This window comes from Lepidochelys kempii, chromosome 6 (assembly GCF_965140285.1).
Source record: "Lepidochelys kempii isolate rLepKem1 chromosome 6, rLepKem1.hap1, whole genome shotgun sequence".
NCBI lineage: Eukaryota > Metazoa > Chordata > Testudines > Cheloniidae > Lepidochelys > Lepidochelys kempii.
The window spans coordinates 121355060-121427148 of NC_136385.1; the positions used below are offsets into that span (position 1 = coordinate 121355060).

Genomic DNA, 72089 nt, shown 5'->3' on the forward strand with positions numbered 1-72089 from the left:
CAGTCACACATTGGAAAGTGGATTGCAATGCCACCTAAATACCTTTAAAATGTGAGTAAGTGACTGTATTTGTGCAAGATAAATGCCACACTACTGTAAACTAGAGACTGTGCAAAAGTAAAATATACTTTTAAAAAAAAAAAAAAAAAAAAAGAACAGGAGGACTTGGGGCACCTTAGAGACTAACAGATTTATTGGAGCAGAAGCTTTCGTGGGCTACAGCCCACTTCATCGGATGCATAGAATGGAACATATAGTAAGAAGATATTTATACATACAGAGAACATGAAAAGGTGGAAGTACTCATACCAACTGTAAGAGGCTAATTAATTAAGAGGAGCTATTATCAGCAGCTATTATCACATCAGCCACACCATCAGGGGCTCATTCACCTGCACATCTACCAATGTGATATATGCCATCCTGTGCCAGCAGTGCCCCTCTGCCATGTACATTGGCCAAACTGGACAGTCTATGCAAAAGAATAAACGGACACAAATCTGACATCAGGGATCATAATATTCAAAAACCAGAACACTTCAACCTCTCTAATCACTCAGTGACAGACTTAAAGGTGGCAATTTTGCAACAGAAAAGCTTCAAAAACAGACTCCAAGGAGAAGCTGCTGAACTGGAATATGCAAACTAGATATGAGCAGAGACTGGGAATGGCTCCATCATTACACTAATTGAATCTATTTCCCCATGTTAAGTATCCTCACACCTTCGTGTCAACTGTCCGAAATGGACCATCTTGATTATGACTTCAAAAGTTTTTTTCCCCCTGCTGATAATAGCTCCTCTTAATTAATTAGCCTCTGACAGTTGGTATGGGTACTTCCACCTTTTCATGTTCTCTGTATGTGTATCTTCTTACAATATGTTCCATTCTATGCAGCCTATGAAGTGGGCTATAGCCCACGAAAGCTTATGCCCAAATAAATGTGTTAATCTCCAAGGTGCCACAAGTACTCCTGTTCTTTTTGCTGATACAGACTAACACGGCTGCTACTCTGAAACCTGTTTGTTTTTTTTTAAGAGTCATTAGTGGCTGGTTATAGGGCAGTATTTCCAACTCAAAAGAGATTATTGTTCTTGCCAAGAACAATAGTTATGGCTGCTGGTGGTGAGCCAGTAATGAATCTTGAAATAAAGTGTTCCAGAATAAAGGGAACAGTTAAAAACCTGGAGGTCCTTATTTTGGGAACACCACCTCCAGTCACAGCTTTGGTGAGACAAGACTTCCTTACCATGAAGCCTAGAAAGGGTCCATAGCATAAAGGCAGAGAGAGACAAGTTTGAACACCTGAATCACCTCCACTGCTAAAGAAGAGAGGGGATACTTACAGCCACTTATTTTTTAGTTTAAAAACCCTCAACATTCATTGATTTATATATATATTCTAGCAAACTTCTAAAACTCTCAATTGGTCAGGTCCTGAAGTGTTGACTCAAAATAAAGCTTTACCTTATTTGCTACCCTTAAAACCTATAAAATTTGAAAGCATACCAGACAGCTGTTCTCAAAAATAAGGGTATAAACAAACAAAAGAGTGGCCCATTCTTCAGGAGGGAAAACCTGTCATTCTTGCAAAAACTCTGAGATTCATGAGTTAACAGTAGGCCAGTGGACATTTGTGGAGAATTTTGCCAAGTTCTAGCAAGTCTTCCTCCTGATTTCAGTAAAAATTTTGGCAAGTCTTCAAGAAAAATCAACATTTTTAATATAAATAAATTCACTCAAATGTGAATTCTAATAAAATGGTTTTTAGTAAGCTCCTGATCCTGCAGACAAATGTGAGCTGTCCCATTGAGTTCAACCAGCTCCTCACACACGTTTGCAGCATTGTAGCCTAAGTTATGTATATAAGTAGATTTTTTTAAAATGTCAGTCTTTAGAAAATTCCTGTCAGACCCCCAAATCTTCCAGCCTTACTATAGACTAATCTCACATACTCTAATTTTTTCATCCTGTGTCAAGCCAATTAAATATTTGGCAGTACATTTAACTATTTGCATCTTTTAAATTAGCCTACGTAAATGCCTTTTCAATCAAATCCAGCCATATTAGACAACCACATCAGCTGAATGTTTCCAATAAAATGATCAGCAATAAAAAGTGAACTTGCCATTCAGATCAATATTATGCTTCAAGAATTAATACACTCCTTTGAGGTGCTACCCAGATATTGTTTCCGTAGTTCTACAGCGTGAGGAAGAACACAGTGATTCAGAAAGATCTTCCCAACCAACAAGGCCATAAACAAAACAAAAAAAGAACTAACTAGCAAAAGGAAAAATGTGTTTTTCCTACCCTCCCTCCACTTTAATGCATAAAGGGAGCTTGACCACCACACCCTCACCCCATAAAATAATTTTTAAAAACTGCTTAGTAATAATACTTAATTGTTTTGCTAGACAACTCAGTGGTCTTAGCTGGGAACAGAGACCATTCTCAACCCTTAACCAGGCCGGGGGTGGGGAGGAGAAAGAGGGGTTTTTTGAATCTTTAAGGAAGACAGCTTTGATCCCAGGCCTTTAAGTTAATCAGAAGGTAACTAATCAAACACCCACCATTTAATGTGTTTTAATTTATATGGGACTTGATGTTAGAATCATACCAGTTCTCCACTTGTTCATAAGTACTTCCAGTGAAGACACCACCTGAACTGTTAACGTAAGAAACAAGGTTTTTTGGTTTTTGGTTTTTTTAAATCAAAGCATCAAAGTAGGTGAAACTCATTTTCCTCCTTTCAGGTCATCTCTAAATTCTTAAGGCATTGAATTAAGACTCAGAATATTTAGATTTAACTCCTAGGTAACCTCAGCCAAGTCGCAATCTCTCTGCGCCTCAGGTCCCCATTCTACTTCCTTTCTTTCACTCTATCTTGATGATTTAGACCTCAGTGCTTGCAAAGATTTACACACATGCCTAAAATTCAGCACATGCCTAAACATTTACAGAATCAGGGAATTTGACTGAAAGTTCTTTCAGGCAAGGACTCTCTCTCACTGAGTATGTACAGAGCCAAACAAAACAGGGCCCTAATCTCAGTTGGAACCTCTAAATCAAGGGTAGTTAATAAGTGGACTGCAGGACAAATTCAAGCCGCCAGATGCTTTTGAATGGACCCCAAAATCTTTTTATTTACTTATTTTTATTATTTCTCTGGAGTCTGGACCTTGACCAAGAAACTTGGATCTTGACAAAAAATAATTGATTGCCCCTGCTCTAAGTCCTATTGCAATAAAATAATGACACACTTAAATTCATGCTAAAATGCAGCAAATTTCCATGCCACATTTCCAGCGGTCCTAATTGTCAGGGTTGAGAGTTTCAGAAGAGCCTAAGGGAGTCAGGCATCCAAATCCAAAGGCTCTTTTGAAAATCCAGGTATTCTTATTTTGAGTCAACACTACAGTCACAGTCAAGTACAAACTGTTTTACCCAAAAACAACTTGTACACAGGGAGAGAAAACCCATAAACTGGGGGTCAGTATTTGTTTTGTTTTAGTATCAACAATGAGTAAGCAAAAAAAAAATGCACAGTATTCCATTTTAATAAAAGAGACTTGAATTGTAACATTTAATTGAGGTCTCATGTAGGCTTTTCTAATTTAGTAACAAAAAAATGTAGAAGTGAGGAGGTTTTATACCATACCAGTCAAATACACACACATTATGTAATTGCCTGTTTATTTAGTGGCACCATTTAGAAATATTTCTAATTTTCATCCCCCAACTACAATTCTCCACCATTACAAGCTTAATGCAATTTGTTCAACCGACTCAAAAAAATACAACGTTAGAAACTAAATTCACACATTTTCTTTGGGACCAGGAATCTGTACATAGTACAAAATATACATTTATTGAACTTTCTGTAAACAGTTTGAATTGCGTAAAACTGTAAATAGTGGGTGAATTACTGGATAATTTATTATATATTGTTATACATTTTACTTAAGGAAAATAGTTTTGCTCTTGTATATTACTCTTAAATTTATAAATTTCATGATGAGGCTGTGTATTCTGCAAACATGCTTTTCAAGCTTAAATCTCTCCATTCACAACACACATTTATACAGGTTATCAATGAAAAAGTTACACTTCCACAAAATATATATATATATGTATATAAAGAGTAGATTGAGCTTTCTAAAAAGACAGGCACAGCATGTCACTACAAATGAAATTTTGTTTTATGATACAATGTGGATTCACTTGTGTAAGGAGGATGGGGGAAAACTCTAATTCCGTATGTTTCTACATGGCCTTAGCACCAAGACAGATGCAAAAAACTCTGGTCTAAATGATTTATCAGCCAGCCAGTTCAAGAAACCAGACTAAAGACTTCCTCTTGAAAATAAATTGCTTTCAGTTTGCCCGAGATAAGGGAGCCCAAATTTTTGGAGAAGGCCATCTCTCGCATTAACCCTTTGGCACTGGTGGTTGGGATTTCCAGGCACTGAACTACTGGACATTTTGCACTATTGTCAATTTGCTAGATTTAGCACTTACAGTAAGCACTAGATTCCTGGCACCAAAAAATTAAAGTGGGTCATCAACAAATCAGGTTAATAAATCCAAATTGGTACCCAAGGTCCCAATGAACCCCCATACCAGCAATGAAACGTAACCTAGGAAATCCTGACTTCCAGAATCAAGTGGTTATGCTGTGGTGGTAAATACTTGCCAACAAGATGTGTGGTAACATTTCACTTACAGCAACACTGGATGTACTGCTGTCTCTATTGTAAAAGATGATTTTCCAGTTCAATATTCTGCAAGCTCCAAATTGCAGTGAATTGAATCTTGTCAGCAAGAATGCTTATTTTCTTGTAACAGTTTCCCTCAGTATCACCGCATGCAGTAGGTCCATTACTGGACATGGAAACCGTGCTAACTCCAACTCCCACCACATAAGAAACTGGTTCAGATATTGTAGGGCTGGAGTAACTAAATCACTCCCAGAAATTTATACCTGGTTTCACCCCTTCTCCAAGCTTTCGATGAAAAGCTGCATAATAAATAGAGAAGAAATTTCTTAAAACTGCTCATTCGATGCTTTGAAAAAAAACAGCTGAATTAGACATTTGAAAGTTATGTAATAAGAAATTGCTATCCTTAATTTTGTATGAAAAGATCTTATTTTAACACTATCATCTTTGTTCCCTTTAAAAGAACACTGAAGCTATTTAGACTTTAAAATGTTTTTCAAAACCAAAGATGAATAAAATTACTTTTGTTGTTAATTCCGGTGAAAATAGAACAGTTGAGGCTCCAATGCCACAAAGGTGCACACACACTTAACTTTACATGCTGCCATTATAGTTCAGCTTCAATGGGACTACTTGCAGGGCCTACAGGTCAATACTGTACATGCACAAATCTTTGCAGGATTGGCACCATAGCATTTAAACTTTCCTTTGCAGTTTCTGCAAGTGAAATATTGCAATATAGTGTTAGTGCTGGAGAACCAGAAAGTGAAAATTAAATGACTACTCTATTTTCATTGTACAAACTGAGTTGAAATGCAAAAAGTAAATTCAGCATTAATAGCAAAATTAAGATCTTCAGGTTTAAATTTAATCTAAAACTGTTGACACAGGTTACAAGATGTAACATGATTTTTAACCTGGCAGTGTTCCTTTAAATTCAATGGGAAGCCTTGTAATTTTCTTTAAATCATGCTTCTGCTCTGAAAAGTGACTGTGCACTCAGTTGACCCGCTCCCTGTGTATATTCAGAGTCCTGCCTATTTACTTTGCGACTACAGTTAAAAACAAAAACCACGCTACTCCTGTTAGCTCTTTAAAGCCCAATAGCTATGAAGAGCGAGCTGACTTGTAACCTGGCTTGTGCAGAGACCCAGTACTAAAAAGAAAAGCTTACTACCCAGCATAGGTCTTGCTAGTATGAATAGTACTGGTCAGCTGTAGGGGTAAGTACTATGGGCCATATTTTCAAAGATAGGTAGGCACCTAAAGATGCAGATAGGCATCTAAATCCCACTGATTTCAAGGGGAATTAGGCACTTAGGTGCTTTTGAAAATCCCACTAGGAAACTAAATAATTTTAAAAACTCTGACATCTAGTAGTGCTTGAAAGATTAGGCCCAAAGTTCTGAAGGCAGAATCTTTATTGTTGGAGAGGAATGACACAGAAAGAACCCAGCTTGACTTTCAGATTCAGGGACTTTAAGAATTTGCAGGAATAGAACTAAAAACATTTTTACTTGTAAACTGAATGGATATGATCCTTGGATGTGATAACAGAAGTAAATCAATATTAGTATCACAATTTTTTTTAAAGTAACTTTTCAGAGTAGAACCATATTTTAATGTGAATTACTGACCTCACGTCCCCATAAAAGAAAAATTATATAAATCAAATCTCAAACATTAAGGTTGCGAGAAACTAACAAACATGAGAAAAACAGGATGAGTCCTTTAGGTTGGAATACTAAGGGTCTTAAAACAATGACCACATATGAAGAATAAACACTTTATGGGGTATTAAGTGTACTGCAAAGCTAAAACAAAAATTAAGTTAAACCCAGAAATATGCTGGAGACCTCCCCCAATAAAATTGTAAACTACTTCAACAGATAATTACATTTAGTTTTAGTTTAATTTTCCCCACTCTCACTTTAATGCAAGTCATATCACAAATATTTGTCAAGCTCCAATATACTCAGTGCTATTCAGAGGAAAGAGAAAAAAAATGGACCATGCTCTCAAGTTTATAATCTAACTAGACAAAAAGAGGTGATCAGAAGATCACAGGGCAGTGCAATTTTTAGTTTATTTTTCAATAATCAGTTGACCAGGTTGATAGACTTCGCTGAAAAAGTGTGCTTTTGAAGTAGGACAGTATAAGTACAGCACCCTTGACACATCACAAAAAAGAGGGCATTCTGGCATGTCCAGGGAACCTGAATGACAGGGACAGGGAGGGGGATTTTTTTTAAAAATTATTACTATGGCTTCTTACAAGAGTTGCTATGACAGCAATTGCCATGGCACAGGACTCTGAAATCACCATTACAGCACACTGACAATATAGCAAAGCAATTTCATTTAAGCAGACCTAAGCAGCCCAGCAATGAACCACAGCAGGTATATTCCTGTGCCTGCACAGAGACCCACTGACTTCAGAAATGCTCCACATCAGTTCAGGGGACCAATCATGCAGTTTATTGCAAAGTCTGATTTCTGAGTTGAATTCTTCCGTAGTCTGGTCAGCACATACTTCTAAGCTTCACTCAATTTCCATGTTGACTTTGCAGTTCACATAAGAGATGGCATTCATTTTGCTCAGCACAGCTTTCAGAAAATTCACATGGTTTGAGCATTTCTCACAACACCAATTTATTTTTGAAGTGTTGAGAGTCCATCTAATCAAAAGTGACCTAATTTGAGCCAACACTGTGAAGACCAAACAACAATTTATGAACATGTATTTTTAGACACTAACAAGGAGCTACAATGGGAGCTAAAAAAATCATTTTCACATTTAAGTGAAGTGAAGCCTGGCAGCAAATTGGACCACTCCATTACACTAAATTTGTCAACTGCAGTTCTCTTTACCTACATATAGTACATTTTCTATTTCCCATGAAGCAATTCATCAGCAAAGAATATTTATAGTAAAAAGAGTAAAAGTTTCATAATACTCTGCTGCCTAATATTATACATCATGCTCTAAATTAAAGGTTTAAAAACTTTCACACCAATTCATAGTATTCAAACATATCAAACTATTTGAACGTAAAGTGTTACCTAATTTAAAAAACATGTTAATATAAAGGTTCGTAAAGTAAAAAGCATTTGTCAGCATGAATAAATGCCAATATATTTGGGAATAAAGTTCAATTACAACTGATACTTATTAGTCGCCAGATGGTGGCATCCATCTTGTCAGCCCTTCAGGAGAGGAATTATGCCTTCATGTTTGTACAGAGCTACCAGAAGCAAAATAACCCGATTTTTTTCAGTGACACTCCTGTGTAAAGCTAAAGAAACTTCTATTCAATAGTGGTTTAACAAAAAATGAATGTTTAATACTAAAGCAAAATGCTTATATTTTAAATCCATTCTATAAGGAGATATACAAGCAAAGACCTTTACACTCCCTTGCAAGGAGCTGCTAAAGGATTTAGTCTCAAAATATTTTTTTTAAATGATTAACAACAGTGTTCAGCCAAAAGGTTGCCTTGTTGTCCATCCTATTCATAATGTAACAGTCAAAAGTTTAGTTTAGTTAAGATGGCACTAGCAGGAGGAAAATAATTGCAATAAATGCTATATTCCTTATTTCAGTTTGTTGAATTACCTTATGAATTTTCAAATTCTTGGACTGAGCAAAATGACCAGTAACTTTTTTATTCATATTTTAACCTATACAACTGAGGATGCATTAACTTTGCAGTAGATAGTTCTGATGTTTAAAAGTCAGTCAATATCCATAAGTACAAGATGTTAAGTGCTGTAGGTTAGAAAAATAATCATCATCAAGAGAGAGAGTGTTGTAGCTACTGAACTACTGGTTAATATTCTTCAGACATCTTGCTGTAATGGTCGACCGTCCTGGGATTACCCCAATTCAGCACACTATAAAGACATGCAGATGAAATTCTTTTCTCTGATTCTGACTTCCGCCGAAGGATGAAATTGAACGATGGCAAAGTGACAAGCTCTCTATAGCGGTACTGAGGGACTAGCACCACAGCAAGCCAACTGTAAAGGACCCAGATTTGCAATTTACAATGCATGACAAGAGTCCTGCACCCAGACTTTTTAGGACTCTGTATGAATGCAGGGGTCTCCCACGCACTTTAAAGTGCAAATCTAGTGCCTCATTTATTAAAAATGAAATTGCATTTAATAAATTTGACACTGGTTTTAAAAAAAAGTTAATACATTTTAAAATTCTACCTTGAATAAAATATCTCCCCAAAGCTGAATTAGTGAGAGTAGTTTAAGATTATTTGAAACAGTGTTATCTATAAAGCAGTACAATATTTTCCCAAAATGATCAGTGAAACATTTAATCTGACTATAACAATATTCACAGAAACTGAAAACAGTGAAGCTGTCAAATATAAAGAAAAACACAGAAACTTGCATGGCATATGAAGCAAAATAGCTTTACAAAAGGTCATTTCTTTTTAAAAACAAGCAAATTGGGACCATCCTTTTTGAACATCTATTCAAAATACATTTTTGAACAGCACATCGTTTGCATTTTTGTCACACAGGAATCTTTTCCCGAGAGAAATAAATAGCACACAATACTTCAAAAATTCTGCTGCCTTGCCCCTGAGGTGCTAATGTTTTTAGCATTAAAAAAAGTTTAACTGGTGCAAAAAGGAAATGCACAAAGGTGCAAAAGTGCCTTTTTAAGATTTTTTTTTTTTTTTGCAGATTCATGAAAAGACCAGCTACTCCTTTGCAAGATGTTTTTATGTACTTAATACATGTATTTTGTAATCAAAATCTGTACCTAGAATGGCAGTGTTTATGCACATATAATAGATTCAGTGCTCTGACCACACAAAAGTGCTGAACATAAGGCAGAAAAAGAAAGGATTGCAATAGACATTCCTCCTTTACCTCCAAACCTAGTTACAGCACTGGTAGCAATAGCAGAAGAATTATGTTCTCTATATTTTTAGGAAGGGCCACTCATATGAAAATGCTTTTAGTACACAGTATGTCATTATGACACATTTTAAGTGATTATATTTGAAGTATGGCTTTCTACCACAATTTTGCTTGTGATTTTTAAAGATTTTAGGTCTCAAAGTTTCCACAGTCCAGTTCAAGGTTTTGCAGTTTCCAGAACTAAACTTTAGGCTATGTAGAAAAGTAAAGAACAGAACTTTATCTGCCTAATCCTAAAAATAAGTTTAGCTTTCTGTACTAGTATACTGTGTAGTATTAAATACATTTGTTAACTAGGTGCTTGCGAAGCTATAACTTATGACATTATTATAGTTTTGCACTCTACAACAAAATTAGACATTTTAAGCATTTATTTGTAGGTAGGTAAGGAATTGGTTCTTTAACCAAAAATTGCTATAAATTTATAAATACAAATAGTGCTTATGGTTTCTTCATTCATGCTTGAACAGATTACAAACTGAATACAATGAAGTTACGTTTGTTTAAGCACCCCACATAAACAAGAGGGATAAAAGAAAGATTTTGCTGGTATATACTATACTTAATTCTGAGACACTATAAGTTACTTTTTCACTGTTCAAAGTTCCCTAACTCTGCATTAGTTTTAAGGCTATATATACAAATATGTATATTTCAAAGTTAGGGAAAAGACAAATATAGCAAAACGCATTGTACTACATTTTCCTATCAAAAAGTAATTTTACACCAAGTTTTGATTTTTTGTTTAGTTGTGGTAAGTGTTACAAGCTACTTATATTTTACTGATTTTCCTTTTGGGGACTCTGCCTACTGAATGATTAAAGTAAACTAAATATTAACAACAAACACAATATCCTCAACCTAAGACGACAAGAATACAAGGTGCACAAAACAGTAGTTTTGCAAACACGACTGATTTGAAAACTTACTTTTTGTATGTTCAATGGGAGAAAGTTAAGCTTAAATCAATTTAGTTTATGTTTATTACCCTTATAAATTTTTAATTTAGAATTTAATTTTAATGACCAACAGTTACATATTGTCAACATGCTATATTTCAAATCACAAATACTGTTTAACCACTAGTTTCTCATTCTAAATAAGTGGGTCAATTAAAAACACACATGCCATAAAATGTTAAGATTGTCAGGCTTTGACAAATGTATTTTCATTAAACAGTAGGCAAATTCAAACTGATACTCATCTTAGTGAAAAACAAAAAGCCTGAAATAAATCCATGTAAAATAGAGTAACAGATTAAACCCACTACATGTTCCAGTGTCTGTCTATGCCTTGGGCAACAGTCAAAGTTTTCCCCATTTTAAAAATGGGCTACCAATTATTAAAAATATTTTTTCACATGTGAAATCTCATTTACAATGGCACAGAATTTCAAAAGGCAGGAAAAAAAAGAGGAATTACACATATAAGATTAAGTGTCTTGTTTGTTAAATCAAGCTTTATTGATAAAATGGAATTCAGAATATTTTACTTGGAACAGCAGCAGACTCAGCCAATCAGGATAGTAAAAATGCTGCAGACTCCTACTGTATGTAGAAAGTTGCTCCCTCTTGCTCAACTGATTAGTAATTTTGGGTAAGGGTTTGTAAAAAAGAGGTGCAAAGAATCAAGGCATTCTAACCTCAAAATTCATATACTTATGATTGATCTGTATTATACAGCACGATCCTGCTTCCACTGAAGTCACAGCCGAAACCCTCATTGATTTAAAGTGGGAGCAGGACTGGGACCATAGTAAATAGCAATAGAAAACACAAAAAGATAGGTTTGTTGGAGAACGAGCAGTATGTTAGTTATTTTTCCCCACTGCCAGGCAAATTCATATACTACAGTTGGGATAAATTGTCCGAATGTTCATCTTTATATATAAAATAAAAAGTAATCTTACAGTTTTGTGCACCTCTTGAGCATCTAGCTGGCTAGGCTGCTGCTCCTTGCAATCCAAAACCACAACATAAATTTAAAGGGCTATATATTTGTTGCATCACACAACAAGCCAAACATTTCTTCTAACCTTTATAGTGATTTAAAGCAATTCATAATTAAATATGAGCATTTTGTACAAGGACAATTGCACTTTACAAAAACAAAATCATACAACATAAATTGCTGGAGTCTGATTTACAACATGAATTATGGTTTGAAATCACGTTTACAGAAGTCTGTTTTACAAAAAAAACATCAGTTCCTGGGCTAGATGTCGTACTGCTGTAGTTTTCTGGTGTAGTCACTCTCACCAACACATCATAATCCCTTCTTTAAATAAGGTTGAGGATGGACATTAAGAAGGGTCACTGAGGTTGGGCTGCACTTTCAACTGGAGGATGAATGTAAACTCCACAGCTAGATGGGCAGTTTTACCACATATCATCAGTTGACGCAGAGTCCTTAATAGAGAAAAAAGAAGGAACCCTTTAAAGTCTGGAGTGCCCAAAATTACAGCAGTTTCTGGATAATCCAGACTGAAAAGGGTAAAAATATGGATAATTGTAGGAGTCTTTCCCTTTTAATGAAGGGTTTCATACTAGATACTTGTAAAACACTATTCCTAACAACATGCAAAAATCTACATTCATTAAACTATTTTAATTCAGTAAATATTAGCTAGCACTAAAGCAGTTTTTTAACCCCTGGTCTAAAGTGTAATATACTTTAATGTTTTCTAAATGTTTAAAGCTGCTCAAAATAATTGTTAACTTCAAAACCAGCACATTCAAAAACATTACCAGTATAACCTAAAATGTACAGTACACTAAATGTATCTATTTGGACAATTTCTTGTAGGTGTGCTAAGTTCACAGGGAGCATATTTCCTGTTATTCTTAATTATGTTCTACCTACTCTGACTGCCTTCTCAACTAGGGTAGCCAACTTTCTAATCACACAAAACTGAACACCCTTGCCCCGAGGCCCCACCCCTCACTCCATCCCCCCCACCCTCACTCACTTTCACTGGGCTGGGGCAGGGGTGTGGGAGGGGGTGAGGGCTTTGGCTGGGGCTACAGGCTTTAGGGTGGGGCCAGAAATGAGGGGTTCAGGTGCAGGAGTGGGCTCTAGGCTGGGGCAGGGGAGCAGGAGAAGTGCGAGCTCCAAGCTGGGGCCTGGGATGAAGGGTTTAGGGTGCAGAAGGGAGCTTCAGACTGGGGCAAAGGGGTTTGGAGTGTGGGAGCAGGCTCTGGGCTGGGATAGGAGGTTGGGGTGTTGGAGGGGGTGCAGGCTCTGGGGTGAGGCCAGGGATGAGGAGGGGTTTGGAGTGTAGGAGTGAGCTTTGGGCTAGGGCAGGGGGTTGGGATGTGGGAGGGGGGTTGGATGCAGGAGGGGGCTCAGGGCTGGGGTTGGGGTGTGGGTGGGGGTTCAGGCTCCAGCCGGGTGGCGCTTACCCCAGGCGGCTCCCAGTCGGAGATGCAGCAGGGCTAAGGCAGGCTCCCTGAAACTCCTGGAAGCAGCCAGCATGTCCAGCTCCCAGGCACAAGGGCAGGGACAGCGTGCAGAGATTCCCTGGTCACACCTGCACCTAGGGGCTGCAGGGACATTCTGGCTGTTTCCAGGAGCCGCACAGAGCCAGGGCAGGCAAGGAGCCTGCCTTAGCCCCACTGCAGTGCCAATCGGACTTTTAGCGATGCTGACCGGAGCCACCAGGGTCCCTTTTCGACCAGGCGTTCCAGTCGAAAACCAGATGCCTGGCAACCCTATTCTCAACCCTCTTGCTGTAAGGAAGGCTTAGAATCTAAGTCACATCATAAGTAATTTATTGAGAGTTAAGATTAAATTTAAAAGAAATTTAAACATGTTAAGATATGGAAAATATACAGGGCACCAAAAGCAACCTAAATTCTTCTCTTGTAATGATACAAGGGGGAAAATATTGCAAAAACTGTTAAAAATCAGTATAATCTGGAACCATGAACCCTAAAATGGCCATATGGTATCACTACAGGGAAGAGTTAAGGTTGTATGGGTATCTTAATTGTACATTTCTATACTTTAATATGTTTAGGTTTGTTTTAAGTGTAGCCTTCACTCTGAATGATCTGAATTTGCAATACTTGGTTCTTGGATAATTACAACATCCCTGTAACACTTTTACCTTCAAGTTATTAAACTATTAGCCTTAACTCCATTTTAACATAGTTTTGTGTGTCTTGGAATGTCCTTATATAAGTTATGCTCTATTCCTCTTTCCCTCCTCATACTTTTTTCATCCTCTTTCCCCTCTGCACAAAGAATTTAACAGAAAAAAGTTGAATGAGGAATACTGGACTGCCCATCAGTTTTACTGATCAGAAGTTGTTAGCAAGATTGCGTTTACACAGTTAGAGGCATCACTTTAAGAGGAAAGAGGCTGCTGTTTAGAGTATGTCTGAGCAATGCCATCTCTCGCTACTTTAGATTGGTGGAGCTGATGTAGAGCCCTGTACTCCTTATTCAGCTGTTAAGTAGAATTTAATAGGATTAATAGGATTTTCTCTCTTTGCAGGACCTGAGAGAGAAGATTAGTCATGAGAATTAAAATGAATTATTCACTTTTTAAAAATTATGATTTCTAAGAGTAATGTCTAAGCCTTCCTTTGGGACTACAAGTAGTAGAAAGCAGAAGTTAGAAAGGACTAGGATAGGCAGAGTGAGAATCTGATATGGCCATGTTTGTCAGAGAACATGGATAAAGAATTAAGTCAGCACCAAGTCAAAGTGCAGAAATTTACTTACTGACTACATACTCTGCAAATTTCTGTACTAGGACTACCAATGACACTTAGATTTGCATACTGTACATTTGCAGAAGAGTTATACAATGAATGACTGCATATCATCCCCATGCAGGGATAATTCCATTTCAGTTATAGATCTGGATCAATTTCTTAGATGTGGGAGGAGACAAGAATAGAAAAGGCTCACTGTAAACTTTAGCAAATAAAGTTTAAGACCAACTGTACAGCTTCTGTTATGCCAAAACATTTGCAAACTGCATTTCACTTATGTAATTTTTTGTTAATTAAAAAAATCATATTAATGGTATTAGTTGCCAGAGACATTAAAAAGTAACTGCTTTCTTTCTGAGACAAAGTACTCCCAAGAATTTAAAGCTAAATTCAGTTGTAAATGGAGTTACTGTTCCCTTTTTAAAATTGTTTTTATTGCATGTTCACTGTGAAAAATATATTAGGGAAGTTACAGCATAATATAATCCAATGATCAGAAAATTATGATAACTGAACTAGAATTGTAAATATGCTAATCATAGCAACTATTAAACTACTAAGCATCCAGCAGAAAGTTACAAAAAGAACACTTTTGCCTGTAATTCGGGGAATTAAAATTTCACAAATTGATACCTTAATAAAAAATATTTTAACACAGATTTCCCATTATCTCTGTGGTATTAGGGATGAACCAAATAAAATTAGATATCTCAAAACAAGACCATATCTGCTACTAGTGGTGGGATCTGGCACCAGATGTGTGGAAATGAAGAGACAGAATACAATCAGACTTTCAAGTCTTGAACTGATAGAGGATAACAACAAATGAGAGTTCTGAAGGTTCAGATGAGGGAAAGGGCAGAAGAGAACTCACAGGGCACAGTCTACAGAACGCACTTTTGGAAAAAATCCCTCCCCCTTCAAAGAGTTGTGGTAGGGTCTGCACAAACAAGCTGAAAGATTTCAAAGGGTAGGACGGAAATGATAGGAGAATGAAAGTACTTACAGCATCATCATTTCTATAGGGGTTCAGTCTGTTATAAACAGCTTCAATCACACTCCGTCTAAACCAAAGCAGAAAACAAAATGTTAAGGATTTTTTTAAATGAAGTCACATATTTCCTAAATGCAGTCATGACGTACTAAAACGCAAAACTTTAAAAATGGTAAAACGATTCAAAATGCATAGAACTTAAGTTTTTTGCAAGTAAAGCTATGTTTCCATGTAATGTATGCAGGGCTCTCTTTTGGATTCAGGAAGAGACAGTTTAAAAAGGTAAACACTCCTAAGGGTTTTGCCAACAAAATGGAAAATTACATATTTGCATATGAGACTTTTCAATTAGACTGTCTGCTCCTGATATACTGTCAGGGGCATGCCCACATTTTGTCTTCAAAGTAATAAGACAAGGAGGTTACAGAGCGATGAGCAGCATAAACAATATGCATTTGTGTGCTTGCGGGATATGGTGGCAGTAAATAATACACCACTGATGTACAAAGATAATATTTTTCACAAGAGAGCACTATATTTGTATTTTCTGAATACAATTTTTTGTGCGCCCCTTAATGAAAACTCTGCATTCTTAGTTTGGTTTAAGTTAGTTTCCATTATAAATCTTGTTAGGTTTTTTTTTTTTTTAAATAGAGCAGTAGCAGCAGCAGCTTCCCATTGCATGCCCAATTTTCAATTCCCTTTTACAATTATCCTTCAAAAGAAACCAATTTTAACTTAAAACAGAAATTTTGTATAGCATCTCTCACCCTGTAACAGATATATTCCTGGGGAATTTGGTAAAAATCAGCAAATGAGTTTATAGTGTGTTGAAATCTACCTTTTGCTCACATCTGAACTTTAAATTTTTGTAATGTCTCACAAAACAGCTTGGCTTTGGTACTCCTCCCCTCCCCATTTTTGTGCCTTGCTGATTGCACTTTGGGGGTGGATGCAGAGTAGAGGGTTAATGTACAAAGCTATATAATAAAACATAAAAATAGCTTGTGATCCCTGCTTACCTAACTGTAAGGAAAGAGATTAACAAGGGGTTCGTTAGAGCAACAATACTAAAAAACAGTGGAATGCTAAGCAAAAGAAGAAGTACTTGCCTTCCTCAGAAAGCATGATATAACTAGGAAAATGAAGGTCTAATACAAGTAAGAGATTTTAAAGACTTTTTTCCTGGATGACAGGAGTTTTTTTTTGCAGGGGAGGGGGAATGGGGGACAAAGCTGAAGAATGCCTCAGTTCTTACTCTGTACAATAGGGTCAGGTGGAGAAGTGCTCTGCTCACATCTTCATGCCTTAAAGTGGCAGAATATAGCCCTTCCCCTTGTCTTTCTGTTAGTCATGATTGCAGACTGGGCTACACTCAGAATGAGCTATTTTTATTTTTTTCAATACTTATAAATATAAACTGACCTATTACAGACTCCAGGCATATGTTCAGGGATAGCGTAAGAAATACAGGAAAACATAAAGGGGTCAGTATCCTGGAGGGGCCATGTTGGTAGCATGCTAGCAAGGTTGTGGGTTGGTGTATCTAGTTTTGGAATGAGGGACTTTGGGTGAGGAATAAGCAGGGAGGATCCATGATAGGCAGAGAACAGCAAAGGGGACAAGGGAACAAGGAAGATCCTAATCAGCACATCCACTTCCAAGAATCACCTAGTAACTTGAGGACAGCATAAACAAGGTAGGGATTGATTATAAGGCCATGGGTAACAATCTGGATCTATTACCTGCTCATTTCCAGACATCCCATTGTCTAGAATTCCAAAAGGTGTACAATTTTTGAAGAGAAAGTTATACTGTTTTAGGGTATTGTTGGACTCCACTGAAAAAATTTCAGCTTTAGCTTTTTAAACTAAACTTTTTGCTTCTAATTTTAATAAATTAACTTCAGCATGATAAAAACGTCCCAATAATAATGCTGTCTCTGTGAAAAGATTCTCAAAGACGAAGCAGCTAGCTATGCAATCATGTCAAACCTGAAATTTAATCAGTAAAATACTCTAAATTACTCAAAGAAAAAAAAAGTGTATTATAATTAAAATAATTGAGAAAATTATTTCCTTTAACAGAGCATGGCAGTACAACAAATCAAACACCACCCAGGACTTTTTCAGAACCCCATCATTTTGACATCTAGTCAATTTTTATAAAAGATTTATAAGTAGTTTCAGGTACTACCACTGTCCTCGATTTCCCTTGAAAAATGTGTGGGTTTACCATAACATTTCTCTCTCTCTTTTTTAAAAAAGTCTTTCCCTTCCCCGACCCCCTTACTGTTTGAAAAGTCCTAGATAAACAAGGGAAACAGAAAAACTGAGCATCAAAAAGTGATATTCCATGTACAAACTGAAAAACAGACCTCTCTCTAATCTTTTAGACATAATTATCTCAGGTGTTACAAGTAGACAATTTTTAGATAAATGTGATTTTCAAATCAACAGCATCCTTTTGAGTTCCATTAAGGCCCAGTTCAGTAACTTAATTAAGCACACATTTAAAAGTTAAAGGTTTCAGAGGGGTAGCTGTGTTAGTCTGTATCAGCAAAAACGACAAGGAGTCCTTGCGGCACCTGAGAAACTAGCAAATTTATTTGGGCATAATTTGGATCCAAATTTATTTGGATGTCTGATTTGTGTCCATTTATTCTTTTGTGTAGAGACAGTACGGTTTGGCCAATGCACATGGCAGAGGGGCATTGCTGGCACATATATCACATTGGTAGATGTGCAGGTGAACGAGCCCCTGGTGGTGTGGCTGATGTGGTTAGGTCCTATGATGGTGTCCCTTGAATAGATATGCAGACAGAGTTGGCAACGGGGTTTGTTGCCGGGTTGGTTCCTGGGTCAGACATCAAGAATTGTAACATTCAAAAACCAGTAGGAGAGCACTTCAATCTCCCTGCACTCAATAACAGACTTAAAGTGGCCACTCTTCAACAAAAAAACCTTCTAAGAGAAACTACAGAGCTGGAATTTATTTGCAAACTTGACACCATCAAATTAGGTCTGAATAAAGACTGGGAGCAGCTGGGTCACTACAAAAAGTAATTTTCCCGTCTGTTGATACTCACACCTTCTTGTCAGCTGTTGGGAATGGGTCACATCCACCCTAATTGAATTGGCCTTGTTAGCACTGAACCCAACTTGGTAAGACAACTCCCGTCTTTTCATGTGCTGTATACTCATACCTGTCTACTGTATTTTTCACTCCATGCATTTGATGAAGTGGGTTATAGCCCATAAAAGCTTATGCCCAAATAAATTTATTAGTCTCTAAGGTGCCACAAGGACTCCTCATTGTTTTTATTTAAAAGTTAAAAACATTCTTAAATCCCCATTGACTTCCCTGCGATTTGAGCAGATTCTTTAAGTGCTGTCCCTGAACAGGGAATGGTTTCTTGAATCTGGTCCTAAGCTGCTATTGCATTTGTTCACTAACTAGCTAAATGCCTGCATCTCAGACTAAAAAAATCAGTGTATGCTCAGTTACACAGTTGATTTCAGGTATCGCAGATATTTCTTTAAAACAAAACCAATAAGCCATAACAATTGGTTTGCAAAATTATCACACAAACACCCACAAGAGAATCCTGAAGTCAGAAACACCAACAGGGGATGGGAGTAAAAGTCAATTTTTAGTCTCAACACTGACAGTCTACCTTAAAATTAGCTGCAGTCTAGGTTATTTAAATCAACCAGGTAGTCCAATTGGGTAACATATACTGTGTCCTATAAACAGATTAATAACAAACAGAACAGATCTAACATCTCAGGGTTATGTAGCTCTGCTGCAACACAAATAACAGTCTCCCATGAAAAGGTGTTTGTTTTCACCACTTTCAGTAGCACCATAAAAATACTCTTAAGCCAGGTGCAGCAGAAGAGACTTGCTCACAAACCCAACAGAAGGGGAAAAAAACAAAAAAAACAGAGCTAGAAAGATGAGTCAAAAGAATGATATACATTCCAATTTAATGTTACAATATTTAGATTTGCCAAATGTATCAACAAGAACTCAGATTTATGATGCTTCAAAGAAAAATATATTCTAAAAATAGATACCATTTCGACATCTCGTAATGCCTGGTCAGTTTTCTCTCTCTTTTTTTTTTAAAAAATACTGAAACATTAGCATGAAAACAAGGTTTTTGCTTCTTTAGAAGTTCATTTGCTCTGGAGTCTAGCTGTTTATTGCTCACTGAAAGTCATAACTGACATCACTAACAGAGATAATTTATTACAAAGACAACTAAAAGAAAGCTATCATGCTTAAGCAAACACCACACTATGAAAATGATAACATTTGAAATAGATGATTTATAATGTATTCATATTACATACATTTTATATAGAAAAATATTGGTTTGTGAGCAATCTGTACTAAAATTGCTTGGTTTACTGGACAGAGGAGCTTGAGATTTGAATTCTTTGATGGTTTAATGCTAATGTATAAAATTAGTAAGTCTGTTTCAGACTATTTCTTCAAGACAACAATCAAAATGAATCGTATAAAGCTTTAAATTCTATCCCCCGCTTAGCCAGGGTGAAGCAGTAATTTCCTTTAAAGGGATAATTAGCTAAAGAGCTCATTTATAATTCTAGAAAAGAGATATAAATTTAACAAAAAAGCAAAAGCAAAGAAAGCTGCCAAGTGAAGCATTAAATGCACTGAGTAATCGCTGTTTGTTAACTAAGTACATAAACTACTTTTCAAAATGAGCCATTATATGCATTACATTTCCCTTACATCTTAAAAAGTAAAAGCAGTAAACATTTTAAAGCTACAGTTAACAGAGGAGGCCACCCTTAAAAGCAGTCCATTCTTTCTGCAACTATAGTTTGACATTCACATATTTTTAATTTTAGAAACTATCATCCACAATCAACCACAGTCTTGTGCATGGATTTCTTTCCGAACTTAAAACAGATCAAAATGTGAAAGATATTAGTTGAGAATGGATGATGCCCTTTTGTCCCCATAAACCTTATTTCAAATTTATTTATTTTTTTAAGAGTGGCCTTACAAAAAGTCTCTGTTAATTTAGACCAAAAGCACATTTACACTAACATAGACTCACTTGCTTGCCAATTCACCCCCTGGCGGGAGGTTTGGGATGCTCTCAGTTGCTAACGTACGCATCACGTGGACTAAGTCTGGTACTCCTTCACCCTGCTTCTTTATGATCTCTGGGAATCAGAAGTACTTTTTTTGTAAGTGCAGTCCAAATTTAACTTGAAAAGATTGAAACACTCAGTTTTATCAAAAAGCAGTTTAACATTTTAAAAGACAGCATTTACCATGTTGGACACTAATCTTTGGTGCCACAACAAAAAAGCCAGTGTACCTGTAAAAAGCTATTGTATATTTGACAAAAAAAAATACCAACTATGATCTGTTCTTCACATAGTTCTATACTTCCAAAATTTTAATCATTTTGATTAGTATATCACATAACAAAGGGTATCTTAACAGGTAAACAAACTAGGTAGTTCTAAATAGGCTTCACTAGAACATAATTATTGTATTTTGCCAAAGAAACATCCTGTGAAAAAGCCGGGTTTAATGTCCATTTTTTTTTTTTAATATATGAATGGATGTTAAAAGGTTATTGCCATGGTAGAAAATATAATATTTTGAAGAAACAAGAAGTTAAGTGTTTTGTTTAAAATATGCTTTATATAGTTATACCAGATTGCAGATTATTAACATAAAAACATTAAAAGTCATCACGCATAAACAGACAAGAGCCAAGAATGTCAGAGTTAAGATAGAACTCTGTCCTTAACTCAAAGGGATATTTCAACAGCAGGTGATTTTACATACAACAAACACAATCCACCTCTCATCAGGTAAGCAAGAGACTCTCTACAGTAGCCACAGCAAAGTGTGCTAAGAATAAAGTTACAGATAGCTACATTTCTTAAGCCTTATCTTCTGAAGTGTTGAACACCCACATCTGCAGCTGAATTTAAGTTAGTTATCACCTCTGGAGGGGGAGGGGAATCAGACTTCTTCCAGTTTTGTGAAATCAATTAAAAATTTTTTTACAAGGTAAATGAGAATTGTCTACTATCCCATGACATTTAAATGTATATACATTTCTCAATACACTAGAAACTCCTTCAAAGACATTATTTAAGAAGGATACTTTATCAATCAATCAGCTTGGAGTTGCTGATCTTCAAGTGGATGTCATGGCAAGTGTACAAAAATGCGCGTGCACAGTTAAATATTCTTTATATAGTAAAATCTTTCCAAAATTTATTTGAAAAAAGTAGTTTGAACACATGGAGAACCCACTTTCAATTTAAATATTTTTACAATTTATCTTTTTATCCCAATACTGAAAAAAAAAATCAAGATGTACGATATACCATTTTAAACTCATATTGGTGAGTTAATGTTACACTAAAGTATCTAAAACCAGTATACTTTCCTTTTAAATAAAAAAATAGTACAAATTCATGAACTGATTTGTGTGCACGGAACAGGTTTTCTGGGATGCAACCTTCCATGCAAAAAGTTTTAGTCCAATTTGCCGCCAGATTCTATGCAAGTAATTGACACTGGAAACACTGGCATACGCTTACTTGCAGTAAAATAACCAAATGTCAAAATTTGCAGTACAAAGTATTAGCTATTTAGTTCTACATTTTAAGTAGGAAAGAAATCCAACATGTGACACTACACATTAGGCAAACATCTCAAAACTCAAAATGTCCCACTTTCTGAAGAACTATGGCCAAAATTCATATTTTACCATCTAGCATTTAGTAAAGAGAATTCTAACACTCTTAAATCTGAATAAAAAGCAAAGATCTCAGATTTGGTTTGCCAAGTTCCTTTATTGTGTAATCTTCAACATCTAGTATATTCTACATCATTCTAAAGCTAAAGTTCTGCCGTACAAAAATAAAGGGATTTATAGTTTGCCTAAACTACACAGTTTCACAACCTAAAGCTGCAGTACATTTAACATACAGTCACCACTAAATGAATACATTTATACTCTGATAGAACTATAGATACAGTCTGAAATAACACTGATGACAACAAATGGAACCAATCCATTGCTTTTTTTTTTTTTAAATAATTATTAAATTATCTTTTGTTTCAATGCATCTTGCATCCCTTTCTCTGACCTAATTTAAACCTTCTAAATGTTTTCACCATTTAAGACAGTGGGGAAAAAAATGTACTTACACTAAAAATAAAGAATTCAAAATGTATTTATTTCCAGTTTTGAATGGAAATTTCATATAAAATTCTTAAAAATCTAACATTTCAGGTTTTGCTGAAAAATGGCCAGTTAATTTAAAACTATCAATTTCAATTAATTCCGTGGATTACATGCATCTAATAACCAGATCTGTTACTATATTAAGTATGTATATGATACAAAATGTGTTTTAAAGAATGAGTCAAAAACCTTAAGGAATGTTAATTTAAAAAAAAAAAAAGAAGCGAGTCAAACCAGCTCAGTAACTGGAGTAATAGTGCAACTAGAGTAACATCTGGGAATGACTGATTAATCTTTTCAGCCAGCAAGTCTTCAAAACCTTTTAGAAGCAACACTGATTTACTGGAAAGGGATTGCACAAAGATGTTTTGTCACTCTTACTTCACCTCCTGTTAGACATTTTCAGCTCTAAATGTGAGCCACAGAAGCGTCCAACATTGATGCAAGAATGTAGGTTAAAGGAGTGAAGGATAGTCAGGTGTAAGGGGGAGAGTAGAAACCTTCTTATATCAGCCAGGTTTTTTTATTCCCATTTGTAGTTCAAGATGGCCATCAATACAGGGCCTTCTTTACAGCAGTAAGTACAACAAACTTCAATATGAAAACATTAAAATAAGATTTTACTGCACATTATGGGATGAAAAATGCTTTTATGTAATTGATCAACAAGAAAATTTATATTAAAATATAATCTAACCTCATTACTTGGACTATGTTTGCTGGTCAAACACCTATTTTGTTATATAACTGCTATGTACTGCAATGCTCATTCACAAAATTTCCATTTTATTGTATTTTAATTTTCTAAATTAGACATTACAGACTGGTAAAAACTACTTTCAGAATTTCTTTACATTTACCAATTTCTTCAACTGAAATTGAAGCTTTTAAAATCTTAAAAACTGCATTATTACTAAGGCATTTCAAGATAACAGTAGTAAGATTATTCAGCACAGTGTTGAAAGTTTCAGCAATGGCCATATTAGTCCCACCTCAGTAGACAATACTGTATATTAAGTTTCCAGCATGAAACAATCTTATTTTAATTGCATAAATATGGTTAAGTTTAATGTAATAAAGTGACATTGTGGCTTGAGTTTACCTTTCTCACATTAAGTCCCAAAAATTTCACTCATGCGAGTGAGGACTGTAAGTTCTGAAACTATGTTATGTTATAAACTGCTATCTGGTTGCATTTTTTGCTTATAATAAAAAGTGTAAATACTATTTCTGTGTGCATTATCAAAGGGAAAAGATGTTTAAGTCCCAGGAAAATAACTTTAAAACAAAGTGTGGACTCTATAGCAGCAATATATTTTTCTAAATGTGTCCACCGAATTCGGATTAAAGTGCTTTATATCATGTAAATTTTCCCCATTCACACAGACAAAAACGAAGTTTCACTTGTCCCTGAAATATGTTATTTCTAAAAATGCAAGAAACTCAGCAACCAAACAAATGCATTGTTCCCTACAGCATAACCTTATGCAGTTCTAATACTTAGGATCTTCATTCAGCAATATCTGGACGTGATGTTCCCATTTCATCTACTGTAATACACACAGGCCAATGGGATCAGTTAATGGAGATGCAACCTTAACTTACTTTGGCCTTAGAGTTAAGTCAAATCTCCAATCTCCAAGATTTTTGTTAACAGTTAAAAGGGAAAAAAGTTCATGGGGCATTTATATAATTCATCAGTCACTGATCTGACAAACCCTAAGAGCTGTGTATATCACGCCAATGTATGCTATTAGGGACTCTTACCCTAGATATTAAAAACATGATACATTCATAATAACTGATTAATTAAAATCTATATCCTCAATATGTTTCCATTTGAAAAATGTTAATTTCACCTATATACTAAATTGCATGTGTACAGTAAGTGTTTCAGATATTTAGGAAATTTAATATTTAGGAGATCTGAGCACACCAGTGGCAGCTGCTTCTTAAACCCCAATCTCTGCTTCAGTTTTTAATACCCATAGGCACTACAGTCCAGATTACAAAATTGTTAAATTATGGTTTAAATCAACACATGTCTAGGCATATGGCACAAAGTGCCTGAAACAACAGTTCCTTCTCTTTCCCTTTTAAAATATAAAAAACACAAATGAAAATAAAATTTGCTTTTAAAAAGGTTACTGGCAGGATTGTACATTATATGCCCAGCTTCAGTTCAGTATGAATGTTTAAGGTTTAGCTATAACACAAATGTTGATAGGCTTTTACTCTTAAATATAATCATATTAGCAAGTGCTATTATGTTAACAGTAACATTGCTGTGGCCCTTAAATTATCATACAATATACTTATTAGGGCCATGTAATTGTACATAGCTTTACAGAAAAATGGCACTCAAATTACCATCTTCAAAAATATGCTGCCAGATTTCATTCAAATGCACATGCCAGGAATCGGAATTTACTGGCCTGAAGTTAGTGATGCCAATGGACTCATCAAGAACTTTGAGCACAAGTAGATTACTTTCCTCTGCCATCCTAAATAGAATCTCCAGGGCCATAAGCTTCTGCGGTTTCTGTTTCAGTAGCATTTTGTCATGACATACAGCATACATCCAACGGAATATAGGAGTGCCTTTTTCAGAGATGTATATGCAGGCTACATCTACACCTGGAGCTAGAGGTGCGATTCCCAACTCATCTAGAGAGACTCTTGTAAGCTCCAAAAATAGTAATGTTGCCACAATGGCAAGGGCAGCAGTGAGCAGCAGCAAAGGCTATCCGTCCTGCCTGTACATCTCAGGGTCCAGGAGCATTTGTAGTCGACGTACCTAGCCTGTGCCACTGTCCAAAGCAGCCCACGCTACCACGGCTACGCTACTATTTTTAGAGCGCTAGCTCAATGAGATCTAGTAGGAGTATGTCTATGCAAGCTAGAAATCACACCTCCTAGCTCCAAGTGCAGACAGCCTAAATGTCCAACGGCACTTAAAGGTTTAATAAAAAAAACCCTACAGGTGTTAGAGTTTAGTTGTTTGGGGGATTGTTTAGAAACAAAGCTACTTATTTTTTTTTAAATGATCCACCTTCTACTCTGCTTTCCAGGTACTTGTCCAACTCTGCCTCTCTCTTCACCGCCTCTGGCAATACCTTTGGTGCACTTGGAAAACAGATCAAAATCACACTCATGTTGTCTCGACTTCCCTGGTAGTGGAAAAAAACAAAAACAGATGAGACAATATCCTGTATCCAGTGAGTAATACACACTGATTTTATCCCAAGGCCATATCAAAGCAGTTTATAAAATTATTTAAAATTAAAATAAAAAATAAAATTTTAAGTAAGTAAAATATTTTGCTCATCACGTGAAATTAGAATACTTTTCTTCCATCATACCATTAAATAAAAAATGGTATCATTTACAAATAACTGTTCAAGAAGTCTGCATGTTGAGTATCATTCAGTACAAACAGGCTTTTAAATGTACTTTGTTAACTTTTTTCTTCATGATTGATGTTTACAATGTGCCTACAAGTTGATGACTCCCGTCTTGCTGAATGCTGAAATTATTTGCAAAACTAACATGGGAGATTTATTACTGAGATTTATAAAACTTGTTTCCATCCTGCTTAAATCTTAATATTGTTTGGAGGGAAAGATTACATTAGCTGTAGAAATATTAAATGCTTAAATAGGAATATTTAAGGTATCTGAAGCCAGTTATAAAGCAAACCAAAAAACCCAACTTAGACACCTAAAAATATTGCTAGCGTCAAATGTGCATTTTTCATAAACAGTTCCCCACAGTAGGCCTAAGGGCCAGTCATTAAGAGGAAGTAGTGTTTGTGACATACACATTTTCATTTGCGCATATAAATATTTCTCACTATGTAAACTTTTAGAACGCAAGTGAGCAAAATAAGCACAACTTTAATAAAATACTTGAATGCAGTACTGTACAACCATGCTTTGCAGAAAAAAGTACTAAATATTGATTCAAATGATTTTCCAACTGTTAAGGGCCCTATTCCGCAAACACTTACATAGATGCTGAACTTTAAACACAAGTAGTCCTATTGAAACCAATGAGACTACTCATGTGAATAATGGTAAGCACGGATGCAAGTATTTGCAAGATTGGTGCCTAAACCAATCAGTATTGTCCTGTGGTATTTACATTTCCCATACTAGCGCAGCTGAAATTATAAATGAAAAACTGGCAGTGAATGAAGTTTAACTTTTTAAAATGATAGAAAACTATTTATGCAATGTTGTTGTAGCTACGTTTATCCCAGGATATTAGAGAGACGAGGTGGGTGAGGTAATATCTTTTATTGGACCAACTTCTGTTGGTGACAGATACCAGAGTTCTGTGGAGCTTGTCTTCCGATATCTCTCATCAACAGAAGTTGGTCCAATAAAAGATATTACCTCACCCACCTTGTCTCTAGAAAACTATTACATAGTTAACGGGGTCATTGTTTCACACCTCTTTAGAGATATGGTGCCAATACTAACAATGCGATCCTGCCTTTATTTACAGCTTGCATAACAAAGCTCAGTATTATAAATAGGATTAAATGCTTGTCTAGGGAAAGTTAAAACAAACTATGAAATTTTAACAATGTTCAGTCTGTCCTATTAAGCAACAGAACAACCTTTCATTTTGTTTACAGAAACATACAAATTCGGACTCATTGCATAAAAAACCAATCACAAAATCTGTATTTATTAAGTAAAAATTGTGCCTGTCTTCTTGAGCAGATGTAATTAGTTGGACTCTTGGACAGCTAAAAGCTATATGTAATAATCTGTAAGTAACTGTACAAGAAAAGATTTTTTTATGCAAATGTAAAATTATATAAGGAACAATTTAAAAAAAATCAGATCAAAGATTTCAGTAGTTAATTGAAGTTCTTAATTTTAGAAACCAAAGTTCAGTCATTTTGTATGGTTTTGGCATGATTCAGGCAGAAATGCTACGTTTCCCCAGTGATAGAAGAGGAAAAAATAAATTGTTTGTTGCCTTTATTTACTTCTTTGGAAGGTATAAAAGCTGCTTATATATTTTTTCCATTTCCTTTCTTTAATCTTAGAAATAGATAATTTCTCCTCAGCTACTAAATTTTCCACTCATGCCAATACCACCAATTCTCAAGTAATTCAGTCTCTATATGAAACGTGATATAAGACCTGATATTTCTATCAAATGTTTTAAAATCCATTTTTATTGCATTGTGAAGCAGCAAAAAGGTCACTGTTATTTCCATTGGTCATTTTTAAAAGTGCTAACTAGCTTGCCATAGAGCGCAACATATCTTTACATGATTTAAAAACTTCTAAACAAATAAGGAGACCCATTATTGAAGTCCACGTGACCTTACTATTTGCTGCTCCTAGTTATATCCCCAATGGCATTCTAGTAAGTGGCTCAACAGTGGAATGATTGTATCATATAGTTATTGTTACAAAATTGTACAGAAACTAAACTTCAGCTACTCTATAGATCTGAATTGAAATTTATTTTCATCTTGTTGACAATAGAAAAACTCCTACTACTTTACTGAAAACATAATAGGTTTCTCCTCTTAAAATTCTGACTACCTTGTACAAGCAGGTGTCGACTATCTCATTGCAAACTTTCTCAAGGTCATCAGTGACTTCGAGTCTGGATCTTACAAAGTCACAGAGCTCTTCATTTCCCATAACATCCCAGATACCATCACAAGCCAGTATGATAAACTGATCATCTTCTTCTGATCTCTCAATTTCGTAAACTTCAGGCTCAGGTGAGACAAGCTGCTCTGTAGGGCCTTTCCCATGGACACATTTGTAATCAAAGTCCCCAAGAGCTCTAGACACAGCAAGAGAGCCATTCACACGTTGAATCATTACAGAACCACCTGCATTCTGTATACGCTCTTTCTCCAGTGGATTACTTGGTTTGTGATCTTGTGTGAAGAAGTGAACCTTCCTGTTTCTACAAAGTAAACCTCTTGAGTCTCCACAGTTGATGAAGTAAGTGTGTTGAGGAGAAATCATGACACCCACCGCTGTTGACCCGCTTCTATCTGCACCATGTTTCTTCTCAGAGATTACTCTCATATGTTCATCAATTTGCAGAAAACCTGTTCTGATTCCATTCTTTACACTTTCCACAGAGGGTGGTCCATCGGACCCTTTAAAATCCTGGTTGCTTGTGATGTGATCTAATAAATGCTCACAGCAGTATTTGGCAACCTGGGATCCAGCATGCCCATCATATACAGCAAAAAATGACCATCCATCAAGTCCATTTGGCAAACCAATAACAGCTGTATGTGCATCCTCCATCTCAACTCGCCAACCTTGCATACTACTTAGCCCATAACGTAGCCCATTACCCTGCCCTTGGGCATTATGCTTCTCCATCTTTGGCTTGTCTAAAAACGCTCCCATGATGACTTGTTCCTTCAGTTCTAAGGAAAAAAGAATATTATTGTTAAGCTATTTCTACAAAACAAAACCATTTGAACATGTTACTAGAAACTATTAAATACAGAAAATGTTACTTAAATAATATTAAGGTAAGACAAATGAAGATGGGAAGTTAAAATTTATGGCTGACTTTTGGTCCTTAACTCAATATTTTACATAATAATGAGTTAACTAAAATGTCAGCCTTAACTCTGAACTGCCTTGTTTTGCTTTTGTTGATTTAAGTAAGGACCTCACTACTAATTGAGTGTACTCTGTATGTTTTTGTAAATATTTAAGCTGTAACCATGCATGAAGAAGGTTTACACTAGTTTAGTGTCTGTGGTTTTCATCAAAACACTTGTAGTGAAAATAAGTATAACAAAAACCACCATTCAAACTATTTTAACTAGCATAGACATCTTAGACTTGGTTATTTTTTTTTTTTTACAGCAACTAACTTCTCAGATGTCTATTTTGTGGTCCAGATGTGTTTAAAACCTCAAACGTTCTGTGTGCTTATAATTCAAGGAGGAAAAACTACCTTTGACATGTTTGCAGAAATCTGTTTGGAAATAAAATTACAAGTATTAGAAATTCACATTTCATATACACAGTAAGCAAATATTTTAATATTTTCTTTATTCACTCTTCTGTGGGTGCAGAGAACAAAGCACATATTTGTACCCAAGAAACACTACTATGCTTTTAAATAGTGTAAATCGACTAGTCTATTTTGACTGCTCTGTACAGTAACTCCTCACTTAGTCGTCCCGCTGCTGATCAATTAGGGAACATGCTTGTTTAAAGTTGTGCAATGCTTCCTTATAACGTTGTTTGGCAGCTGCCTGCTTTGTCCACTGCTTGCAGGAAGAGCAGCCTGTTGCAGCTAGCTGGGGAGAGGATGGGGGAGCATGGAACCAGGGTGGGCCGGCAACCCCCCATCAGCTCCCTGCTCCCCGTGCAGCAGCCGCCCAGAAGACTATCAATTGCCGGCAGTTCAGCTGTCCCTCCCCCCACTGCCATGTGCTGCTCCTGCCCTCTACCTTGGAGCTGCTCCCTGGAGCCTCCTGCTTGGTGTGCAGGGAAGGGGACTAATGTCAGGGTGTCCTCCCTCCCCCGTGCTCCTGCTCACCCCATCTCCATAGAGCAGGGGGGACACAGGACAGGGCTTAGGAGGGAAGGAGCTTGCTGGCCACAGCTGCTCTCTCAACTTCCTGATATATTTAAAAAGGTAATGTACTCAGAGTGGGGTCAGCGTACTTAAAGGGACAATGTGCATCTCTCACACACACACACACTCTGTGTGTGTCTGTCTCTGCCATGCTGTCTCCCCTCCCTCCATTCCTGCTGCCTTGTAGAGTGTGAGGCTACATTAACAACGAGTTAACCCTTGAGGCTCAGCCGAGTGCTAGTTCATCATTTAGCAGTAAGACATTCCCTGAGAAATATCCCACCCTCTAACTTCACCACCTCAACCAAGCTTCACAATTGTCATTGCTGTGTACAGTATTAAATTGTTTGTTTAAAACTTATATTGTGCGTGTGCTAGTTTTTTGTCTGGTGAAAAAAATTTCCCTGGAACCTACCCCCCACCCCCCATTTACATTAATTCTTATGGGGAAATTGGATTCGCTTAACATTGTTTCACTTAAAGTCGCATTTTTCAGGAACATAACTACAATATTAATTGAGAGTTACTGTACTCTCACACCCTAGCCATTCATCTTGCCCTTTTAATCCCTACCAGTTTAATTACATAGTCATGAAATCACTCAAATCAGCTCAAATTTTGCATGCTCAGAAGTTTTGCATCATTTGGACTGTGCAACCTGTCGTGATGCAACACAAGATAAAGAAAAGCTGGCAAAGTCCTATTCCATCTGATGATTGATAGGCTACGCATAAAATTGACCAGGAAAGAGTCCTCAACTTCAGTGTGCCACAGGCCCAAATGAGGCTGTTATGGTGGCAGAACATTTCACTTATATGTGTTGTTTTCAAGGGGTAAACATGCATATAAAGAAAAGGAGGACTTATGGCACCTTAGAGACTAACAAATTTATTTGAGCATAAGCTTTTGTGAGCTACAGCTCACTTCATCGGCTGTGAAGTGAGCTGTAGCTCACGAAAGCTTATGCTCAAATAATTTGTTAGTCTCTAAGGTGCCACAAGTCCTTTTCTTTTTGCGGATACAGACTAACACCGCTGCTACTCTGAAACCTGTCATTATGCATATAAAGGAACTGATCCACACTGTCTTAAAGATGACAGCAACACTTTATTCCAGCAGAACATTAAATACCTATAAGGAACAAATTAATCCTGGTAGCTTTCCAGATATTTTCTTCCTCCCCCACCCCCATCTCTGTTGGAAGCGAAACGTGCATACTCTAGCGCACACAGCCTGAGAGGAAAAAGGAATAAAACAGTGAAGTGGCACATTTTGCAGACGATACAAAATTACTCAAGGTAAGTCCAAAGCAAACTGTGAAAAGTTACAAAGGGATTGCACAAAACTGGGTGTCTGGACAACAAAATAGGAGATGAAATTCAATGTTGATAAGTGCAAAGTAATGCACATAATCCAAACTATACATACAAAATAGAGATGGGATCTAAATTAGCTGTTATCACTCAAGAAAGATTTTGGAGTCATTGTGGGTAGTTCCCTGAAAACATCCACTCGATATGCAATAGCAGCCAAAAAAGCTAACAGTGTTAGGAACCACTAGGAAAGGGATAAATAACATGACAGAAAAATATAATGGCACTTTATAAATCCATGGTACACTCTGAACACTACGTGCAGTTCTGGTCACTCCATCTCAAAAAAGGTATTAAAATGAGAAAAGGTACAGAAGGGCAGAAAAAATGATTAAGGGTATGGAACAGCTTCAGCATCAGGAAACGTTAAAAAGACTGGGACTTTTCAGCTTGGAAGAGACACCTAAGGGGGAAAATATGATAAAAGTCTATAAAATCATGAATGGTGCGGAGAAAATGAATAAGGAAGTGTTATTTACGCCTTCACGTGAACACAAGAACCAGCGGTCACCCAATGAAATCAATAGGCAACAGGTTCAAAACAAACAGAAGAATGTACTTCTTCACATAATGCAATGTCGACCTGTGGAACTCATTTGCAGGGGATGTTGTGAGGGTCAAAAATATAATGAGGTTCAAAAAGAATTAGATAAGTTCATGGAGGATAGGTCCATCAGTGCCCTGGGTGTCCTTAGCCTCCAACTGTCAGAAGCTGGGAGTGGATGAATCACTCAATGATTGCCTGTTCAAGTTCATTCCCTCTGAAGCACCTGGCATTGGCCATTGTTGGAAGACAGGATGCTTGGCTAAATGGACCACTGGTCTGACCAAGTATGGCCATTCTTATGTTCTTAGAATATTTACATTTGATCGGAAAGTGACAGTATATTTAATTACCTGTATATGCTGCCTATGAACAAAATACTGTATATAGCCATATCTACATTACAGAATTAAGTTGACTTAAGTTACACTGACAAGCATAAACCACTGTAATTACATTGCTTGTGCATATTCATACAACGATCCTTGTGTCTGCACAGCGCATCCACGGTTGGTGCTCTAGCACCAACAGATAGAGCAGTGCACTGTGGGTAGCTACCCCACTGTGCAAAACCACCACCATCTCCTGCTAGGAGTTCTGGGAAGGGATCAAAGTACACCATGGGGGAAGGATCATTGCCCCATGATGCAGATTTCTCTGTCCCATAATTCCAAGGGCTTCCAACTAGGTTTCGTGCTTTTTTCAATTGCTCCCGTAAACTTTGTACCCACCATCTCTGCCTGAAAGCATGGATGCTGCACTGCTCACCAGTCGTGTGATGAACATTATGAATGCAACGTGACTGATCCTGCAGTATTTCATGAGGCGGCATGTTTTTGGCACCATACCAGAGCGATGGTTTGCCTCCCTTGCCTTCTGGTACAACTGCCTCAGCTCCTCGATCTTCACACAGCACTGATGCTTTCTGCCCTTTTCTGCCCCTTCTCAACCATGCCACAAGCAATCTGCTCATAGGTGTCAAAGTTCCTACAGCTGGACCAGAGCTGTGACTGCACAGCCTCCTCTCCCTACAGACCCAACAGATCCAGTGCACTCCAGGTGGGAGTGCGCTTGCTGCAGAAAGCAAGCATTGTTAGCTAGGAAGATGCAAGGTGAGCTGTCCACACCGAGCAAACAGGAAGTGGAAATTTCAAAAATTCCTGGGGCTTTAAAGGGTGAGGGGTGTATGTCTGTGTACCTGCAGCAGAGTAGAAACCGCTTACCGGTGGTCATGATGGGAACTGTGGTACACACCCTGGAGGCTACTTAGGGCAACATAAGCAAGCGCACAGCCTATACTGACAGGTTTCAGAGTAGCAGCCGTGTTAGTCTGTATTCACAAAAAGAAAAGGAGGACTTGTGGCACCTTAGAGACTAACAAATTTACTTGAGCATAAGCTTTCGTGAGCTACAGCTGACACGGTATTGCTCTAAGTTCGTTGCAAAAAGCTCTATGCCGCTTGTTGAGGTGGTTTTATTATGTCATCATTGGAGAATTAAATCAGCAGGAGGAGCACTATTGAGTGTACACCTCCCCAGTTTTGTTGACGAAACCTGACTTTTGTCGAGAAAACTGTAGTGTAGACAAGGCCTATCTATATGCACTTGTAAAAATATACTGTACATTTATTTGGAGATGCAATGGCGGAAGTGCACATTTGTTCTATCTACATTATTTAATAAGAAATATAGCTAAAATTATATTACCACAATATTCTGGATTTGAACACAATAATCAATTAAAAAATTATTCCCACAGCAACTGTAGCTAAGGCATGCATACTTCATATACTGTTACCTATGTCTTAAAAGCATATACAAAATATTACACATATGAAAAGGGTCATGCCACAATTGCTATAGAGTATACCATCTTGACAATGCATTTCTCTCTCCAGCTATAACATCAACTGAAATCATACTGACCTAACCCCCACTCTTTTATAGTGTTACAATAAATCAAAAATGGAATTATTTCCTAGAAAACTACAGCTCATTTATTCCACTATAACATTCCTTGAATGTTTTGGAATGAACTTCTATAAAAAGTAACAATGGAATTTAATCAATTCAATAATTTCAAGTTTTAATTCAGGACTTGAAAATGTGAGTATAAAATAAGAATTTGGCACAGCAAGTTCATGTTTTGTAAAGTATTTCTTACCCCTTGCTACTGTGTAAACCATTTGCACAAAAAAGGGAAAGTGATAAATATACAGAGAATACAGTAAAGCGGACTATACACAAAGCGCTTGTCAAATGCAAACTACACAAACTAGATTTTTTCCTCTAATCTTTAAATTACAAAGGTTTTAGGAGTTAACTTTTAAAAGAAATAGCAACAAAATATTCAGACAGAGCTGTGCTTTTTAAGTTGGTGTTTCCCTTTTCATTAAATTTTTTTGTATACATTTTTAAAAGGACAATATCTTTGACTATGAGACCTTTTATTAAGACAGATTGACCATATAAAACTTTAGCAAAAAGAAAAGGAGTACTTGTGGCACCTTAGAGACTAACCAATTTATTTGAGCATAAGCTTTCGTGAGCTACAGCTCACTTCATAGCTCACGAAAGCTTATGCTCAAATAAATTGGTTAGTCTCTAAGGTGCCACAAGTACTCCTTTTCTTTTTGCGAATACAGACTAACACGGCTGTTACTCTGAAACCGGTCATAAAACTTTAGCAATCCCCAATGGAACACTGTTCAGTTAATTTTTGGAGTAGTGTATCTACCCCCACTCCAGTCAAGTTAGTTTAGTCACCAATATGAGGGTAGGTCAAAGCTCTTGCTACTTTGTCTAAACTAGAATTTAAAGGTGAGATGTTTGCCTGTGTTAATTAATATATTTTTAAAATCTAATGTAGCAGTGAATATAATCAGACCGGAGAACAACCACAATGTGGTTGTGGAACTCATCCTAGGAAATTTAGTTATTCAAAGCCTACAGCATTAAAGCATAATGCTGTCTGAAGAAAGCATTAGACAAAGGTTTATCATATGTGGTTTATCACGCTTTTGTAAAAGTATGATTAATGACAATGTTACTCTATATAAAATTTTAGTCAACAGGGAAGTTCTTCACTTCTGCTCCAAGTTGGGCTTTAAAAAAGACAGACATACATTTGCACCTTGAAAACTTTCACCTAGGAGCAAGCTGCTAAGCCTTCAGTTTCTGCAGAATTCCAGCTTTCATTTAAAAAAATAAATTTCTAGGCCTCATGGTTGCAAAAATAGCTTTAGATTCAGCCAAAGCACTGTCTTTCTGAGTCTGCAAACAAAGCTACGGTGCCTCTGCTGTCATTCCTAGTTTCCCCACACAGTGCAGTAGGCTGAAATATACAGGACTCTGGTCAGTATGACTACTGCTACTCAGAACCTTGTGGGAAAACAGTAGAACAACAAATCACGTTAGTTTCATTTAACTGATTTAGGATGTTTTATGAATAGCAACAAAGGCAGACAAGCTATTTACAGAGAGCTAGCAGAGATCATAAAAAGATCAAATGGCCTGGGGGGGGGGGTGGGCAGGGGAAGAGGGGAGAGAAAAGGAGGTGCTAAGAAAGAAAACTGCAATTTTCTCACCAGAATATTGTGCACACTTTGCTGTTTCCACCACCCATATCATTTGCCAGCATATCCCACTAATCATTCAAATATCAGTCTCTAGCCAGTTAAGTCCCTGATACATCTTTCACTCAATCATAGAGTTCTAAGGGCTTACCTTAACATAGAAGTTGCACTGGTTTTACTAAATTGGTATAAAATTACACCTTTAATTAGACTGGTACAACTTTCTATGTAGATCCAATAGCCTAAGTGAGATCATGACTCCTTTATGCAACAACATAGCTGTGACAGAAGTTTGAGTCAGAAGAGAAGGTTACTCACTTTGTGCAGTAACAGAAGTTCTTCAAGATGCGTGTCCCTAGGGATGCTCCACTTTAGGTTTCGGTGCCTCATGGTGCCGATCAGAGATTTATGGCAGCCGTGTCTGCGCAAGTCAGGCATGCACAGTAGGATGTCGCAGTGCCATTTGTGCTGTATCTAGCACACGCACGACTCGAGCCCTCCAGTTCCTTCTCTAGAAGCAGTGAACTCTAAAGTGGTGGGTAGTGGAGCATCCACGGGGGACACATCTCGAAAAAACCTCAGTTACAGCACAAGGTGAATAACCTTCTCTTCTTTGAGTGCTGTCTCTGTAGGTGCTCCACATCAGGTGACTATGGAGCAGTGCCCCTCAGAGGGCAGGAGGGACTTCGGGTTCATTTTCATCGTAGAAGTACGTACGGTTAGGCCAACTATGGTGTCAGCCCTGGAGTCTTGAGTGATTGTGTACACGTTCACTGAGCACTATGCAGAGGCCCAAGTGGCCGCCCTACAAATCTCTAAATCAGAAAATTGTTGAGGAATGCTATCAAGATAGAAACAGATCACATGGAATGTGCTCCGATATGCGTAGGAGGGTCAGTATTCCGAATACGATAGCACTGTTGAACGCATGTGGAGATCCATTTAGACAATCTCCAAGTGGATATTGCACAGCCTTTTGAATGCTTGGTAACAAAAAGTCTAGGAGATTTCCTGAAGTTTGGTCCTTTCCAGGTAAAACAATAACACCCACCTAATGTCCAGTGTATGCAAAATGGCCTCTGTTGGAGTGCCGTAAGGCCTGGGATAGAACGTGGGAAGACGGATTGGTTGGTTTATTTTGTAGGCTGTTACCTTCGGTAGGAATTTTGGGTGCAGACGCAGCATGACCTTGTCTTTGAAGAATACTGCATAAGGAGGATTGGTCATGAGCGCCCCGATCTCACTCATCCATCTGGCAGAAGTTACGTCAACCAGAAAGGTCACTTTCATGGATAAATGCAGCAGGGGACAGGTGGCTAAGGGTTCAAATGGCGGTCTGGTGAGGCATTTCAGCACCAGATTAAGGTCTGAGGCCGGGGTAGGTTGGCAAACTTCTGGGTTAATGTTCTGGAGACCCGAGAGGAAGCATTTAGTATTTGGGTGCACAAAGATTGAGTTCATAGAATATCAGGTTTGGAAGGGACCTCAAGAGGTCATCTAGTCCAACCCCCTGCTCAAAGCAGGACCAATCCTCAACTAAATCATCCCAGCCAGGGCTTTGTCAAGCCTGACCTTAAAAACTTCTAAGGAAGGAGATTCCACCACCTCCCTAGGTAACGCATTCCCGTGTTCCACCACCCTCCTAGTGAAAAAGTTTTTCCTGATATCCAACCTAAACCTCCCCCACTGCAACTTGAGACCATTACTCCTCGTTCTGTCATCCGCTACCACTGAGAACAGTCTAGAGCCATCCTCTTTGGAACTCCCTTTCAGGTAGTTGAAAGCAGCTATCAAATCCCCCCTCATTCTTCTCTTCTGTAGACTAAACAATCCCAGTTCCCTCAGCCTCTCCTCGTAAGTCATGTGTTCCAGTTCCCTAATCATTTTTGGTCCCCACACTTCCCAATTTTTCCACATCCTTCTTGTAGTGTGGGACCAAAACTGGACACAGTACTCCAGATGAGGCCTCACCAATGTCGAATAGAGGGGAATGATCACGTCCCTTAATCTGCTGGCAATGCCCCTACTTATACATCCCAAAATGCCAATCTCATGATGGAATGCAGTAATGGCCACAAGATGGACTTTGATCGAGCTCATTGCTCAACCCAAGCTCCCATAGGTATTCCAACACTAATTGTAGTGGTGCTGTGGAGGCCATCAAGTGTTTTTCTTGATGCCAGGAGGAGAATATCTTACATTTTTGAAGTAAGTACTACGCATGGTCACCTTCTTGCTGTTTAGTTACACATGTTTAACTTGTTCTGAGCAGGCTAGTTCGCCATGATGGAACCATGCAGAAGCCACGCTTGTATGTGGAGTTTCTCCAGATTCAGGTGAAGAGTGCGACCGTTGTTGTCCAGACCTGCTGTCTCAGAACAAGGGAGAGCTCGAGAGGCACATATCGCCATGCGAATCAGGTAAGGGTACCATGCTTGTCTGGGCCATGTTGGAACTATGAGGATACTCTTGGCCTTGTCTGTTCGTATCTTGTATATCACACATGATATCATTGGAATCGGTGGGAAAGCATACACGAGTTGTGCATACCATGTGATGAGAAAGGCATCCCACAGTGACCGAGGTTCCATCCCTGCTCTCAAGCAGAACATTGCGTATTTGCAGTTCGTTGGGGATGTGAACAAGTCCATGAGGGGAGTACCCCACCTGTGGAAAATGGAGAGCAAGACTCTCCCATTCATTTCCTTTTCATGGTCTCGAGAAAAGTACCTACTTAGCATGTTTGCCATCTCGTTCTGACAGCTGGAAAGGTAGGAGGCCAAAAAGTTTATGTTGTGATGCCCAGTGCCCAAATTTCATGTGCACAATGAGAGATCGAGCCCCCCCTTGTTGACTGCCCACGTTTTAAATCAATGATGTCAGTCATGATGTGAATGGATTCGTTATTTATGTGAAGTAGGAAGTGTCTGTAGGCATTGCGGACCTGCGTGTAGCTCTGATAGATTGATATGTGGCTGAGTCTCCACAAGAGACTATTTGCCTTGAACCGTATGCTGATGCATGTGGGTGCCCCAGCCTATCAGCGAGGCAGCTGTCATGATTACTAATTCCTGTTGGGACGGGATGCCCATGCATAGATTTTTTGGTCTTGTCCACCAATGTAGGGAGTACAGGACACAGGGTGATACTGTAAGTCGTTTGTGAAGGCTGTGCTTGCTGGATATGTAAACTGAGCTCAACCAGCCCTGTAGGCAGCGCACACATAGTCTTGTGTGTCGTACTACAAATGTTGTGACTATCATGTGTCCTAGCAGTTGCAGGACAGTTTGAGCCAGTATTTGGGGGCTGACTCTTACCTCTGAGATAATGTTTGTCAGAGTTGTGAATCTGTTCAAGGGCAATGATGCCTTGGCTTCTATGGCACTGAGATGTGCCCCGATGAAGTCCAGTTGTTGGACAGGGATTAAAGCGCATTTTTGTTCGTTTCTCTGTAGTCCTAGATCCCTGAATAGTGTTATTGTCTGTACTAAGTCCAGTGCTTCTTGTTGAGTTGAGATTTTGAGAAGGCAATCATCCAGGTAAGGGAAAATCATTATTCCCTGTTTGCGTAGACGTGCTGCTACTACCGCTAGGGTTTTGGAGAAAACTCTTGGTGCAGTGGATAGGCCAAATGATAGTACTCTGTACTGGAAGTATTCATGTCCTACAGTGAAACAAGAATTTCCTGTGAGACCGTGTATGGTAATATGAAAGTAAGCATCTTGTGAGTCGAGGACCGCAAACCAGTCCCCCTTTTCCAGTGCTGGACATATCATGCCCAGTGTCACCATTTTGACCTTTTGAGTGCATACAAACTTGTTAAGTTTCATGAGATCCAAGATAGGTCTTTATCCCCCCATTCTTCTTCTGGGTCAAGTAGTGGGAGTAGAACCTCTTCACCCGGTATTGCAAAAGTACTCATTCCACAGCACCTAGTTGTAGAAGATGATCAACTTTTTGTCATAACAGGTGCTCATAAGAAGGAGGGGTGGGGTTAATGGTAGGTGGTCAGGAGGTAAAGAGGATGGTATATCCCGATCGTACGATCTCTAACATCCATTGGTCCATTGTTATTGGATGCTCAGCTGTGGTAGAATGGGTGAAGGCGCTGTCCAAAGCATGGGGACAGGCTGGGTGAAAGCACTGCCTGGTGACGGAGGTCGTCCGGACCCTCAACCGGAATTTCAGAAATGTGGCTTAGGCAGAGCTGACTGAGAAGTCGACAGTTGAGCTTGGTATGCTCTCTGTCGCTGTGACCATTGGTGATATTTTTGGTTCTCATATTCCACTGTTGTTGCTGTCGCTCGGAAGAGGAATCCCTATTCCTCTGATAAGGCTGGTATAATCTTCTCTTTGCAAGTGGCATGTAGATCCCCAAAGTGTGGCTCGTGAATCCTTCATTGAGTGGAGCACCTTGTGTGTCTTGTTCGAAAATAGCTTCTCTCGGTCAAAAGGTAGGTCTTCGACCGTGGTTTGGAGTTCTTTAGGTATACCATAATACCCAGTGCATGACTATGGCCGAGGCCATGATTCTGGCTGCTGTGTCTATGACATCCAAAGATGCTTGGAGGGCTGTTTTAGCTACAAGTTAACCCTCATTTACAATGACCTGCAATTGTGATGCTCTCTCGTCAGAGAACTCCACGGTCCACGAGCTGAGTTTCCCATAATTATCATAATCATATTTAGCCAGCAAGGATAAATAGTTGGAGACTCAGAATTGTAATGTCACTGAGAAGTGAATTTTTCATCCAAAGAGGTTGAGACTCTTGTGTGGTCTTGTGTGATCGATTGAAACTGTAGTTATTTGTCAAGTTGGTTAGCGGCATCCATCACCAAGGAGTTGAGAGGCAGGTGTGAGAAGAGAAAGTCCATCCCTTTGGCAGGGATATAATATTTTCTATCCGCCCTTTTGCATGTCAGTGGAATTGAGGCCGGTGTTTTGCCAGGGTGTCTCTGCTGGTTCCAAGATCACATCATTGATGGATGGGCAGGGCAATTTTGGAAGTAGATGCAGCGTATAAGATTTATACCCGCTTGTGTTGGTTTATCTGCACTTCCTCCAATGAATTGTCCTGGCTTTAGGCGACCTGCTTAAACAGTTCCTGGAACTGTTTGAAGTCATCCACCGAGGTAGGCGACAGTGGGGAGGAGGAAGTATTGTGAGCAGGAGATGTTGCTTCCTGATCAGTGGCTGTTTCTGCATCATCCCCAATGTCCTGAGGCTCCGTTGGCTGCAGGGTGGGAAACGTGGGATTAGACCTCAGATCACCAACATGAGTCACGGGTGGTCTGGTCTGGGTTCCCAATATACCCATTACATTGGGAAGGCCGTTGGTGGATACATCCAAGGTGGTCCGTCCCATGGTTGAGTTGGCCAGTTATAAGGTTATTTAGGACCCATCTGGCTCCAGGGTGGTCATCGGTCTTTCGGTGATGAGTGGTGCGGCAAGAAAGTGCAACATGGTTCCTGCACATCACCGTCATCACTGGATGAGTGTACTGCGCCATGAGAAATATGGGAATCTCCTCTAACTTATAGGAGAGCCCTCACTACCGAGTAGTGGGGACAGTGGTGCCGATGACACAGCCAAGTCTCTCTGTTGGAGTAGATTCTATGTCAGTTCTGATGTCGGTGCCGTTGGCACCAATGGGGACGCTCTCATCTGTGCCATCAAAGATGTGGTGTTGATTTAGTCAGCACAGTCAATGCCAACTTGGTTTTCTCAGCTGGTGCCAACTGCGATGCCAGTACCAGGGGCAGAGGCATGGTGCTTGAGAAGATGGCTCAGTACTGGGTCCTTTACGGGTGAATTCAGTGGCATGGAGGAGGCATGTTCCCATCTCCGCCACGACCCCATCTCCTTCACTCAAGACTCAGCGGTGCCGGAGGTGCCCTGAATATTGTAGGTGCTCACCCGAGCATGTGTTGGCATCAGGAGTAGTGACCTGCAGGAGACCGCCCATGTTTCTGTGGTGCTTTCTGTGTCCTCTTCCTCCATCTTTTAGGGGAAGGCAGGTCTCCTGTGGGGGGGTGCCCAGAGAGGCAGTCAGTAGGTTTGGCTCTGGTTCAAGAGATTTCCTCATCAGTATCATTCTCAAGTGGAGATCTCGGTCACACCGGGCTCTCACTTTCAGATTACTGCAATGGGTGCATTTATGCAGGATATGCATCTCCCCAAGACATCAGACACACAGAGTGTCTGTCAGAAATGAGCACTGCTTTGCGACAAGAGCTGCATCACTTAAAGCCTGGGGAACCCGCCATCTCTGACAGTTAACCAACCTCAGCACAGGGAGGATAAACTAGAAAAGTAAACTTCCCCCCCCAAACTATCAGTAACACTTACAAAAACTAATTATAACTTTTAAAAGACTATTTAAACTGCTATTTCTTTTTTAAAGGTTTGGCGAGAGAAACGAACACTGCCCCTGAGCTCCATCTGCAGTAGAGGACAGTTGAAAAAGAACTGGAGGGTTTGGGTTGTGCGTGTGCCAGACGCAGCACCAAAGGCTCCACGAGACACCTACTGCGCATGTGAGACCTGCCCAGATACCGCCACCATAAATCTCTGATCAACGGCACCAGGACACACACACACACACCTGAAGTGGAGCACCTACAGGGACAGCACTCAAAGAAGAATTTAAATATCTTTGCAATATGCTTAATTTTTCAGTACCTACACAGGATAGGTTGATTTGAAACAAATTAATTTATACAATTCATTTTAATCATGAAGTCAGTCAGTCAGCAGGAAATCTTAATTTATATAATCAGTTTTAATCATATTTTGCTTTTGTACTTTTTGGTTATTTTCCTAAAGAAAATTTGATTCTCATTAGTTGGTAACCACTAAAACATGCTGATTTGCAACTAAATATAGCTTTTACATTAAATTTGGTGGTCCATTATTGCTAACCAGGAGGATACACAATGTCTATACATTTAAAGAATTATATAGCTTAATGTACATTGATTCAGATTCTCGATTTTTACATTTATGGTTACAAAATGGTGAATGATTTATTACATAATGATTAATCTTTACTTATGACTTGTGCCAATCTATTCAGAAATTCAGATTAAATTAAAATTCAAACATAGTATTTAATTTTTTGTATTAAATAGACCTTAAAATGATGGATACACAAAAAAAGTTTATCAAAACATTATGCATGTAAAACTGTTTTATTAAACAAAGGAAGCATTATCTGCAGTCAGTGAACTGAACTGATTGTTTCTGGTCACCATGTGATTCAAGACTGCAGAACTAGTAGATTTCACTCTCACACCTTGTTTTTATTCATAGATTAGAAGAAAACAAGCTTTCCTGATTTTTCAACCCCAAATTGGTTTCTCAACTTTGAATAGACTAATCATTGAATACACTGGAATGAAAAAAATATTCTCTCTGCACCTGTGGAAGTGGCTACTGCTGTCTAAAGCTGATTTAGCATTTGCAGAAAACATTTATTGCTTAAATATTTTTTGTATTTAATTTACATGACAAATATATTATGAGTAGTTTAGGCCATAATATAAGGTGTCAATTTCAAATTTATTTTTTTAATAAACCTGTATTTAATATAATTTTTTTAAAAATCTAGGGGGCGAGGGCTTACATTAAAAAGAAGTCTATTTTTAATCCACCCTGATCTTTAAAAAGAAAAGAGAAAAATATAAGAAGGCTTCCATCTGCCAGCGTGCTAAGTAAAAGCATAATATGGCTTATTCAAAGTAAGGTCAAAACATGGCTCAATTCAGTCAAGTTCCAGAGACCCTCCTTTCTCTTCAGTCACCTTCCTAGATGTGATTCCTCCCTGACCCACTGCCACATAGCCCCTGACTCTCTACACCACAATGCTCTTATATAGTTGCTTGCAGGATTATTTCTCCACCCTGACCCAGCCTTGCTACCCTGCACTGACAGCCAGAAAAAGCAGTCCTCTCTGAGTCACTGAGTATTAACCTCTTCCCTGCCTACTTCAAGATGGTCAACACATCCGACCATAGTATCCAAAATTGCTAATGAAGACTGATGGATCCCTGCTACTTCTCCTACAATTAGGAAAGAAGTAGTGAACTCTGGTTATGAAGATCAGGACCCTTCTAATGTCCAATTTATTTTGGCAGGCTTTGAACTGAAGGAAGGTGCCACTGCCCCGAGACCAATGGAAGAGTGAAATATGCAACATGCACAATTTTTCCTTGGACGCTATCTAGTTCCAAAACATTTCTTTGCAATGTTCTTGCTACAGAAATGCTGTATTTATTGACAAAGAGGATAAATTGATAATATATTGCCATAAATAGATGACAAACTCAAAAATGTGTACTTTGCAAGTGTCTATAAAACTAAGTTCTAATTCTAACTCGGGTGGAGCTTCCCTTGTCACTATCTCAGCCTCTAATTTCCATTTACGTCCTTCTTCATGAGGAAGCTTCCTGCAGAAGTCATGTTAGTCATTCGAGGAAGGATTTGAGGTGCTTTATACAAAATGTAACAATTATGGGCAACATTTTGAGAGAGTCCTGAGCTACATGAATATGCTGGTCTTCTCCAAGGCAGAAGATGAAGCTATTGTGCTCATCCATGACTGAAGTACTTTGTTTCCTTCCTTCATTCCTAAAAGTCAACTGAGAGGACAATATCCTACAACTGAAAAAAAGTGTAGAAAATTCAAGTTGCAATGTGCAGGCAGTGCATGGAACTGCAGAGAATATTATAAAAGTCTAGAAAAGCCAGCAAAATATCTAACCAGCCATAGTGCCAACTGCGAGGTGATGACCTAAGGCAGGATGCAATGGCGCTGCACAAAATAAACTGGCACAGAAAAACAGGGTTGTTACTAATCTGGACTGTGGACAGCCATGGATACCTCAGAAGAATTCATAAGATTCCTTTGCCCAATCATGTGTTTCCCTAAATCTTACCAGTCAAGCAAATGGCAAAGCTCTATTGCCCCCTTGTCCATGAGACAAGAAATTGATTGTATTGCTCTTTGTACTATCAGTTGATAGAGGAGGTACATATGAAGCCATGAGGCATTCTTATAAATTCTACCGAGTATCCCTTACTGATTTATATCCATGTATTCCTGTCAGAGGAGGCCCATTTGTCTGAAGAAATTCAGTCACAGGCTAAGAGTAAGTCTTGTCCAAAGAAAACCTGAAACTCCTATCTGGTTGTCCAAACAGGAAATTATATTTAATTAGTCTTTTTAAACATTGAGTTCTGTTCCGCTCTCTAGGACAAGCTTCTTATCTGAGCTGCACTTAAGTTCCAGGTGCTGACTGACATGTGTGACTCAATGCTTAAACTAAAACTGTCCTCATGCCAATTTCCTTGAAAATTTCACCAAGTGGAATTATGCCCAGTGTTGGAGTGTGTATACATGATTAGTCCTATCATCTCTACCCTGAGCAGTAGTATGTGCCCCTCTAATAGGGAAAGGAATAAAATGCTGGAACCAGAAGGATCTGTGGCAGGAGGAATGGGAAGAGGTCGGAAGATGGACAGGAAAGCAGAGGAATGAAGAAAGTGCAGTGGCAGTAACAAAGTAGTCAGGGAACAAAGGCCATAGGAAGCAGGGTTAGGCATGGGAAAAGCACGATCAAGAACAGGAAAGTGAATAAAGGACAGGGCAAAACAAAAAGCCAATAAAAACAGGAATTGAGAAAGGATAGAACTAATTACCTGAAGAGGCAAGCTTATGATTACTGCACTGAAGGAAAAGGGTATAAAAAACACATGAACTACTTCCTGATCCATCTAAATCAGGGTGGATAAAAATCAATGATTTAAAAAAAAAAAAGATTTTGATAAAATGCTTTTTGAGGAAAAAAGCAATCTAAAGATAGCTTTAATTAAGATACATTATAGCTCAAAGATCTCACGGAATAGGGATTATAAATTCTAATTCTATAGTATGAAACAATATATTCATGTAATGTTTAAGAAAAGTTTAGTAAAGGAGTTCCAATAGTTCATGGATTAGGGACCCAATTTTATGGGGTTCCACAGGCTTCTGAACAGATTATTTAGGTTAATCTTTCTATCTACCCAAGGAGACTCAGTGCTCAGTCTAGAAGATACCATCATAGATGCTTAGTTTTGCAGTTATCAAACTGTGGATTTGTCTCTCCAGCGGTAACATGCTTGTTAACAGCAAAAATGTTTTTAAATAAATTATATAGAGAGGTGATAAATAACAGACCTCAACCCTACTGTCCCTCTGCAAATTTGTGTACACAGAGTCAATCCCTTACCTCTCTTTTCTAAAAGTGCAAAGTTTCAAAAAGTTCAATGAATATTGTTGGTGACAGAACAGATCTGGACAAGGAGAAGAAGTCTGGAGATAAATGTGAGAAGGGAGGGACATATGCTTTTTTGTTAAATTATTATAGGTTTGCTGTTGAAGAAAAAAAATCCAGAATACTTAACATTGTGGTTTTAGTTAAAAAAAAACAATTTAAATGTCTGGTGATGTTTTCCTAATACAACATGGCAAGAAAATCCTCCAAATATTAATGATTAACCTGTTGAATTGGAGATAGTTCACCTCCCAATGACTTCATAAATATCTGCTTCAATTACCTTTGGTAAATGAAATAACCAAACAATCATTCAGATGAGTTTTACAGCTATATCAGAAAATGAAAGCTTTTCAAAATAATCACTGTTCAAAAACATATAGCGTGTACCTTCTAAAAATGAAACCTACATCTATCTCGTAGTTGTGAAGAATATGTATTAAGGTTATAACAACCAACAAGAATGCACTTTTATCTAGAAATCCATGATTAAATCGAGTCTTCCTGACTAGTGATTTAAATCATGTTTTAAATCAAATCCACCCTGATCTAAATCATATATGAAAAACATTTTATTTTCTTCCCCTGCCCTCCAACTGAGCAAGTTATTTTGTTTCACACAGTAATTAACAAGTGAATGTGGCTATTTACCTAACAGTGGGAAGATTCAAATATCACAGTCAAATCTACCAGAGTAGTGAGCTCTAGTCTAGATCATCATTCCTTTGATAAAAATGCATCTTGGATTCTGAACTCAGATCAACAGTATGTCAAAGACAAAATTAAAATTCACTTTGCTGGGCTCGGTTTCTCATTTCTCTAGGCTGCTGGACCACAGGATATTTTCCTGTTTGGTCGAAGGATCCCCACCCACCCCCATTTCTGCCCCAAAGGTGACCTTTGAGGGAGATTTGACAGTCATGCTGGGCTCCTACTGGTATCAGGAGATGAACTGTGTTTTATCTTAATTGCTTTTCTGTGCGAGTAGCTCTTTTCCACTTGTTTTGGTTATAGGAGCCACAAAAGAATGGTCTGATCCTCTAAAATCTTAGGACTCTCTCCTGGGGGTTTAAAGAACAACAGACATTTCTTAGTAAAAATCGCAGAAAAAATTTTCAATTTCTTCCTCCAAAAAAAAAAAAAAAAAACTTTTTAAAATTAATTTAGTTGAATTTGTTGCAAGTGGTTATCTACTTTCCATATAGACAACAAATGCTGCTTCTACATTAATGCACAGATCAGCACTCAGTGAAAAAGTACAGCTGATCTGACTTTCTTAAAAGACGCCTAGACATGGAAATCTGTAATATGTCCTGTCAGAGTAGTGTTACCCTAGCAAAGCAAGTAGTTACTGCAGCAGTTTGAAGACACGATGATGTAATTTCAACATTACTTTGTGAAGTTCCTTTCATTTTACTAGCTGTTCAATAGCAGAAAGTAACTGTCTCCTGCTGAGATCACTATAACCTTGATCAGACAAGCAACTGCTCTGCTGACTTTAGGAGAGGATATTATTAGTTACTATTTGTATCACTGTAGTACCTAGGAGACCTATTCATGAACCAGGACCCCATTTTGTTAGGTGCTGTACAAACAGAACAAAATTACAAGAGAACAAATTGATAGACAGAAAGATAGGGGTAATATAAGGAAACAATGAGACAATATTGGTCAGCATGATAATCAGTGACACACCAGCAGCCTAACTCTTGACAACGTTCTTGAAGGCATCACAGAAAAGGAAATTTTTAAGGAGGGTTTTGAAGCATGATGAGGTTGCTTTGTGGACGTTTACAGGGGGCAGCATGGGAGAAAGCATGAAAGTGCTTGTTTGAAAATTGAACAAGTGTGCAACATTACCAAACTGACTTGTCTTACTTTATAATGCTGCATCACTTTGCTGGTTAGTTTCCTTCATTTATTTTTCTTACTCTTTCAAAAATATTAAAAGTTGAAATGAAATACACCCTTCTTAAATGTAGATATGGGAATTAGTAGAAGCATTATGGTAGCACCTTCTGGCTACAACCAAAATCAGGGCCCTATTATACTAGGCATTGTAGTAAAAGACAGAGCATGCCATAAAGAACTTACGATCTAAAGTAGACAAGACAGATAGCATTTGGGAGAAAGGAAGTATTCTCCCCATTTTACAGATAGGAAAAATGAGGTATAGCCAGATTAAGACCAACTCTACAAACTTTTTCAGCATAGCTATGTTGGTCAGAAGTGTGAAGAAGTATAATCCCTGATCGATAAAGCCATGCCAGCAAAAGCCCTCAGTGAAGGGGGGGGGAGGGATAGGAGTGGTGCAGAAAGAGCTATACCAGCACAAGTGCAGTTTTGCCACAATAAACTGCAGCCACACTATCAGCTCTTTGCTGGAATAGTGTACATGTATAGCTATGCAGGCAAAGTGCTCTTACCATAGACCTGGCCTAAGTGATTTGTCCAAAGCTCCACATGAAGTCTGTGACAAAGCCCAAGAATTGAACATAGATACTTCATCCTAACCCAGAAGATCGTTGTTCTTCTGTTTATATGCTTTCCGTCCCTGCAGTGCTAGCTTCTTGAATTTCAACAGTAAGTATTGAGTCAAAAGACTTAAGGAAACAACATCTTGGTTTTCCTGGTTGGAAATGGCAGATTTCAGTTCTTCAGCCACCTTCTTAAAGGCCACTCCACCCCGACTCTTCCATTTTCATTTTAAAATAGTGGAAATTGTTTGCTTTTTTATTCATTTTTTCTTTTAAAGTTGTTTTTCACCCAAACCTTATTCAGAAGAAGGAAGGATGCAGTCTCCCCTCTTCCCAGATGAAGCAATTATAAAAGTGATGAAGTTTCACACTCCACAAATCTGTTGCTTGTGCACATTCAAAGTCTATGTGCTTACTTTACTGACAACTACAGGTTTTGTCTACTTTTGACTATGGGAAAGTGAGCTGGATTCTTTTCTGGCTCATTCAGAGTTGTTAGCCAAGTTCTAATTCAAAGTAGTTTTATTATCGGTACACAAGCCAGAACTACACAGATTGATTTTCAGATCCATGGCTGGGTTTGCAGCATTGGCAGTTAGAAAAGACATTTTTATTTATTAGGAACTTATTTAATTTGATACAGAATTAACAGAGAAACATGGGATCCCACATGTATTTTTTCAAAATATAACTCTAGTTTAATTTCTTGGCTGATATACAAAATAATTTTCCTATGAACCTTTTTAGGGATCTAGCTCCTGCTGATCTGTGCACCTTAACATTTCAGTTAAATAGTCTTAAATTACACACTGGCATTTGGAGTGAGACTATTTGCGGGAGAAATAGCCTCAGAGTTGGGTATGGCTGGAAGTTAAGAATGCTAAGAGCAATAATACAGCCTCCCTTATAGAACTTTACCTTGAAGAAGGTAAAACAATACTTCCAGTCGCTCATTTATTGGTGGAGGTTCAGAAATTTGCCATGTTGTTGGTCCAAGTTACAATATGGTAGCCTTTGACATGGCTAAAATATGGTTTGGTTTTAGCATGGATGTGAACAAACAGTAACGTTAATGGGTTCTGTTACCTTGCAATACAAAAGCTTTCTGTACCATGGAGGACCTTCTGTGAAATAAGTGGTTTGTTGCACGGTTTAAATGATGCTTTCATTCAATTTTCCCTTGTCCTCACTGTTTAAAGAAAAGTTAGGGTGCGTAATCTCTTGGTATGCACCCAATCGCCAACAGAACTTATTTATATGATACTTATTTATGGTATTAATCTGCATGGTATCAAAGTGCCTCAAACACTGATGAAGCATGTTTCCAGCAAAAAAATAGCCTCATAACACGAGCCATATAACGTAGTATGACTCAAGAGATACAATCTGTAAGAACTCTAATCTGCTGAATTTTTTATCTGCTGAATATTTATTTATTTATTTATTGTTTTTAATCAGACTACACCTCTACCCATTCTGCTAACAGTGCCAGCTTCTGCACCCTGATCGTCTATTTCTTTACAACCACATCAAGGGTTATATGTGAAAAAACCTTCCTAAGCTGCTGAGCAAAGCAAATAACCTTTCCTCATTTAACTCTCAGAAGTCTCACATCTTAATTGCTTTTTTGTAAGCATCAAGGAAGTCATCTATTATTTCTCACTAATCTTATGACTGTCCTCTCCTTTTATGTTGCAGGAAGGGGCAAAATATTGGGTGGAAAGGATGCAAGTTCAGTAGCACAGAAGCTGTATGTGGGGAGTAGATGGGGTAGAGGCAGGAGATGTACTGTGATTAGCCTAAACAAAACAAAAAAGCCGCAACAAATGTGTTCCTATTACCATTGATAACTTTTCTTGGAAGCTAGATCCCTTTCCTTCACCTGTCTTTTTACTGTAAGTTTTTAGCAAAGGTAATTGGCATATACAATAAAATGTGATCAAATCATACTATAACACCCCACTGAACAGTTGCACAATTGTGTTACACATGTGTAAGTAAACACTGCATCAATGACATAATTAGTTGACAGTTTGTCAGGTTTCAATTATAAGCTAAACCTCTCACCCCCCCTCACTTCTGGGGGAAACTGCAAATACAACCTAAGAAGTCTTTTGAACCAAAAAGGTCTCTGAACAAGAAGGAATTCTGAAATAAAATAGAGGGTAAAAAATATTTTGCTTGAAGTACAATTTGCTGTGCCCTCTGAAATCTCATCTATGGATTATAAATCTATTTCTTCTTGCAGACATTTAAAAAGGTATAACCACAGCCTAAATATACATCCCTAGTATTATTAAGTGATGTAATTCAGTCTACCTTTGTCCTACTTTTTCAAAATTAAAAGCATGGACAATGACCAGAGGGGCTGATTTCTTTATACGTGGGTCTGAACTTCCTGCTCAATCAAGTTGTGTATATTATGAATGAACTTCTCATTTACATACCAGATGAAATCCTTCACGCAGATCAGAGCTCCCATGGGGTACAGGACCCCAATAAGGTGCCACCAAGAGGAGCAACAGCATCTGAGAGGGATAACCTACAAGATGATCATGCATGGGGGGGGGGGGCAGAGAATATCCCACATATGAGTTGTGTATAGATAACATTCAACACCCCTCCCTCCCCCGCAATTATTGATTAGTAACTACTCTTGTTGGTGATCTTATCAGTTTCTGAATAATTTAATCTTTCATTACAATGAAAACTATTTCTAGCCTTTATGGCTGCAAAAGATCACCTGACTCTGACAGATGTAATGCTATCTTCCAGATTCTGCAGACACAGACTGAAACATCACCAGGTGTGAACTATGCTCTATTACTTTCAAAAAAAGAAAAGGAGTACTTGTGGCACCTTAGAGACTAACAGTACTCCTTTTCTTTTTGCGGATACAGACTAACATGGCTACTACTCTGAAACCTGTCTATTACCTTCAGTAGCATATTGGCAATGAGGCCAAATGAAGAAAATTCAGTTGCCAATATTTAACTTTCACTGATATTAACAGAATTAACAGTTACTTTGGGATTGTAATCAGAATTAGAGGATAGTGCAACCACTGTCTTCTCCCCCTTCTATATGAGTACAACATTTTCTGCTTTCAGGTAACTTTTCCTGATGCAGTAACAACTGCTTTGATTAGTTTATATATAAATGTTCACAGTAATTATTCCATAATAGGGATTGGTTCATTTGGCCTAATGGTAGTGCAATAAAGAACACTGCATAGCTGAACAGTGGCACTTTCAGTTGAGTGATAATGTTGACGGGACTCCCCTTTGGTTTCTGTCCAGTTCCAGTTTGGACATCTGAAGTGGAACCATCAGGAAAGTGGCAGTGGAATAAAAAATGGGAAGAGCGGACTCACAGAGAAGTCCATTCCCACTTGAAAAAACTGATTAAGCATTTAACTTAAATATCACCATTTGGGGCTTGTTTTTTAAGTCTCAAGCTTACAAACACTCCCACAGGTGAGCTGCAGTTACAGTACAACTTCAGAGTTAGGAACACCAGAGTTACAAACTGACCAGTCAACCACACAACTCATTTGGAACCGGAAGTATGCAGTCAGGCAGCAGCAGAGATACTTAAAAAAAAAAAAAAAAAAGGCAAACAGCACAATACTGTGTTAAACGTAAACTACTAAAAAATAAAGAGAAAGCATTTTTCTTCTGCTTAGTAAAGTTTCAAAGCTGTGTTAAGTCAATGTTCAATTGTAAACTTTTGAAAGAACCACCATAACATTTTGTTCAGAATTAGGAACCACCTCCATTCCCGAGGTGATCATAACTCTGAGATTCTACTGTACTTTCATAACAAAGCTTAAGGATTTTCAATTCATGACCTTGTTTTTTAACCCTCAAACCTTCTGGAACAGTAGAGCATACTGTTTTCCTATGACATATTGTTATGGCACTCAAGAAGTCATCAATGAGCCACAGATCTTGGGAAAGCCTCACTGGCAAACTTCTGAGATGTAACGATCTTGATGTAAAAAAAAAAACAAACAAATTCAAGTTACACTATCTTTTTAAAGGTGACCTACAGAAGGAAAATAATTGGATATGTGCGCCCTGTTTTGCTTTGTTATAATGTCTAAAGAAGGTTTTCATTATATTCGGTTTGTTTTTTACGTTACAAATTCAGGGCATGTCTAACCTGGAAGACAACACAAGAACTAGGAGTGAAAGTTCAGCAAATTGAGAGGTGAAGACGGTTTAAGTGCAATGACTAATCTTTTGGAGAAATAATATTTTTGTTAAAGATTACTAACCCCTGTTCTCTTCAATTAATGTGTGAGTTTGTTTATATATATATATATATATATATATATCTCCATCCCAAAAATCTCTGACACCCATAATCCAGCTCGCAAAACTGGGGAAGAATGAACTGTTTCTGATATTTCTAAAGTAAAAAGACAAGCATAAAGAAAACCATTTAAAAAAAGTTTTTCAGGACTCCTGTATAACTCAGAAAAGTTACCCTCAAAAGCCTTTTAAAAAACCTTTACAGATCTTTAAACTTTGTTTGTTTACATCTTTAGACTTTACATTAAGTCAATTTAAAATACTGATATCAAAAAATTCTAACTTTTTTTTACTCCATATCCTCAGGAATAACATCTTCTGAGAACAGTGTTGTATACTCTAAATGCTAGATACTGGTCCAGCACTGAAAAGACAGACTTGTGAGCCCACGTCCGCACCTAGTGCCCAGAACAGTAAAGTCTACAAGAATGAGCAGAAAAAGTAGCTATAAACTTCTCCTTGTACATATTCAGAGTCAACTTACTTTTCACTCTTGTTAGCACTGTACAGCCAATTCAGCTACAGAAATGTGAGCTAGTTTCTTTTCTGTTTCACAAGTATACAGATAATCTTCACAGAGCTTAGTTAATATATTAGTCATGATTCATGCAGCAGAAAAACACAATTTGACCTATAGATTCCAGGTTGAATTTGCAGGGTCAGCAAGTTAATAAGAAGGCCATCTTTCCTTTCTGACACAGAAGCCACTGAGACATAAACATGGAAGCATACATATGTCGTCTTCTAGGTCCCAATACAGTAAAGCACTTAAGCACATAAGTAATTTTATGAATGTGAACAGTCCAACAGAAGTCAACTGGATTTCTCACATGATTAAAGTTAAGCACATGCTTACATGCTTTGCTGGACAGAGGCCATAATTGCTTATCAGAATGTAATGACACTTTATATTTGAATTTCCTGGGTTTTGCAATGAAAACTACATTTTAACAGGTTAAAATTCATTTTTAGAAATCAAGACCTCCTTACAGATATTGCAAACATCTTTAATTAGTAAAACTGAGAATTAAGAGTCAAATTTACTTTTCACTATTTTTGCATACTTTTGGCATTTCTCTAAACTCCAACACTGAAACTAGACTAGTCAGAGTTCCTTTTGTTTATATTAAGATCTGATTCAATTTCATTTTCAGATACCCTTTCATTACTAAAACCATAAGGAACATAGGGATGGCCATACTGGATCAGACCAAACATCCATCTAGCCCGGTATCCTGTCTTGCAACAGTGGCCTATGCCAGGTGCCCCAAAGGGAATGAAGAGAACAGGTAATCATCAAGTGATCCATCCCATCGCCCATTCCCAGTTTCTGGCAAACAGAGGCTAGGGACACCATACCTGCCCATCCTGGCTAATAGCCATTCATGGACCTATCATCCATGAATTTATTGAGTTCCTTCTTCAACCCTGTTATATAGTCTTGGCCTTCACAACATACTCTGGCAAAGAGTTCCACAGACTGACTGTGTGTTGTGTGAAGAAATACTTCCTTTTGTTTGTTTTAAACCTGCTGCCTATTAATTTCATTTAGTGACCCCTAGTTCTTGTGTTACGAGGAGTAAACAACACTTCCTTCTTTACTTTCTCCATACCAGTCATCTTTTTTCCAAGCTGAAAAGTCCCAGTCTTATTAATTTCTCCTCATATCGCACCCATTCCATACCCCTAATAATTTTTGTTGCCCTTTTCTGAACCTTTTCCAATTCCAATATATCTTTTTTGAGATGGGGCAACCACATCTGTACGCAATAGTCAAGATGTGGGTGTACCATGGATTTATATAGAGGCAATATAATATTTTCTGTCTTATTATCTATTCCTTTCTTAATAATTCCCAACATTCTGTTTGCTTTTTTGACTGCCACTGCACACTGAGTGTATGTTTTCAGAGAACTAGCCACAATGACTCCAAGATCTCTTTTTTGAGTCGTAACAACTAATTTAGACCCCATCATATTATATGTATAGTTGGGATTATGTTTTCCAATGTGCATTATTTTCCATTTATCAACACTGAATTTCATCTGCCATTTTGTTGCCCAGTCACGCAGTTCTGAGAGATACTTTTGTAGCTCTTTGCAGTCTGTCTGGCACTTAACTATCTTGAGTAGTTTTGTATCATCTGCAAATTTTGCCACCTCACTGTTTACCCCCTTTTCCAGATCATTTATGAATATACTGAATAGGACTGGGCCCAGTACAGACCCCTGATGGACACCACTATTCACCTCTCTCCATTCTGAGAACCGACCATTTATTCCTACTGTGTTTCCTATCTTTTAGCCAGTTACTGATCCATGAGAGTACCGTCCCTTTTATCCCTTGACCACTTTACTTTGCTTAAAAACCTTTACTGAGGGAATCTGTCAAAGGCTTTCTGAAAATCTAAATTCACTATATCCACTGGATCCCTTTGTCCACATGTTTGTTGACCCCCTCAAAGAATTCTAATAGATAAGTGAGGCATGATTTCCCTTTACAAAAACCATGTTTACTATTCCCAAACAAATTATGTTCATCTATATGTCTGCCAATTTTGTTCTTTACTATAGTTTCAACCAGTTTACCGGATACTGAAGTGAGGCTTACCGGCCTGTAATTGCCAGGGTCACCTTTGGAGCCCTTTTTAAAAATTTGCTTCACTTTAGCTATCCTCCAGTCATTTGGTACAGAAGCTAATTTAAATGATAGGTTATAAGCTGCAGTTAGTAGTCCTGCAATTTCATATTTCAATTCCTTCAGAACTCTTGGATGTATACCGTCTAGTCCTGGTGTCTTATTACTATTTAGTTTATCAATTTGTTCAAAAACCTCCTGTAATGACACCTCAATCTGGGACAGTTCCTCAGACTTGTCACCTAAAAAGAATGGCTCAGGTTTGGGAATCTCCCTCATATCCTAAATTGTGAAAAACGATGCAAAGAATTTATTTAGTTTCTCCACAATGACCTTATCGTCTTTGAGTGCTCCTTTAGCATCTGAATCGTTCAGCAGCCCCACTGAAATGTTTACTGTAAACACAGGGGAGTACTTATTTGATTAAAAACTCTCATTAGAATTATTATTCTCTCATCTTTGAAGAAAACACTTCTATTGTCTTTGGTCAAATTTGACTCTAAGTTTAGTTTTGGTAAAACTTTATTTTTACAAAACCTGAGTTTCCCTTTCTACTACTAGAGAGAACTTATATAGTCCTTTTCCCCTGAAGATTTCAGCAATCAATTTAAACACCTGTTAAAAACTACTGTTCATATATCAACCAAAAAACAAGGCCAGAAAACATCCTTTTTAATGAAGACCTCAAAACAGGTTTCTATACACCAACAACTGAAAAAAAACCAATAAGGGACCTGATAAAATATATGTTAAATAAGTTACAAATTTCTGCTGAAACAGCGATCTAATTTGCCTGTTTACTGGATGTGAAATTTTAGAATTATTTTTGGACTGTATACTATTTGAGACAGAGACTCTTCCAACTGGGCAGTACAGTTGTGCAATAGCACTTCTCACCCTTCCCCGCATTTTGGTTCCCTCTCCTTTTAAATGTTCTTGCTAGTCTTATGAATTCAGAAATTCGCCCCCTTATCATGAATGCTTATGAAATCCCCTCCTACCTATACCACAACATTACTCAGAGAGCCATGGAAAGACGATCTCCCTATGTAGCCGTGACACGCATTGTCTAGGTATCATGAAATACAGCAACACTTGGTGAACTGCATTTCATGGACCTACAGCCAAACAAACCAACAAACATTCTCAGTTCACCAGCATCCTTTCAGGCACTATACTATATTTAAGGAGGCTTTACACTTTGTACCCTGGAATTATTACAGTGATGGGCACTTTACTGAAGGGACAGTCAACTTAAACTTGACAGAAGTGAGATTTTTGACTTATAATATTATAATATATTATTATATCTGAAAGATGTTGGAGGAAAAACATCTTTAAAAATGTGAAGATGTGATCATAAAACCACAAAAATCTGCAAAAAGACTGAGGGACTTTTGCATATGAAAAATAAACCAGATTTCAAGTTGATCATCTCCATTTAAAGCACTTACGATTTCAGTGAACCGAGGACTAAATTGCCAGGGCCACACATAACATGGCAGGAGCTGCACAAGCTTCCCCACAGAGCTCTGCCAAGGCACTAGCATCTTGACCTAAGGCATCTTTTATAGAGACCAATTACTTGAATAACAAACAGCAACTCATGCCAAAGTGAACATTTTTATGGTGTGGATCAACAGACACTAGGATCAAGGATGGAACTAAACTTATTCTCATTTGTGACCAAAATAGCATTTGAACCCAGATTTCCACAAGTAAAAACCTAGGGCAGTAAATCCCTGAATTAAACAATAGTCAGATCCATTTTATAAAAAGAATGAACATTTGTTACAAATACTGTATATTCAGTTGCAGTAAGACTGTACTTCCCAAGATGTAAGAAGGCATTTACAATGTGACAAAATAATTAAATAAAAGTTATGGACACACCTTTGTTTTACCCAATTCTTACACAACTTTTGCTAAACCGATAAACTCAAAAAATCTTATGACATTAGAATAGGCCTGACTTTAACATTTAATTAATCATGGTTATTATAGTTACATAAAGTTTATATTTAATTCATCTTTGGGAAGCAGATGCTTAATAATCTGAACTCCACTAAAATGGCAAAGTGTAATAAGATCTCCCTTTTATCGACAGCTGCGGTCTAAAACATATAAATTGCATAAGTTTACAAATTAAACCACGCCCAACTGAAATCTTTAAGAAGTATTTTGTGGCCAGCTTTAAAAGGCTGGTCTTAGCAAGAATGTGACTCAGTTTAACTGTGTTTAAACTATACTCTAGGTAAGAAACAACCAGCTTGATTTCACAGGGGAGGGGGGAAGGGGGGGGGAACGACACTTTGTATAATATACTGCTTGTAATGGAATTTGCATCAAACTATCAAGTGAATGCCTGTTCAGACATGTTAACTTCAACCAACTCTCACCAATCCCTTGATATCTCCATCCTCCTCCTCTGAGTTTTTCACTGAAACATCTCTACAAACCTTGCCACAGAAAGCCCAATAGATACTTATATTTTCCATATATTCACTTTTAAAAAAAGAATAAAAGCACTGAATACTGACTACGAAAAGCTAAGATTTACCAGATAACTACTTTCCAGAGGACTAAGCCTATTATCAAGAGTTAGGCCTCGTCTACATTAGAAAGGGTTTCAGAGTAACAGCCGTGTTAGTCTGTATTCACAAAAAGAAAAGGAGGACTTGTGGCACCTTAGAGACTAACCAATTTATTTGAGCATGATCTTTCGTGAGCTACAGCTCACTTCATCAGAAAGAGTTTGCCAGTATAGTTGTATACACCAGAAGCATCTTATACCAGCAAAAGTGTTCCCCAACAAAAACAACAACAAAATAAGTCATACTAGCAAAAGAACTTTTCCCCCCTAGTCTAACTGTATCTACCCTAGGGCTTTTGCCAGCAAAACTGTGTTGGCTAGAGGTATGATTTTTTCTAGTCCACTAGCTATGCCAGCAAAACTGAGTGTAAACTAGGACTTGGATACAAGAAACAAGGGGGCAGGTTAGAGGAGACCCCATAAAGCAAGCGAGATTCAGGGACAAAATACTTGTGAGATGCCTAATCCCTACTGCAGGGAAGGATGAAATTTCTATCAAAATGTTTTTCTTCTTCAAGGGCTCCATGTTTATGGATGCTGACAGGAAGAATCAGATACTAAACACGAAGCTCCTATCCCTCCTCACCCCAACTGTTGGAAGGGAGCAGGAGCTTAAAGAAGGGTCTTTGCTACTTCACGTCTCCCGCAACCCCAATTTTCTCACTCCTCTTTCCTCTGAATAACTCTCCCGTTCTTGCCTCTGCTGCTGTTCATAGCTTTCCCAAGCAGGAAGAGGAATGTGAAACTGACACAGAAAGAACTGTGTGAAACTGACACAATTCTTGATAGTTGCTTCCCACAGGTTTTAACAGCAGTGAACCTTGTTAGTTTCACATTACCAAGGCTTGGCAAAGCCTGGATCAGCAGCAGCACAGGCATTGGAACAATCTTTCTGAAGACACCAAAAAATACTGCACGGGTCCACATTTGGAAGGCCCTCTCTCACGGTCATAAGATTATAAAGCCTTATTTTATAAACGAAATCTTAAATTTTGAAGACATTGATGACTTAGGCCCCACGTCAGGGAAATCTTTCCCCTCATCACTGGTGAACTGTGCGCGGAGCTTGAAGCCTTACTGCCCCCAATGTCTTTCCTTTTAAGATAGGCATCTGCTTCAAAGAATAACTCCTTTGTAGGAAATACTGGGCCCTAAACTGTAATGTTATCCCAACAGTGATTCTCAACAAGCAAAAGACTTTCTAACTTGTCAAAGGACACACCAACCCTAAAACTAGTCCCTCATAAGCAAGACAGCAAAGTTGAGGGTCCCTTATTGTTCACCAGTATGTATGTCAAAGAAACGCTTATCAGATCATTTTTTTCAAAACTATTAATTTGCAGCACATCCTAAACATCTCTCTGGCTAGTACAGTTCATGTTGGTTGCAGGAAAAAAAAAATTCTCAGCCCACATCTCTGACATTTAAAAAAACAAAACCAGCCAAGATTACCAAGTACGTCAATGGGCAATAGTTTTACAAGGGGCCTAATCTCTCCCACTCACTCTTAACATGGGAAATGAGACAGCATATGCTTCATGTATGTAACCTTTGCTTTGGTTCCCAAAATTGTTTTTGAAGACCTTAATATGTAACTCTAACTTGAAATGGTTCGCCTTGGGAGGCGAGCGTGGAGGAGGCGGCGGCTGCTATGAAACTAAGAAATCACTATCTGGGAGTGTTTATGCAGCGACCCTTGGTGGGGTGGGGTGCTTTATAAATAGATGTGTTTCTTAATGGTGCCCTGCCCCAAGTGCTGTGCGGCGGCTGGTGTGTGTTTATAACCATTATTAATGGAGCTCGGCGGGCTAGGAGCGCTGCTGGGTTGTTACTTGCAGCATGCCCGGGGCCGCTCTCACCCAGGGGAGCGGAAGGGGGGGGGCGCGTCACCCCGCTATCCCCCACTCCGCAATGCGGGGCTGGCGCCCTGGGGACAAGCCCCTGGTCACCTTCAGCCCCTTAAGTGCAGCATCCCAGGCAGGGGCAGACTCGCTCGCACAGCCCGCCTCGATGCTGGCTGCGGCCCGCGATGGCAACTCCGCGGGGGGGTGTCACACACCCCGCCCGCCTCTCTCCGTAACCCCGAGCGGGCCGCCCCCGCTTGTTTACAGGCCCCGGGGCCCAGGCGGCGGCGCGGCCCTCAGCGCCCTAGCGTACTCCGCCCCGCCGCCTCCCGCTCGGCCCGCCTGGCCCGCCTCCCCACTCGAGCCCCGCACTGCGCAGCAGCACTTACTTACCCCGCGGCGGCGGCCAAAGGCACCGGCTCTCCGGGGCGCGCAGGGGGGGCAGGGCCGCGCTCCGAGCGGGCCGGGGTAGGGAGGGATCCGCGGCGGGGCTGGGCCGGCGGGCCGGCGGCCTCGCTTCAGTTCATTCACAGGCAGCTGCGGAGAGCGGCTCTCTGGCCAGGGGGAACCAAGAGCTCATCCCCTCCTCCCGCTCCCGCCCCCACCCCGCTCGCTCGCGCTCGCTCTCTCTCGCCCTGCCGCGAGCCCAGCGCCGCCCGCCGCCGACTCGCGCAGACCCCGCTCCCCTCCCTGAGCGGCACACGCGCGCCCCCGAGCCGCCGCCGCCGCCGCGCGCGCGCGCGCTCTCTCTCTCTCTCCTGCCACCCTGCTGTGTGCGGCGCGCGCTCTCTCTGTCTCCTGCCACCCTGCTGTGTGCGGCGCGCGCTCCCCGCCGTCCCCTCGCCAGCGCGCGCGCGGCTCCTTCCTCCTCTCTAAAGCCTGGGCTCAGGACAGCTGCGACTATTGCTGGTGCACCGTAAAGAGCCCGGATGTTGGTTGAGCTCGGAGAACTGCAAGGGGGGAGGGGGAGCAGACTGTTGAGCTATTACATCACCTCCCGGCTCCCTACTGCGCATGTGCTGCCCGGGGTTCTGGCAGGGAGGGTGGTGTGTGTGTGTGTGAGAGAGAGCGCGAGAGGCGCTGCGCGTGGGGGGATGGGCGGTAGAACCGCCCCACTCTTTGGGCGGGGGAGACAGCAGCTCTACCCGGTGTGGAGGAGCCAGCCAGGACACAGAACCCCTCCCCCCAGCATGCTCTCCGGCGGGAAATGGGGGAGAGACACTGTAGAGCGACCCCCCCCACACACACACACACACACGCTGCCCCTCAGGGGATCAGTGACCTATGCTGCTGTGTGGTGTTGCAAGCTCAGACTGTTGTGATCAAGATACTCGCCTGCTTTGAGGCTGTGGCTGGGGACTGAGTGTAACATGCATGGGGAAACCGTTTCTCAGTCCCCAGAGGGGAAAAGAGACTGTACCACACAGCAAAATCTACATCCTGCTCAATACATACACCATCCCCACAGGGAAGGTACTCTGTAAGGTACACAAAAATTATACATGCACACCATTCTCTATAACAACCGCTGTACACAAGCACACCACTCCCAGTAACACTTTTCCCCCCTCCCCCATATAGCTTACAGTAACATCTCCCTGAGATAAAATATAAAATCCCCAACAGGGCTAACAAGCTAATATGGGCTCAGGTGGCCCTACACCAAAGCTCATATGAGAGATGTCAGAATTGCAGGGAGGAGCTTAAAAGAAAGAAATTCAGCTCCAACTAGTGAGGAGAGTAGGTCCTGAGTTCATCCAGTTCTACTTTGTCTCTGACTATGATCCCACAACTGAGGACTTTTTCATGAAGATTTGCTTCAGATGGTAGCCATGTTAGTCTGTATCAACAAGAACAACAAGGAGTCCTTATGGTCTCTAAGTCTCTAAGATGCCACAAGGACTCCTCGTTTATTTTATGAAGATTTGTAGCATTGATGGGACCCTGACCCAGCTAAACTTCCTGGACATGGCAGGGCAGGAGGAGTTTTGAGGCCTGTGGAAGCAGTACATGTGCCCGGGGAAGGGTTCCTGTTCATTTGTGCCATCAGTGACCACAGGAGCTTCAATGAGATCAGCAAGTTCCACACTCAAACCCTGCAGATCAAAGACCAGGATTAGTTTCCCATGATCCTTGTGGGCAACAAGATCAACTTGGACCTACAGCAGCAGGTGCCCAAAGAGGAGGCGTTGGCCTTAGCCCAGGAGAATTGCATCCCCCTACACAGAGGGTACTGCCTCAACATGAATGAGTCCTTCCACAACGTCATCAGAGCCCTCAGGAGGTCCCAGGAGCTGGAGAACCCCCCTGTTCACACAGTGTACCCCTCCAAATAAAGAGTCTGAGAGCTGCCCCTGCTGCATCCTCTACTGAGAGGGGTGCTCCTCCCCCACAACCTCTTCACCCTAACACTGTGGAGGAAGAGAGAAGCCCACCCTGAATTCTCCTGGTGGCTGGGGGGTCAATGGGAGAGGTTTGAAATATTCTATAGCTGTGTGTATATATTTACAAATAGCTATATTATGGGGAGGCAGATGATGGGAGCCTGGGTAATATTTTGGGATGAAGCAAGACAAGGATTCCTCAGCCAATTGATGGATAGCAACCCTGGAGGGAGGATGAATCAACTGAATCAACTTATATTGGAATTGCATCTTGACCTTAGCTAGGGAACCTAGTTGGGCCCACAGCTTTACAGAATTATTCTGAGGGAACAGAGGGAAGCATTCAGGAAGGGGTGGACTATTTGGGCTCAGCCAGAGGGCTGAGCCTCTTAGGATTGGGCTGGTGCGCTGAAACACTTGGTCACTGCAGAGCAGAGGCCTAAATGAGTTCTGGGGCCTGGTTTAGGACCTATGGGTGCCCTAGTGTGTAGAAACATCAGTGACAAAATGGTAGACACTGCAGGCATGACCTTCCCACCCCTGGAGAAGTGAGTGGGAGGACTGATTGACCCAGAATGTTGAACAACCTAGGCCTAAGTATTTGGTTTCGTAAGATAATGGCTACATGGACCAAGAGCATTTTCTGAAGTGGATGACTAAAAGCCCAGCCCGAGACTCAGACTGGAGTCGAGGTGTCCAAACTCATCTTGGTGGAGCATTTTGCCCACATGCTCCTGGCTCGGGGGTAGAGATTGGGTACTCAGACACTGTCCTGAGACACTAGCCAGTGTAGTCTGTCTTATGGAAAACTATCTGGCTGCTGAAGTGGCTTTGGCTGTGTCATACCAGAGACCACCTGAAGCCACTGGGGTCCCTCTATTCAAAGGAGAACCTAGTTGGGCAATTTGCAGCCTGATGGTCCAGTGTTGGGCACAGAAGTGCCAGCCCCTAGGGGACCCAGCGGACCACAGGGCCCTGGATTGGCTCCCTGTGGAAAACCCTGTCACCCTGGGTCCCAGCCCAGACAAAGGCTTCTGGGACTACCCCAGTCTCTTCTTCAGGAAAATAAGGGGGTGGATGCAGACAAGTCACAAAGGAAGGGGTCACCTTGAATATTAGGCACAAGGCTGGAGCCCAGCATGCCAGCTGTGGGAGTTTGCTCCTTGTGTGGGTGCACAGGACACTTGTCCCACTCTAGGCCACATGTGGAGTGTGGTTATAGACAGATGTGGATGATGGAAAGTCAAGCCCTTAAGCAGACCCTGACTAAACTAACTATCCCTATTTGGATAAATGGGACAGAGATGAAAGGCCTGGTGGATTCTGGGTGTGATCAAAACCTGATTTGGGATGACTTAGTTTCCCTCAGGGCTATGAGGTTTGGGACCATCTTTCTGCAATGTATTCATGGGAACTTTAAATGTTATCCCAGTGCTCACATGCAATTGACAGCAAACATGAAGTCCCTTATAATGGAGCTGCCCCAGATGCTAGCCTACACCATTATCTTGAGATGGGATTGGGAGCATTTCTCAGAGGTACTGGGAGAATTTAAGCCCTCAGAGGGGTAAACTGAGGAGACTCTGGGAAGTGGAGTCTGGATATTGGCAGGTATAGGTGAGGAGCTGGACCCTGAAGACTGGGGTCCAGCCCAGCAGAATCTCCCACAGAGGTTCACCCTAATGATGAAACAATATTGGATACCCCTATTGGACCCTGAAGGGGGAGGGCATCATAACTAAAGGGACTGACTTCATGAGGGATCAGAGGAAGGGCAAAACCCTGAGCTGAGCTTTCCCTTCTGTGGCCATGAGAAGACCCTGGCCAGGATTCTGGACCACTTCTACTGGATCAGGATTTATCAAGAGGACAAAGACTTCTGCAGCCCGTGTCCTGAGTGCCAACTCATAGGACCTTAAGGGGTGGGCAAAACCTGTCTAGTTCCACTCCCTGTAGTAAGTGTCCCATTTGAAATAATGGGGATGGATCTAGTTGGACCCTTAGAAAAGAGTACATATTAGTAATAGTGATTATGCCTCCAAGTATCTGGAGGCAATCCTGCTACACTCCCACTCATGCAAAGATTATTGCAACGGAACTGCTAAAGATCTTTTCCAGAGTTGGGGTATGTATGACGATCATCACCATTCAAGGCACCAACTTCATATCTCATCTGTTGAAGGAGGTGTGTGATCTATTAAAAATAAAAATACTGCGTATGTATGTCTATCGTCTGCAAATTGAAGATCTGGTTGAATGGTTTTATCAGACCTTAAAAAGGATGTTGAAAAAGTGTATTGCTGTGGACCCCTGCCAGTGGGATCAGCTGATCCCTCCCTTTTATTGTCTATTTGAGAGGTTTCCTAGTCATCTAGTCCCCATTCAGACAATCCCAGCGTCTTCTTCCTCTAATCCATAAGATGTGTGAGGAACAAACTCCTAGAACAGATAATGTTGTACAGTATATACTAAAGCTCCAGGAGAGGCTCAAGACCCTAGGGACCTTCACCAAAAAAACCCCTCCTTGGTGCTCAGCAGTCTCAGGAGTGAGCCAATATCAAAGCTACTCTCTAAATGGCAAGGACCATATGAAGTAGTCCATCACATAGGGCTAGTTAATTATGAGATCTGATAACCTGACAAGAGGATCTACCATATTAACCTCCTGAAACCCTGGAAGGAGCAGGAGAGCTCATTTATCACTCCTTATTCCTCTGAGCCAGAGCAGTGGCCCCAAGCATCCGCCTCCCCAAACCCTGACCCCATGCAGTTGGGGAGAGAACCTAGACCTGGAGCCAAGGGCCTAAGTGAGACACCTATTGAATGGCTTCACAATGATGTGTTCATCACAGCCAAGATAGATTCATCATGTTCAACACCATGTCCAGATGAAGCCAGGGTAAAATATCAGGGAGAACCCTTAGCCACTCTCCAAAAAAATGCAGGATGCAGTGAAACAGGAGCTCTGTGCCATTGGAACTAGGGTCATCGAAGAATCCCAAACCAACTGGCGAAACCCAGTGGTACTGATCCCTAAACTGGGTGGTGCTATGTAGTTCTGCATAGATTGGAGAAAAATCATTGCTATCTCCAAATCTGATTCCTAGCCCATGCCCCAAGTGGATAAATTACTAGCCTGGCTGGGTGCGGCCCAGTATATTATAATATTAGAGCTTCCAAGGGATACTGGCAGATTCTACTCACACTGGAATCACATAAGAACTGTTTTTGCTACTCTGTTTGGCATATATCACTTTAGGACTATGCTCTTTGGCTTCCATGGCATCGTAGTGATGTTCCAACAGCTCATAGACTAAGTCCTCCAACCACATGGTTCGTATGCTGGAGCTTATTTAGATGTTGTGGTTATCTATAGTCGAGACAGGGAGGCCCACCTAGAGCAGGCTGCCACTGTCCTTTGATCCCTGTGGGAGGCTGGCCTAACTGCAAACCTACCAAAGTGTAAAATCAGGAAGGAAAAAACCCCTCACCTGGGGTATATTTTGGGGAAGGGCCTGATTCAGCCCCTACTGGACTAAGTACAGGCCATGAAAGCATGCCCAGCCCTAAGAACAAAGAAACAGCTCCAAAGGGCTTGGGTGGCTCACAGGTTATGACCACTGATTCATGGCAGGGTTTTCTATGATAGCAACCCCTCCCATGGACCTGAAAGTGCAAAGCTGGCAATTCAGCTGTGGATCGCCAGCAACAAGTATGGGTTGGACTATCCTGTGGCTTTTGAATCCTTTGAAAAATTGATCATTGTCAAAGGGAAGCCGAACAGGTTCAATAGAGCACAAGGAGCACTTTCCTCCAACTCTGTAGCTGACATCCTTATGGAGCCAGCAGGAACCCCCCAGTGCTTTCTCTACAAATATTCATTCCCAGTCTCCACCAATACTCCCATCATCCCCCCACACTAGTCTAAAATGGATCACCAGATGCAAGCAGCACTTTGTCAATCCTCCTGTAGATCATCAAACTGGTACCTGTAGCTAGGAAGCTACAGCTGGACTGGCATTGCATTGTCAGGGCTGAAACCTGGGGTTTTAACTTAGTAGGGTTTTAACTTAGTAGGGGTGGGCAGGGGACTTTTCAAGGAGGCTGTCATGGGAATGGGGCATGGCTAGAGGGTTACTGGGGAGTGGTGTGGGGGTAGCGTGTGTAGTTTTCTCTGTGCCCCCAGCTGGAGCACAGGCTGAGGACTTTCAGGACTGGGGTGGGTCTAGAAGGGGAGCATTTCTCGGGGGAGAATAAGAGGGATAATGGAGCTGGGACTGTGGCTGGAGGGTTGGAGCAGGAGAGATACTGTGGAGGGCTGAGAAGTATAGGATGGGGACTCAGCTGGAGGACTAAGGAGGTTCTCTGGTTGAGGCAGCTGTCATCTTTGAGAGCCATCAGAGATGGTGCTCATGACAGCCACACACATCTTAAATCAGATTAAGGTTGCCCTAATGTGAAAGCTGGGAAAGCCTTAAATTGAATGCAGATGACTAGTGTGGACACACTCAATTCATGAGGCTTCAGCCTGTGCATACCATAACCTGAAACCCCACTGACTGACTGCTCTAATGTAAATAAGGCCTATCATAAAACATAGAGCAAAATAATTCTGCCCTTTTCAATTCCCAGAGATAGGTAGAGCTATTGTAACACATACAGCAAAATCTCATCCCCATAGAGCTTTTTTGCACTAGAAAAGTTTACTGTGTTTAAATGCAATTGCAAAGAATTGAGTTAGCTGGCATTGCGGACCATGACTGATGAGTGCGTGTAGACCAGACCAAATTGTGTTCAGCATTGCATCAGCTAATTGTTACTACTAACATGATACTGAACACAATTTGCCCTCATTTACGTAGACCAGTAAGTCATGTCAATGAGCAATGTGTCAGCTAACTCAGCTCTTCACAATCATGTTCATATACAATAAAATTTTCTAGTGAAGCCAAACCAATAGAGGAGGTATAGCACACATTCGTCTGAAAATCTATCCGCAGGCAGAGTCTTCGCTGTACCCCACAACGAATGAGACTTTGACAGGTCAGCACCTAACTCACCATGTCCCCATCTATGAGACATGAGGTCTTCTGCAGTACCCAGACAATTTATAAACATTTTTGAATCAGCTCAAGCTTTAGAAAGTGTATTTAATTTTCTAAAGGTTCTTGAATAAAAGGAATGATCCTCTATGCCCATGTTTTCAAAAGGGAGAGCTTATGCATATCTGTAGAAACGTTGGCCCTGAAACTACACACACATTTCTCCAAATGAAGGCTCCAAATCAACACACAGAAAATTCTTTGGCCTCGATTCCTCTCATGAACACACACAATACTTTGCTGAATCTGTTTTAATTCCTTGAATTATATATCATCATGATGAATGTTTAGATTTGAATTAGTATTATTTACTGCTTTTGGTTGTATTTTTTTTAAATGCGACGGCAAATGTTAAGAAGCTGAACAAAAGTATGGTTTAGCTTTTTCAGTGCTGCCCTAGGTTTAAGCTGCAGGAATGCATGGGTACAGAGTTTTGCTGTTGTCATTTTCTATTTATATGTTTTTATCTGCAAATGGGATAGAGTCAAATAACCAAAGTACATTCTTAAAGGGTAACTTTGACTTTGTCAGACCTAGTTTATTGGCATTGGCAACAGTTTACCAGAAACTCAAGGACCACAAATAATTTGAATAAAATAGAGCTATGTAGCTACGTTCTTCTTTACTACATATTTGTAGCCTGAAGAGACTACAACTCCCAGCACACAATTCTCTATGTAGGCCCAGAGCAAGATAAGGTATTGACTGGGGGGACCTATAGACTTTGGAGGCAGAACCTCCACATTAAGGAGGACAGCCCAGGCTTCATTGTAGAACTTCCACAGTACTATGTGTCATATGACAAAAGTGAATTCAGAGAGTCCTGTTCCATGGCACTGAATAAGGAAAAAGGAAAACATCCCTAAAGCTGCTATATGTGTCTGTCTCTCCGCTTCATTGTAGAATTTCTCCTTAGAGCCTTTTCTAGTCCTACTCCTGTCTAGCTTCCTACTAAAGTTTTAAAGGAACTATCTTCTATATATGATATTTAACAAGAATATTTAATAAGTTAAAGTTCAAGACAAGTTGTCAGCTTCACCATCATTCCACAATGAATTATCTATTAGCAATGAGGTGGGTTTTGTCCAGTTGATTCATTTGGATTGTCAGATTGCAAAGGTGGAAAAACATGTTCATTAGGTTTAGGATTTTTCTCAACAAGACTATCTCCCTTCACGAAGAGTGTGTTTGAATACCATTGATACTAGGATCATGTAGCAATTCAGCTGGGTTTTTGGAACCAGCAGGAGATTCCACTTCTTTCCTTTGTAATGACTATTTTGATCAGTGTTAACCAGGTAGAATCTGTGTGTGTTGGTGGTTTCCAGTATTTTTTCTCATCCAGTCTTAGCTAGACTTGGTGTCCTGGTCAAAGTATGGGTAAATTTTAGGCTGCATTCCAATTGTTAAGAAGAAAGCCTTAAATTTGGTTTCATGTTACTTAAGGAGGGCCAAATTTACCTATAACATTGGCATCATTCTGATATATTGATCCAAAAGTAGCTAAACTGGATTTACTCCAGTGACTACAGGTCAGCAAATCAAATAAACAGTCTTTTTGTTGTAGATTTCTCCTAGTAATCTGAATTGGTATCTCCTCCAATCTGTCAGTAGTGGATGATGGGAACTGGAAGTAATATGCTTGAAATTACACCATATCCCAAAACCTTAAAATTAAAAGATGACAAACTCTGGCCTATAGTCAGTGACTATTAGTTCTGGGTGCCAGAATGAGACAAGATATATTTTAACTTCCCTGTGAGCTGTTGGTTCTAGTGAGAACTAGAATATATATTTTTATAAGAAAAATAGTTAATGGCTAGTAATTAAGTATATTCCTTTCTTTAGACAGACCTAGTGCTCTTCTTTTCCAAGGGTAATGCTTTGGGCATGAGAGGTTTTTAGAATGTGTCTTTCTGGTCATTCTGCCACACTGCAATTTGGATTCTTGACACTTGGTGAGGCCACAGTGTCCCTTATGTATCCTTTTCAATGTCATCTTTGTGGGACTACAGTATAATCTATATATGGCAATCAGTCCTCCAGTTTTGGAGAGTTGCCCTGTCATTGCATGGAAGTCACAGACTAGATGTGAGACTTACTGCTAAGTAATTGTGCTATGTTATAAATTGAGATGCATTTTGCAGTTGTGTACCATCACTGGTGATCATTTTAACCAGTTCTGATTTTCAGGATGAGGCTGGAAGGCCACTAAAAATGGCACCCATGTGTGCTTCTAGATCATCTCAAGCTTCTAGAAAACATGAATGATTAACAGGGTTCTTGGTAAGATGTCAACCACCACTAAAAATTTCCCAGATGCATACTCTGCTGTAAGTATAAATCTCATCAAACACATGAATAATCGCTTGGCACTTCAGGGATAACATGTCTAAAACTTTTTACTAATGACACCCAGGGCTTGCGATCTCATGATCTTGACATTGCTAAGACCCTACAAATATCTTGTGAAGCCGTCATACCCTTAAGATTGCAAAATATTCTCTATAGGGGAATACCTAGTCTTGGAATCTAAAAGCCATCTGGAACAAAATACTACATGCTTCCAATCATCTCAGTGTAAATTCAGTAACACCCGGGCAAGTTTATATCTGCAGGCATCTGCTGAAACAGCTGTACACTTGGAAACTTCATAAAATGCCAGTAGTGAAGAAGTAGTCATTAGATGGTTTAGATTGCATGCCTGTGCTTTATCCACACCCAAACTGATTCTCCTTTAAGCATTTCATAAAGAGCTTGGCCTTTTGAGAAAAGGTTGGGTATACATTTTCTTCGTTCTTGAAATGTACCAGCTCCATTACAATTTGTCTTCCTGATACAGTTTTATAAGAAACACTACACACAACCTCACACTCTGGCCACTCTGGGTCAAGCTTTGTGTTTTACTAGTATTTTTTAAAAACAAATACCTTGTTGTGCAGAGTGGTAGTGACTTTTTTTATGAATAGCAGTCACTAACCTAAGACTCTTTAAGTCTGACTAATTAGGCACAAATTCAGTAGGAGGTTCACAAAGCAATTTTCCTATTTCATCTTTAGTTGTGAATGAGAGAAAGTAATTATCGAAGTATGAATTTCTCTAGTGAAAATTTTCTGCTGGAAGTAAGCAACAGTTCAGAAAAATCAAGAAAATTAAAATGTAATAAGCACCTACATTTCGAAAGGATGGAAAACCCTTTACTTTGAAGACTTGTACCAGCAGAGGGTTTATGCTAGAATGGTGATGATGGTGAGGGGGGTTGTTTGGTTTGGTTTTATTCCTTACAATATTTATATTTTATATGTAGGTTTTTCAGTTGTTAATAACCATTACTTACCATGTTTATCACTCACATTCATATATCTAAATGAGAAGCAGTAACGTATAGTAAGAACATCTTGGATGTTCTCCATGCATCCAATACTGCCTTTGATGGGGGATCTTTGTTTAAAGCTACAGGGAATCAGAATTCAGGTTTGGTATGTGCTAACTCTAGACCCCATTTTCCAAACTCACAATTGTTATTAGCCAGTATTTGGCAACTGCTCAGGAATATCAGATTCAAAAGTGAGGTAGTGATAGCAAAACTAGAACATCATTTTCCTTTTTTGAAAATTAAGCTGATACTTGGTAAAGATGCTGGATTGATAGCTCTGGAAATGGAAGTCCTACAAAAGGTACAGGAGGGGCAAACTTCCCCACACTGCTCTGCCAATGAGCTTTTACTATATTCTGGAGGGTCCACTTTTAGAGTATGTTTTCACTGCAGTGTTAGCTTGGGCTAGCCTAGCATGAGTGGAGCATCCCCACTGCAAAGCCCTACCTGTGCCAGATCCATGGGATTGTGTCCACAATGGTGCAGAACTTGCTGGGCTGGATTTCTAGCAGAATGACTCACAGTTCTTAGTAGTACATTTAATTGGGCCACTCTATGTATTCATTCGCAGTGTGTCATGGGACAACTTGTCTGTCCTTCTTGGGGTCCTGCGGAAGTGCTCTTGTGGGTCTTATTGATGTCACGCCACAGCTTTACCACATGGTTGGTGTCAGCTTCTGGCCAACTGACAGCACAGGAGAGGGATTTATTGAATGGCATCTCTGTAAATGCTGTGGAAGTGCAACAGAAATGGCGCAGGCAAATTTAGGTTTAAAACATAGTGCAGAATAAGGGAGGAGTTAGACAAGAAATACAGCCCAGGTGGAATTGTGGGATAGGACAGGAGGACTAACAGCACCCCAGCTTGATTAGCCTGCGTCCACACAACAAAGTTGGTGGTTTGCCTGCTCAGGCTGAAGCGAAACCCAAGTTTGAGCCTATACCCTCAGCCATGCCTGCTAGCCCAGGCTTAAAGCACTCTCAAGCTCAGGGTAGAAGTTTTTTTGTGTGGCTGGGAAGGGGTTAAAGTGAAACACATGGGCTAGAGCTTGGGCAAACCCAACACTGAAGCCTCACCCTTTGTGGGCGAGGTGGCAGCTAGTTCAGCCTGTGGAGCTTTTGAATTATTTTCTAACAATAAAGGAGCCCTTGCCGTGGGATTTTTTTTGGTGTGATTGGGTCTTGTGTAGGAAAAGGACGGAGAGTTATAATTTATTTCAGAGAGGCCACACTAAATAGCTGTCAAATGACTTCTGGTCACTATTATTAGCCTGCACCAGGTGATCTAGAGGGGAAAAAGTGCTGTCTTCTT

The 72089-nt window shown here is 39.5% G+C and overlaps 1 protein-coding gene across 9 annotated transcripts; it reads right to left on the reverse strand.

The window, feature by feature from the left end:
- Nucleotides 1–3680: 3680 nt before the first annotated feature.
- On the reverse strand, nucleotides 3681–60428 carry PPM1A (protein phosphatase, Mg2+/Mn2+ dependent 1A). 9 transcript variants are annotated; one of them, XM_073349939.2, is made up of 8 exons: nucleotides 60309–60428; nucleotides 52376–52515; nucleotides 29609–29629; nucleotides 28213–29066; nucleotides 25695–25812; nucleotides 20480–20588; nucleotides 15397–15454; nucleotides 3681–12077 (listed from the first exon to the last, which is right to left on the reverse strand). In XM_073349939.2, the coding sequence occupies exons 4-8, from the start codon at nucleotides 29044–29046 to the stop codon at nucleotides 12048–12050; spliced, it is 1149 nt and encodes a 382-aa protein (XP_073206040.1). In that variant the 5' UTR covers nucleotides 29047–29066; nucleotides 29609–29629; nucleotides 52376–52515; nucleotides 60309–60428; the 3' UTR covers nucleotides 3681–12047. The 9 variants fall into 9 exon arrangements, with proteins under 9 accessions (XP_073206040.1, XP_073206041.1, XP_073206035.1 ...); XM_073349940.2 differs by lacking the exon at nucleotides 52376–52515; XM_073349934.2 differs by lacking the exons at nucleotides 52376–52515; nucleotides 60309–60428 and adding an exon at nucleotides 50973–52031.
- Nucleotides 60429–72089: the final 11661 nt, after the last annotated feature.

What these genes read in the sequence shown, in the direction of transcription:
- PPM1A (XM_073349940.2), bottom strand. Translation starts at nt 29,046, where the DNA reads ATGGGAGCGTTTTTAGACAAGCCAAAGATGGAGAAGCATAATGCCCAA. An exon ending in TCGACACCTGCTTGTACAAG is followed by an intron (nt 25,813 to 28,212) that starts GTAGTCAGAATT and finishes TTCCACTACCAG; the next exon opens with GGAAGTCGAGACAACATGAG. An exon ending in GGGGGTGAATTGGCAAGCAA is followed by an intron (nt 15,455 to 20,479) that starts GTGAGTCTATGT and finishes GCTTTGGTTTAG; the next exon opens with ACGGAGTGTGATTGAAGCTG.